The 65,000-nt window shown below is 42.2% G+C and overlaps 1 protein-coding gene across 2 annotated transcripts; it reads left to right on the top strand.

Moving 5' to 3' along the window:
• Positions 1–6,040: 6,040 nt before the first annotated feature.
• LOC120318772 (G-protein coupled receptor 20-like) lies at positions 6,041–39,298 on the top strand. Of its 2 annotated transcripts, XM_039366830.1 has the most exons (3): positions 6,041–6,253; positions 24,260–24,463; positions 37,918–39,298. In XM_039366830.1, the coding sequence occupies exons 2-3, from the start codon at positions 24,461–24,463 to the stop codon at positions 38,968–38,970; spliced, it is 1,056 nt and encodes a 351-aa protein (XP_039222764.1). In that variant the 5' UTR covers positions 6,041–6,253; positions 24,260–24,460; the 3' UTR covers positions 38,971–39,298. The 2 variants fall into 2 exon arrangements, with proteins under 2 accessions (XP_039222764.1, XP_039222765.1); XM_039366831.1 differs by lacking the exon at positions 24,260–24,463.
• Positions 39,299–65,000: the final 25,702 nt, after the last annotated feature.

The raw sequence follows: 65,000 nt of genomic DNA, 5'->3' as shown, positions 1-65,000 counted from the left end.
CCGTTGCCTTCTCCACATCCTTTTTTTCATGCGTACCCAAAAGGGAACAGACTGCTACCCTTCTCTGACAAATAATCAATTTAAAAATAGCAAATCTATCCACTATATATAGCCAAAGGCCAGAACAGTCTCAGGCGGATCTGCATTTTTTCTATCTTACCCAGCTAGAGAACTTAACCAAGGGAAAATTCACACCCAGAAGGCTGTGTCCACTGCGTGGCCGAGCAGAACCAACACCACACCACTCTCAAATCCTTGTGAGAAACACAACGTCCTGGAGGGCTGTCGTGTGAGTCCCACTCAGCACGTCATAAAAGATCTTTTTTTTTTTTACAAAGGGAAGGAAGGATTAGCCGTGACATCGGTCCATTTATTCCAGTAAGTCTTTTGCAAGAATCAAATTTTGTAGATCCTTAAGGTCACTTTCTTTCGACCGAGCGTGCAGAAGAGCCTAACATGTAATGAAGTTTTTTTTTAAAAAAAAAATTTCTCAGTCCTATATTTATGCCCCATTGTTTAAAAAAAAAAAAAAAAGTTGCTTACCATGTTTTTTAAAAAAAATATGAAACAGAATTTATCACTGCAGCAGAGACAAGCAGGCAAGGAAACAATTATCATATCAATAAATGCGAGCAGGCGTTCCTCAAATTACAATCACAGTTGAGATTAGCATTTCCGTCGCTAAGCAAGGCAGTTGACAAGAAAGTCACACCTGATTTTGGGACCTTGTTGTTAATTGAATCCCTGCAGTTGTGAAATGAATCAGGTACCTCCAACTTTCTTCGGTAAAGGTATAAATCAGCGGTTCTCAACCTGTGGGTCGGGACCCCATTTGGGGTCAAACGACCATTTCACTGGGGTCGCCAAACAACGCAGTCTGCCATTTTTTCCCCCTTTTCCTTAGCTGTGCTACTCCCTTTTATTCTGTTGGCTTTTGAAAGCCAATAGAATAGATTCTCTTGAATAGAGTCTAATTCTATTGGCTTTCAAAAGCCAATAGGAATTGTCCAGGCTGTCTCTGCCCTGCTGAGCCCGCCAAAAGTCCCACTCTGCAAACGGTGCTGCAAGTTGTCTGCAGCGAAGGCGAGCTGTCTGGAAGCTTCCACCCCTCCCTGCTGAGCAACTACTAAAAATGTAAGTAAACGAAGGCCAGGGGTGGGAGGTGGGAGGCCGGCGGGCGCAGGGAGGGTTGCTGGCGCGCGTGGGGCCCGGCGGGTGCCTTACCTCCCTTGGGCTGGGCCAGCTGGTGGTCCAGCCGGTGGTCGGCCTGCGCCGTCTCTGCCTCTTGCCAGCTACGCCTCGACCGGCACAGCGGGCGGCACCACGCATGCGTGGTGCTCCCAGGCAGGGAAAGTCCTCGACTTACAACCGGTTGGGTAGTCCTCGACTTACGACCGGTTGGGGGTCACGGCATTAAAAAGGTTGAGAACCACTGGTATAAATACATAATAATATAGCCTCCTCCTCTTAAGCTTAAATAAAAATTAAACCATGACGTAGAGAATATACATAACAAATATATTTCTTTGTTTCTTTATCATTTTTATAAAGTGACCCATCTCACAACATGTAACCCTGGGTGGCATAAACTAAAAATGAACAATATTAACAAAAAGCATTCCCACAATTAAAACTGTGGCCTTACCAAGGCATTATAAAGTGGTATTAACACTTCACGTGATCTTGATTCTATTAACAGAGGGATAGAATGAAGATTTCATGAAGTGTTAATACCACTTTACAATGCCTCGGTAAGGACACACTTGGAATACGGCATCCAGTTTTGGTCACCACGATGTAAAAAAGATGTTGAGACTCTAGAAAGAGTGCAGAGAAGAGCAACAAGGATGATCAGGGGACTGGAGGCTAAAACATATAAGGAACGGTTGCTGGAATTGGGTATGTCTAGTTTAACGAAGAGAAGGACGAGGGGGGACAGGATAGCAGTATTCCAATATCTCAGGGGCTGACCCAAAGAAGAGGGAGTCAAGCTATTTTGATCACCATATCACAAAAAAAAGATGTCGAGAGTTTGGAAAAAAATCAGAGAAGAGCAACTAAGATGATCCCAGGCCTGGAGGCCAAAACATACGAAGAACGGTTGCAGGATTTGGGTTTGGCTAGTCTAAGAAAATAAGAAATAGGGGTGACATGATAGCAGTGTTCCAGTATTTTTTAAAAAACTTTTTATTGAGTACAGCGTTCCAGTATTTGATGGGCTGCCACAAAAAAGAGGGGGTCAAATTATTCTCCAAAGCACCAGACGGAAGGACAAGAAACAATGGTTGGAAACTGGTCAAGGAGAGAAGCAACCTGGAATTAAGGAGAAACTTCCTAACAGTGAGGACAATTAACCAGTGGAACAGCTTGCCACCAGAAATCGTGGGCGCTCCATCACTGGAGATTTTTAAGAAGAGACTGGACAGTCACTTGTCTGAGATGGTGTAGGTTCTCCTGCTTGAGCAGGAGGCTGGACTAGAAGACCTCCAAGGTCCCTTCCAGTTCTATTCTATTCTATTCTATTCTATTCTATTCTATTCCTTATTCCGTTCCTTATTCTATTCTATTCTATTCTATTCTATTCTATTCTATTCTATTCTATTCTATTCTATTCTATTCTTATTCATATTCATATTCATATTCTATTCTATTCTATTCATATTCATATTCATATTCTATTCTATTCTATTCTAAAATCCAGCTAAAACCATTGAGCAGAAAAGAGTTAAACAGCCTTGGAAAGCCAACCTAGCCTGTAATATTTTTTTGGCAGAGTATTTTGTTTTAAGTTGGCAAAACACAAGTAGCTGTAATTGACCATGGAATGCTAAATCTGCCAAGGATGCAAGCAAGGCTTGTCTAAAACTCAAAACGGGGTTTTTGGCATGACCGCCAATTCATATTTCAGCAAGATGAAAGATGAACTTGAGTCGTTAATGCTGTGGCCTCAGGTCAATTCCATTTCTGAAAGAAAGGCAGAGAAACAGAGAAAAATTGTACAGATGGAAGGGACCTTGGAAGTCTTCTATCCAACCCCCTGCTTATGGTAGGAATAGACTAGACTAAACTAGACTAGACTAGACTGGACTGGACTGGACTGGAATGGAATGGAATGGAGCAACAACAATGATCAGGGGACTGGAGGCTAAAACATATGAGGAACGGCTGCTGGAATTGGGTATGTCTAGTTTAATGAAGAGAAGGACGAGGGGGGACATGATAGCTGTGTTCCAATATCTCAGGGGCTGCCACAAAAAAGAGGGAGTCAAGCTATTCTCCAAAGCACCTGAATGAAGGACAAGAAGCAACAGATGGAAACTAACCAAAGAGAGAAGCAACCTGGAACTAAGGAGAAACTTCCTGACAGTTAGAACAATTAACCAGTGGAACAACCTGCCTCCAGAAGCGGTGAATGCTCCAACACTGGAAGTTTTTAAGAAGAGACTGGACAGCCGTTTGTCTGAAATGGTGTAGGGTTTCCTGCCTGAGCAGGGGGTTGGACTAGATGACCTCCAAGGTCCCTTCCAACTTTATCATTATTATTATTATTATTATTATTATTATTATTATTATTATGGATCATCACACAGTCAGCCAGATGTTCAGACTGGATTTGGCATTTTGTCTACCTATCGAGTCCTTACCCAGGATCTGGGATAGGCAGATGTGGATGTTTGATGGTATTACAGGTATCGTCGCAGGATGGAAGCAGTTCCTAGTAAAGCTGCCTTTTGCAATTGACTAATAGCGAATTTGTCAATGCCAATGGTGTTCAAGTGGTGCTCCAGTTGTTTTGGGATTGCACCCAAGGAGCCTATGACTATTGGCACTACCCTTGCTTGCTTTTGCCACAGTCTTTCTATTTCTATTTGTAGGTCTTTGTATTTTGTGATCTTCTCCAGCTCTTTCTCGTCTATTCTGCTATCTCCAGGCACTGCCACGTGCACTATCCAGACTTTTTTGTCTTTCTTATCGACAATTGTTAAGTCTGGGGTGTTATGTTGTTGTTGTTGTTGTTATTGGACTGGACTGGACTGGACTGGACTTGAATGGAATGGAACAGGACAGGACAAACTAGAACAAATTAGAATAGAGCTGGAGGGGACCTTGGAGGTCTTCTAGTCCAGCCCCCTGCTCAAGAGAGGGGGAGGAGGAGAAGGAAAAGGAGGAGAGTAAAGGAGAAAGAGGATGGGAGGATGGGAGGAGGAGGAGGAGGAGGAGGAGGAATGGGAGGAAGGGAGGAGAAGGAGAAGGGGGAGGAGATCCCCAGAGGAAATTAAAAACTCAGAACTTCCTGCAATACTCTTAACCTTGGCAGATAAAAGAATGAGCAGACACATTCGCCCCACATCCTTATTGGGATTGGATTTAACCTGGCTTCATTCTTTATATGTTACATGAACCCAAACTATTGGTTAGATTATGTGCAAACAAACAAGGGGGGGCAGGGGGAGTAATTCAATGTAAGCCAAATAAATATGTTGTGTGAATGAAGTCCCTGGGAAATGGTTATTTTTGGCTCCTTTACAAAGTTAATTATCAAGACTGAGAAACTGTGGGGACTCTGGCAGCATATTAAATCCTTCCTTCCTTCCTTCCTTCCTTCCTCACTCCCTCCCTCCCCTTCCGCCTCTCTCTCTGTCCCTCCCATTCCTTTCTGTCATTTCTTCCTTCCCCCTCTCCCTTCTTTTTTTCCTCCCTCCCTCCTTCCCTCCCTGTCTCCATCCCCTTCTTTTTCTTCATCTCTCCCTCCTTCTCCCTTCCTTTCATTCCCTTTCCCTTCCTTCCTTCCTTCCTTCCTTCCTTCCTTTCTTCCTTTCTTCCTGCCTGCCTGCCTGCCTGCCTGCCTGCCTGGCTTCCTTCCTTCCTTCCTTCCTTCCTTCCTTCCTTCCTTCCTTCCTTCCTTCCTTCCTTCCTTCTGAGGGAAGTTAGCCCAGAGAAGGAAATATTAAAAGGGCAGAAAAATATATTTTTCCTCAAAAGGATTTTTTTAAAACCATACCTGGCCCCAAATCTATCTCTCTGCCCCAAGCAAGAGCTAGCCCATACAAGTGCAGATGTAAAACCATCAGAGAATTGAAGCCAGAGCAATCAAGAAGACAAAGAGAAAATCTGCATGCCCCACCCAAACTCTAGGAGTCATTAGCCCCATCACCTGGGAAGCAGGATATGATAATAGGATTAAAACCACAGATATCAAGGCCTAGAAAAACGCTCAGAAATAGCCTCAAGGTTCATGCCACAGGAACAGGAAACTATTCCAAACAAGGCTAGAGGGGGTATAAAAACCTACTGCCCATGTGCTCAACCCCTCTTTCCTCTCCTCTGCTCTTTCCTGCAAGGACTATCTTTCTGCTTCTTCAATAAACTGTAACCTTCTTCCCAAAACAGTCGCCATGTTGTTTATTTATTCCCGGCTTGGATGAACCAGGATGAAGACTTATTTCTGACCCTTCCTTCCTTCCTTCCTTCCTTCCTTCCTTCCTTCCTTCCTTCCTTCCTTCCTTCCTTCCTTCCTTCCTTCCTTCCTTTCTTCCTTCCTTTCTTTCTTTTCCTTCCTTTCTTTTCCTTCCTTCCTTCCTTCCTTCCTTCCTTCCTTCCTTCCTTCCTTCCTTCCTTCCTTTCTCCCTCCAGTCTAATTTTATAAGTTTTACTATGTTCCTTCTGAGAAATCCTTTTTTTTTTCCCCCTAAGCTAAAAAAAGACGCACTTGCTTTAACTTTTCTCCAAGAAACAAGGCATAAATCCTTCAGATGGAGCACGGCTGGGCTGTTGTGGCCTATGTCGTGGGCCAGATTGTTTTTCTGAAACAGTTTACAAAATGTTCCGAAAAGCTACACGATGATTTCCTTGTTAAATTCATCCTTGTAAAAGTCAGCCTAGCCCTAATAAACTCTTCGGCCTTAATTCCCCCACTGAAGAGCCAAAGAGGTGCAATCAATAAATCAGGGCAGATATAAATGGGCCATTACATCGGCTGTTTACTGGAGACACACTCTGACAGCCCTGATAATTTCCCAGTTGTAAGGCCGGTTCTAAGGCAGGGCAGGAGTCTACTTCCCTTCCTGCCTTTTGCCAAAACGTTTTTGGATGCTGGAAAAAGAACTCTGACGTCAATCTCAAAGTAAACCCCAAAGCTTCCCGGCTCAAAGATTGATTTAGCCCTCTGGAGTTACAAGAACTGCTGGTTGCATATCTCCAATCTGGAAGGAGAATCTGCCTGGAAGCTTCTTCAGCCCAGTGGAATAGACAGGTAAGGACTTTGAGGGTGAGGGGAAGTGGCATGGGCAGAAGGGGGACTGGACCCCAGTGTAAAAAAGAGAGGGAGGGAGGGAGGGAGAGAGAGAGAGAGAGAGAGAGAGAGAGAGAGAGAGAGAGAGAGAGAGAAGAAAAAGAAAGAGAGGGGGGAAGGAAGGAAGGAAGGAAGGAAGGAAGGAAGGAAGGAAGGAAGGAAGGAAGGAAGGAAGGAAGGAAGGAAGGAAGAAGAGAGAGAGAAAGGAAGGAAGGGAGAGAGAGAAAGGAAGGAAGGAGAAAGGGAAGGAAGGAAGGAAGGAAGGAAGGAAGGAAGAAGAGAGAGAGAAAGGAAGGAAGGAAGGAAGGAGAGAGAGAGAAAGGAAGGAAGGAAGGAAGGAAGGAGAAAGGGAAGGAAGGAAGGAAGGAAGGAAGGAGAAAGGAAAGGAAGGAAGGAAGGGGAAGGAAGGAGGGAAGGAAGGAAAGAAAGAAGAAAGAAAGAAAGAAAGAAAGAAAGAAAGAAAGAAAGAAAGAAAGAAAGAAAGAAAGACTCTCTCCAGCTTTTCATCATGTTGTACATGAGATCCAGCAAGTTGTAAGAAGGCATCTGAATTTGGGATGTAGTCAAGACTGCGGGGCACCTGTTGAATGTCTTTTTTAATGTGCAGTGGACTGAAAAGATTGAGGCAAAACCAGAAAGCCCGTGGAAATGTATCCATGGAGGGAAAGCTGAGAAAAAAATGCAAAGGGCACAAATTAGCATCCTCTGAGCCCTAATTCCTGAGGCTCTAGCTGCGCTGCCAGTAGCTTTCCTGTCAATCGCCTCTTTGCAAATCCAGAGAACAGCGTTGTCGCTTCAGTTTGCATTGCAAGAGGATGGCAAAGTTGCTCAGCCTTCGTGGGAAACACAAAAATTCAAAACTCAATTCAAAAATTCTGCAGGGTAAAACTGGAATCTAGGAGATGGTTGAAGGAGAGGAAAGAGGATATATTATAGGGTGAAAGGGGCTCCATTTCCGGAATGTGGTTAAAACTCAATGTCTTGAGTTGAAAACATGCCTGCGTGGATGTTGCCTGTGCTAAGTCTGCATCTCCTGGGTCTTAGGCTATCAAGATGGTTGAGTACTAAACCAAAGCCTAATTTATTCCTCCGGGATATTGAGGACCACAAATTGCAGACGTGAGCAAGAAACGGAGATGTAACATGCTTGTCTAGAAATTATGAGTTTAAAAAACATCCGGGACTTGGAAATATTGAATGGAGAAGGGGTCGATCAAGAGAGAAATTAAAGAATTACAGAATAAAAGAGAGGGAAGGGATGTTGGAGTTTTCTTAGTCCAACCCTCTGCTCAAGCAGGAGACCCGATACCATTTCAGATAAACTGTGGTCCAATCTCTTTTTTGAAAGTCTCAGGGGATGGAGCAGCCACAACGTCTGGAGGCAAGTCGTTCCACTGGTTATTTCTAAGTATTAGGAAGTTTCTCCATAATTTGTCGATGGGGATTCTTGGTCATCCAGGTCATGGTTGTCCCAAAGGTGCCTTTTTCAAGAGGCAACTGGACTTTCTTGTTTTTCTTTGAAGACCTTTCACTTCTCATCCAAGAAGTTTCTTCAGCTCTGACTGGATGGTAGGGAGTGGCATTCTAGAATTAAGGAAGTCTAGAATTCTCCTTAATTCCAGGTTGCTTCTCTTCTTGATTAGTTTCCCTCCGTTGCTTCTTGTCCAGCCTTTGGGTGCTTTGGAGAAGAGGTTGACCCCCTCTTCTTTGTCATCAAGGTCCCTTCCAACTCTATTATTCTCTTATTCTATTATTCTGGAGGGAAGTTCTTACTGTCAGGAAATTCCTCCTTAGTTCTAGGTTGCTTCTCTCCTTGATTAGTTTCCCTCTGTTGCTTCTTGTCCAGCCTTCGGGTGCTTTGGAGAAGAGGTTGAGCCCCTCTTCTTTGTCTTCAAGGTCCATTCCAACTCTATTGTTCTCTTATTCTATTATTCTGGAGGCACACTCTTACTGCCAGGAAGTTTCTCCTTAGTTCTAGGTTGCTTCTTTCCTTGATAAGCTTTCATCCGTTGCTTCTTGTCCAGCCTTTGGGTGCTTTGGAGAAGAGGTTGACCTCCTCTTCTTTGGGGCAGCCCCTCAAATATTGGCAAACTGTTATCATGTCACCCCTGGTCCTTCCCTTTAGTAAAGTAGACATACCTAGTCTATGATATAGATATGGGATATGGACATCGAGACATGGAGATATCTAAATCTCCATATCTCCTAGATGTGGAGGAGTTGTAGACATTCCGGTTGACAGGAGTGACTACTGAGGGGTTAGGGACAAAAAAGTCAAGGTGATTGCCTGATGTCCATTGCAGGAACAATGCACATAAAAGGGGAAGGCAGTTATGGCCCCCCATATAGACTTTTTTTTTTAATCTCTGCTGTCTGAGAGGTCAGGTGCCTTATCTCAGCTCCCCACCAGTTGGACCATCCATGGACCACCTCTGCAGATGAAAGAGAAACAGAGCTTCATTTCAAGGACCCGTTGCCAAATCAACGTCCGATCACATATTGTCTCCTCTGTACAAACTGGTAACATTAAAGATGTGATCCTGGAGCAGTTGGCCTTAATCCCTTCCCTTTCCACCCTCCCTTCATCACCCCCCCCCACACACACACACAGACACAGAGAGATTCTTCCAACTCCTGCAGAAGATTGTCTGCATTTTTTCATTTGTCCCAGTCTGTGTATTCATTCCAATTTTGAAGAATGCATGCAGGACCATGTTATCAGCTAAATATGTGTGGATGTCCCTTGAAACAGAATACAGAATATAGAACAGAATAATAGAATAGAATAGAAAATAGAATGGAATGGAATGGAATAGAATAGAATAGAATAGAATAGAATAGAATAGAATAGAATAGAATAGAATAGAATAGAATAGAATAGAATAGAATAGAATAGAATAGAATAGATGAAGTGGAGTGGAATGGAAGAATAGAATGGAATGGAATGGAATGGAATGGAATGGAATAGAATAGAATAGAATAGAATAGAATAGAATAGAATAGAATAGAATAGAATAGAATAGAATAGAATAGAATAGATGGAGTGGAGTGGAATGGAAGAATAGAATAGAATAGAATAGAATAGAATAGAATAGAATAGAATAGAATAGAATAGAATAGAATAGAAGGGAACTTGCAGGTCTTCTAGTTCAACCCCCTGCTCAAGCAGGAGACTTTGTACCATTTCAGACAGATGGTTGTCCAGTCTTTTCTTAAAAACCTCCAATAATGGACCACCACAACCTCTGAAGGCAAATTGTTCCACTGGTTAATTGTTCTGACTGTCAGGAAGTTTCTCCTTAGTTCTAGGTTGCTTCTCTCCTCAATTCGTTTCCATCCGTTGCTTCTTGTCTTCTTCAGATCTTCTCACCTCCAGCCCTCTAAACATTTTTCTTACTCTTCTCTGTACTCTTTCTAGAATCTCACCATCTTTTTTTTGTGTGTGTGTTTCACGGTGACCAGAACAGAATATCTATTTGCATGCATTTACCTAAAAGCCATCGGCCACTCTGGGTGAGGTGCTGCTGACGGGGGTGCCCCCCTGCCTTACAATCTGCAGGTTTCCTATCCAAAATGCATAAATTCAGCCTCCGGTTTCTAGCTGACCGTGAGTTAGCAAGATAAAGGTCTGGCAGGAGTCCCTCCCCACACAGATCAAGACATGCATGTTCCAGGGAAGAGGGCAGTTGTGCAATCAGAGCCCCAGTGTGGTCAGCCAGATGGACAAAGCCAAAGCTCCTGCTTTATCCAGGCATGAATGCCTTACCTGCCAAAAAGGATGAGCTGGGTTTTTATATAACTCCTGTTCTCATTGGCCTGCAGGATTGGGTGGTCACGCTCTGCGTAGAGAAAACAGAGAATGGGTAAAGAGAGCACAGGTAGCCCTCAACTTACGAGCACAACCTGAGCCCCAGATTTCTGTTGCTAAGGGAGACCTTTGTTCAAAGGAGTGTTGCCCCCATTTTACGACCTTTCCTGACACCGAGGTTAAGTGATTCACAGCAGCTGTTAAATGAGTCACACGCTTGTGAAGTGAGTCTGGTTTGCCCGTTGACTTTGCTTGTCCCCAAAAGGGGTCCTATGATCTCGGGATTCTGCAACTGTCATAAATAATAACAATAATAATAACAACAAGGACAAATACAAAGACCTACAAATAGAAATAGAAAGACTGTGGCAAAAGCAAGCAAGGGTAGTACCAATAGTCATAGGCGCCTTGGGTGCAATCCCAAAACAACTGGAGCACCACTTGAACACAAATTCGCAATTAGTCAATTGCAAAAGGCGACCTTACTAGGAACTGCTTCCATCCTGTGATGAGATCTGTAATACCATCAAACATCCACATCAATCTATCCCAGATCCTTGGTAAGGACTCGATAGGTAGACAAAATGCCAAATCCAGTCTGAACATCTGGCTGATTGTGCAATGATCTATAATAATAATAATAATAATAATAGTAATAATAGTAAAGTTGGAAGGGACCTTGGATGTCATCTAGTCCAACCCCCTGCTCAGGCAAGAAACCCTATACCATTTCAGACAAACGGCTGTCCAGTCTCTTCTTAAAAACTTCCAGTGTTGGAGCATTCACTGCTTCTGGTGGCAGGTTGTTCCGCTGGTTAATTGTTCTAACTGCCAGGAAGTTTCTCCTTAGTTCTAGGTTGCTTCTTTCCTTGATTAGTTTCCACCCGTTGCTTCTTGTCCTGCCTTCAGGCGCTTTGGAAAATAGCTTGACTTCCTCTTCTTTGTGGCAGCCCCTGAGATATTGGAACACTGCTATGCTGTCCCCCCTCGTCCTTCTCTTCGTTAAACTAGACCAGACATGTCAAACACAAGGCCTGGGGGTCGGATGCAGCTCGCAAAGTGGTTTCATGTGGCCCGTGAAGCCATCCTGGAAACAGTGAGGGAACGGCCCCTGGGCCAGCTGGGAGCCAATGTACAATTTTGTGGTGGCCATCTATGCTGAAACACCGTCCAGAAACAGCAAGGAACCAGCCCCTGCCGCGTCACCCCCGCCCCCTGGGTGCATGCTGGGGAGGGGTCACCCTTTGTGGGGAATGAAGAAATGCACCATCGCCTGGAAGTGGCCAGCAAATGGCCCTCGCCTACTTCACCTATCCGGCTTGATGGGCTCCGGGGGAGGGGTTTCAGCAGGCAGTGAGTCTCCTCCAGTGGACCATGCCTTGGCACTTGCCCCGGTCCCACCCCCTTCTGCCAGAGACCCTCAGATCTGTCCCACTCCTGCCCAGGCCCCCACAGGCACCCTTGACGCAAATGATGTAGAGCTGGCCATGCCCACCCAATAGGCCACACCCACTCTGTCCACACTCACCCAGTAGGCCACACCCAACCTGGCCACACACCCCGGCCCCCCGAGGGCAACCGCAATGCTGATGCGGCCCTCAATGAAATTGAGTTTGACACCCCTGGTCTAGTTTAACAAAGAGAGGGACGAGGGGCGACATGATAGCAGCCTTCCAATACTTGAGAGTCTGTCACAAAGAAGAGTTGTTGTTAGTTGCAAAGTCGTGTCTGACCCATCGCGACCCCATGGACAACGTTCCTCCAGGCCTTCCTATCCTCTACCATCTTCTGGAGTCCCTTGAAGCTCACGCCTACTGCTTCAGTGACTCCATCCAGCCACCTCATTCTCTGTTGTCCCCTTCTTCTCTTGCCCTCCATCTTTTCCAGCATTAGGCCCTTCTCCAGGGAGTCTTTCCTTCTCATTAGGTGACCAAAGTACTTGAGTTTCAACTTCAGGATCTGGCCTTCTCAAGAGCAGTCGGGGTTGATCTCCTCTAGGACTGACCGGTTTGAACGACTTGCAGTCCAGGGACTCGCAGGAGTCTTCTCCAGCACCATAGTTCAAAGGCCTCCATTCTTTGGCACTCAGCCTTTCTTATGGTCCAAAGAAGAGAGGGTCAACCTATTCTCCAAAGCACCTGAAGGCAAAACAAGAAAATTAACCAAGGAGAGAATCAACCTAGAACTAAGGAGAAATTTCCAGATAGTTAGAACAATTAATGACTTGCCTCCAAAAGATGTGAGTGCTCCAACACTGGAGGTTTTTAAGAAGAGATTGGACAGACCTTTGTCTGAAACGGTATAGGGTTTCCTGTCTGAGCAGGGGGTTGGACTAGATGACCTCCACGGTCCCTTCCAACTCTGTTATTCTATGCATCTATGCTAGCAAACTTATTCTGTATTCTGTTAATTCAATTCCCGGAATTTGAGGCCAAAAGAACTTCAAGTGACAAATCATTGGAAAGATTGCAATGAGTTTTAAGAGGAAGGCCAGTGTGGACAGCAACGGGGTAATGGACGGTAGTCGGGCCTGGGAGAAGAACCATAATGGTTTCTTGAGAAAGAATCATAGATTTGTGGTGGACGATTTAGATCCGCTTCCTGGAACCTCCACTTTTAAAGAGTCCTGTTGAGCTGACGGTAGAAATGATATTTTTCTTGAAATCTGGAGAGTCACATGTACATCAGTGTGTCCTGCTTTTCTTGGTTTCTATTTTTAGGAGTCCTTCTTATGGTTTTTTATTATTATATTGGGTTTCTCGTAAAGTTATGTTTATGTAGTAGAATGACTAACAAGTTCTTTAAATACACCAGGTAATCAATCGGAATAGAACTGGAAGGGGCCTTGGAGGTCTTCTAGTCTAACCCCCTGCTCAGGCAGGAGACCCTATACCAGTGGTTCTCAACCTTTTTAATGCCGCGACCCCCAACCGGTCATAAGTCTACTCAACTGGTCGTAAGTCGAGGACTACTCAACTGGTGCAGCACCGTTTGCAGAATGGGACTTTTGGCGGGCTCAGCAGGGCAGAGAAAGCCTGGACAATTCCTATTGGCTTTTGAAAGCCAATAGAATTAGACTCTATTCAAGAGAGTCTATTCTATTGGCTTTCAAAAGCCAAGAGAATAAAAGGGAGTAGCACAGCTAAGGAAAAGGGGGAAAAAATGGCGGACTGCGTTGTTTGGCGACCCCTGTGAAATGGTCGTTCGACCCCAAATGGGGTCCCGACCCACAGGTTGAGAACCACTGCCCTATACCATTTGAGACAAGGAGCTGTCCAATCTCGTCTTAAAAGCCTCTAGTGATGAAGCACCTATAACTTCTGGTGGCCAGCTGTTCCACTGGTGAATTGTCCTCACTGTCAGGAAGTTTCTCCTTAATGCCAGGTTGCTTCTCTCCTTGATGAGTTTCCATCCATTGTTTCTTATCTGGGCTTCTGGTGCTCTGGAAAATAAGTTGACCCCCCTTCTTCTTTGTGGCAGCCCCTCAAATACTGGAATACAGCTACATGTTCCCCCCTAGTCCTTCTTTTCTCATGGGAAGACTTTATATCTCCCCAATTTATTATACACACAAATAAGACTGGCATTTCACTACGGTATAATCCTTGTCTGTGACTGGATACCATCAGAGAAAGGCAATTAGTGAATTATTCTTCTCCAGAAACTGAGGATGAGCATCAGCAAGGTGGCATATTGTGCTAGCAAAAGTTGGAAGGTTTTTTGTTTTTTTTTTGAAAGTCGTGATATGCTATTGAAAGTCATGGTATGCTATTGAAATTTGATTTGCGGACAATTCCGTGTTTGCGAAAAGGATTTCCAGCTGTCTGCTACGAACCGCAGTTTACACGTAGTCCTCGACTTACATCCGTTTGTAGTTTCTTGTGACCATTTGAAGTTGCAACAGTACTGGAAAAAGTGACTTGTGACTGTTTTTCACACGGGGGGGGGGCAGGGGAGAGGACTTTGTGGTGCTTGATGTTGTCTAAGCTTGGTGGCTTTCTTGCAAATGATGTAGGACCCAACCAGGTAACTTCATCAGTGCTAGAAGGGAGGGGGGGTTGCAGGGAGGAGGAGGAGGAGGAGGAGGACTCCTTTGGTGACCTTGGTGCTCTCTGAGTTTGGTGGTTTTCTTGCAGACGTCTCATTACCAAATTAAGTAACATCATCAGTGCTAGAAGGGAGTGCTGTTTGCAAGAGGAGGAGGAGGAGGAGGAGGAGGAGGAGGAGGAGGAGGAGGAGGAGGAGGAGGAGGAGGAGGAGGAGGAGGAGGAGGACGACGACGACGACTGTGGTTCCTTGGTGCTCTCTGAGCTTGGTGGTTTTCTTGCAGACGTCTCATTACCAAACTAGGTAACATCATCAGTGCTAGAAGGGAGTGCTGTTTGCAAGAGAGGAGGAGGAGGAGGAGGAGGAGGAGGAGGAGGAGGAGGAGGAGGAGGAGGAGGAGGAGGAGGAGGAGGAGGAGGAGGAGGAGGAGGATTATTCCTCTGGTGTCCTTGGTGCTCTCTGAGCTTGGTGGTTTTCTTGCAGATGTCTCATTACCAAACTAGGTAACATCATCAGTGCTAGAAGGGAGTGCTGTTTGCAAGAAGAGGAGGAGGAGGAGGAGGAGGAGGAGGAGGAGGAGGAGGAGGAGGAGGAGGAGGAGGAGGAGGAGGAGGAGGAGGAGGAGGAGGATTATTCCTCTGGTGTCCTTGGTGCTCTCTGAGCTTGGTGGTTTTCTTGCAGACGTCTCATTACCAAACTAGGTAACATCATCAGTGCTAGAAGGGAGTGCTGTTTGCAAGAAGAGGAGGAGGAGGAGGAGGAGGAGGATTCCTCTGGTGTGCTTGGTGCTCTCTGAGCTTGGTGGTTTTCTTGCAGATGTTTCATTACCAAACTAGGTAACACCGTCAGTGCACAGTTGGAAAACTACTTCGACAGAGGAAAGGTAGACAGCCATTTGTTAGGTTGCACATTCAGTCAAAGTTCAGTCAAATTTATATTCTATTCCCCAGTGTGAATACCTAAATAAACAAATCACTCCAAGCTCCTTTGGCTGCTTCTCCGTGTCCTAAAGAATTTGGCGCTAAGCCTGCACTATTGTGGACACACACACACACAAATCTGAAACGGAGACAGAGAAGCTTAATTACTGACTCAGTAAAGACTCAGGGAAGTCTTTAAAGTGGATTTTTGCTGGAGACTGTGTAGAATAAATTCAATTTACAAAGCCTCCTGGCTCACATTTCTAGGATGGCAGAGTTGGCGTGGGCTGTAACTGATCTGTGAAAGAAGACAATCTCTTTTGTCGGCGAGTGCCGGGAAATGAAGTTGGAGAGGTGTCAGTGGCCATTGTGTTTGATTCTTGGTGAGTTCCTCGTGAACGTCAAATATTCCTGGAAAGATAGTCAAATAATTGGAAGGAAAGGAGAGAATGAACTCAACTGCATCTTTTAATCCAATGTTTTTCAGCCTTGGCAACTTTTAAGATGGATGGACTTCAACTTCCAGAATTCCCCAGCCAGCTTTGGGAATGGAAGTTCACCTATCGTAAAGCTGTTTAGGCTGAAATAAGTAACTGAGACGGAAGGGGCTTTAAGAGGTCTTCTAGTCCAACCCGCTGCTCTTACAGAAGGCTTATATTATTTCTGATAAATGGTTGTGCAGCCTCTTCTTAAAATCCTCCAGTAATGGGGCACTACCAACTTCCAAAGGCAATTCCTTTCACGGCTTAATCATTGAATCTCTTTGAACAGTTCATTGGTGAACTAATTTATTAATAAATCAATCTGTTGGTGGATTAGTGAACAGTGGTGAATTTAGTATGAGTGAATTAGTCAACTAATTTATTAATAAATTAACGGACTAAACATTTAATTAGAACCGTTGAATGCTATTCTAATCTCACGTCCACGCTCCATGCATTGACTCCAACACATGCAATCGTGGTGCATATGTGATTTGTTGCATTTTTATTAACCTATATCAGGGGTCTTCAAATTTGGCCCTTGTATGACTTGTGGATGTCAACTCCCAGAATTCTTCAGCCAGCATGCCTGGCTGAGGAATTCTGGGAGTTGACATCCACAAGTCATAAAAGGGCCAAGTTTGAAGACACCTACTTTGGACTTCAACTCCCAGAATTCCTCAGCCAGGCACGCTGGCTGAGGAATTCTGGGAGTTGAAGTCCACAAGGGCCAAGTTTGAAGACCCCTGACCTATATCAACCCTCACTCACTTTTCCCTATAAGCATGAGACCCTTACCTTGTAAAATGAAGATACTCAACACCTACTACATCTAGTATGACTGATGTTTCTATATTCCTCGCCTTTCCAAATCTGTGGTCCTCCAGACATTGGGATTTTTACCTCCCAGAGTTCCACCCCAAAGTGGAAATTACTGGGAGATTTGCCTCCTTAAATCCACCCTCCCCCATTTAATACCACTTTACAATGGCTACACTTAGAATCCTGCATCCAGTTTTGGTCGCCATGATGTAAAAAAGATGTTGAGACTCTAGAAAGAGTGCAGAGAAGAGCAACAAAGATGATTAGAGGACTGGAGGCTAAAACATATAAGGAACAGTTGCTGGAATTAATGAAGAGAAGGATGAAATGGTGTAGGGTTTCCTGCCCGAGCAGGGGGTTGGACTAGATGACCTCCAAGGTCCCTTCCAACTTTACTACTATTACTATTACTATTACTAATCTATCTATCTATCTATCTATCTATCTATCTATCTATCTATCTATCTATCTATCTATCTATCATCTAGGTCAGGGGTAGGCAACCTTGGCCCTTTTATGACTCATGGACTTTAACTCCCAGAATTCCTAAGCAGGCATGGCTCAACTTGGAAACCTCTCCCTTTCCCCTCAGCGTGCCTGGCTCAGGAATTCTGGGAGTTGAAGTCCACCAGTCATAAAAGAGCCAAGGTTGCCTACCTCTGGGCTAGGCCTAGGTCACTTTATGACTGGTGGACTTCAACTCCCAGAATTCCTGAGCCAGCATGGCTCAGCTTGGAAACCTCTCCCTTTCCCCTCAGCATGGCTGGCTCAGGAATTCTGGGAGTTGAAGTCCACGAGTCATAAAAAAAGCTGAGGCTGCCTACCCCTGATCTAGGTCGGTCTGTCTGTCTGTCTGTCTATCTGTCTGTCTGTCTGTCTGTCTGTCTATCTATCTATCTATCTATCTATCTATCTATCTATCTATCTATCTATCTATCTATCTATCCCAGGGGACTTCAACTCCCAGAATTCCTGAGCCAGCATGGCTCAGCTTGGAAACCTCTCCCTTTCCCCTCAGCATGGCTGGCTCAGGAATTCTGGGAGTTGAAGTCCACGAGTCATAAAAAAAGCTGAGGCTGCCTACCCCTGATCTAGGTCGGTCTGTCTGTCTGTCTGTCTTTCTGTCTGTCTGTCTGTCTGTCTATCTATCTATCTATCTATCTATCTATCTATCTATCTATCTATCTATCTATCTATCTATCCCAGGGGACTTCAACTCCCAGAATTCCTGAGCCAGCATGGCTCAGCTTGGAAACCTCCCCCTTCCCCTCAGCATGGCTGGCTCAGGAATTCTGGGAGTTGAAGTCCACACATCATGAAGGGGCCATAATTCCCCCATGCTGGCTCAGGAATTCTGGGAGTTGAAGTCCACGAGTCATAAAAAAGCCGAGGTGGCCTGCCCCTGCCCTATTCTATTCTATGAAAAAGATCACAAAAATGGGATTTCTCACAGATCTGGCACAGCCTTCCTTCCAATGGCGGTTTCTTTCTGACCCTCCTGTCCTCCTTGGCCGTTCTCTTCTCATTCTGGAAGCCTCCAAGAGATAGGGTTGTCTCTTCTTGGTCTGCTATCCATCACTCAGCCTTCATAATTGCCTGGGAAACCTGTCTCTCCTTGGCAGCGTCTCAACAGCCAGCTGGAAATGTTACAGCTGTTGACCAAGGATTGGCCGAGGACCTCTTGCAGAGCAGGAATGTCAGAGGTCAGCAGGATTGGAGGGTGTCCGAATGAATGCCGTGGTCTTCTCAACCCAGGGGTCCACACTACAGCAATTGAGGGAGGGGGTTTCACCCCTCTTTGTAGCGGGTTGCTTCTCTCTTTGATCAGTTTCCGTCTTTGATCAGTTTGCTTCTCGTCCCTCCCTCTGGTGCTTTGGTGGATAACGTGACCCCCCTCGTCTTTGTGGCAGTTTCTCAGATACTGGAACACTGTTATCATGTCTCCTCTATTCCTTCTTTTCTTTAGACTAGACAAACCCAAGTCCCACAGCTGTTCTTCATATGTTTCAGTCTCCGAGCCTTGGATCATCTTAGTTTCTCTTCTCTGATTTTTTTTTCCCAAACTCTCAGCATCTTTTTTGTGATATGGTGACCAAAATTGGCTGCAGTATTCCAGGTCTGGAAGACTCTATACCATTTCAGACAGGTGACTATTTAGTCTCTTCTTGAAAACCTCCACTGATGGAGCGCCCACAATTTCTGGTGGCAAGCAGTTCCACTGGTTGATTGTCCTCACTGTCAGGAAGTTTGTTCTTAATACCAGGTTGCTTCTCTCCTGGATCAGTTTAGAATAGAATAGATTAATGAATAGAATAGAATAGAATAGAATGGAATGGAATGGAATAGAATAGAATAGAATAGAATAGAATAGAATAGAATAGAATAGAATAGAGCTGGAAGGGACGTTGAAGGTCTTCTAGTCCAGCCCCCTGCTGAAGCAGGAGACTCCATACCATTTCAGATAGGTGACTGTCCAGTTTCTTCTTGAAAACCTCCAGTGATGGAGCGCCCACAATTTCTGGTGGCAAGCAGTTCCACTGGTTGATTGTCCTCACTGTCAGGAAGTTTGTTCTTAATTCCAGGTTACTTCTCTCCTTGATCAGTTTCTAGCCCTTCCTTCTGGTGCTTTGGTGAACATCCTGCACCCCTCCACCTTGTGGCAGCCCCTCAGATACTGAAACATTGCTGTCATGTCTCCCCTATTCCTTCTTTTCTTTAGACTAGCCAAACCCAAGTCCCACAGCCGTTCTTCGTACGTATGTTTTAGCCTCCGGGCCTTGGATCATCTTAGTTTCTCTTCTCTGATTTTTTTTTTCCAAACTCTCACCATCTTTTTTGTGATATGGTGACCAAAATTGGCTGCAGTATTCCAAGCGTGGCCTCACTAGGGTTTTATAAAGCGGTACTAATACTTCTTAAAATTTTGGCAAACAGTCAGACCGTTGTCTGGTGTCTGGAAGTAGCAATGCTTCAACAGGGAGTCTTGGGTCAAACTGCTCCTCAAAGCCCACAAGTTCTTCTTCCTCTTAATTGATGTCAACCTTTTGCAAGCAATCTCAAGTACTGAAGAGAAGAAGCTGTGTAGTGTACTGAACCAGGGCAGATGTATTTATCAAATGTCTCTGCGTCTGGAGCAACTCAATCTGCCCTTGTTTGGTCCCTGCTACTGGGGCCAGTTCATTTCTCCATGCATGGGAATTCTCTCGCTCGCTACTATCCACATCTGGAGGCTCAAGCCCCAGGTACATTCCTTAGCTACAATACAGAATCTCACGGCCTTCTTCTGCAATACCTTGTTCAACTTCCCAACCTGTTGTTCCTGGTGGTCTCCCAACCATGGAGTAACCAGGTTTGGCCTTCCTGAACACTTTTTGAGCTCAGCCAAGACCAAGGGTCTTCAAACGTGGCAACTTGAAAACATGTGGACTTCAACTCCCAGAGTTCCTCAGCCAGGCATGCTGGCCTGAGGAAATCTGGGCATTGAAGTCTACTATTAACGCTGCTCACCTTGGATGTTCTTGCTTTGACAACACATGGAGATGCAGCCTTTTTCTTTCTTATGCTTTACTCTTAGAATTAGATCAGCGGTTCTCAACCTATGGGTCGCGACCCCATTTGGGGTCGAACGACCATTTTACGGGGGTCGCCAAACAACTTGATCCACCATTTCCCCCCCTCAGGGGGCAGCGCTGCGCATGCGCACCGCGCATGGGGCGCCACCGCGCATGTGCACTGCATATGTGGGCGCCGCCGCGCATGTGCGCCGCCGCGCATGTGCGCCGCGCATGGGGTGCCATGCATGCGCGGCGCGTTTGTGTGGCGGGGGTCACCGTCACACAAATGTTGAGAAACGCTGAATTAGATGGTGCTGTGGGAGGTGGAGGAATGTGGTGGGAGTTAGTTAGACATAACAATATTGTACTCCTGTGTGAATTCAGAGCTTGAAATAAGAGATGATAAGAATTGGCGGGGTTAGAGATCAGGAGGGAAAGCCTGCAATTCAAACTAATTGGAGAATGTGATTTATGATTGCTAATTGAAGGAGGGAATTGTGCTTTGATATTAGGTGCTCAGGGGAGGGGAATTGAGATTTCGGCTTCCTACGTGTGGATGCCATGCAACTTGAATAAAGATTCTTTAAGGTAAACAATGCCTTGAAGTTCTTTGAAGAGTTTCATCTGCCATGCAACTTGAATAAAGATTCTTTAAGGTAAACAATGCCTCGAACTTCTTTGAAAAATTTCATCTGTCGGAACCATGACATCTACAAGTCTTAAAGTTGCCAGGTTTGGACACCCTTGTCCAAGATTGTCCTCTCCTGTGACTCATGAGACCAGATACTCATGCATCTGGCAATAAACACATCCTTAGCACAAAGTATATGGCTGCAACTCAGTATTTAAATGAATACAAGACCGAGGTTGCATCCTGTCAAGGTTTAATGATTTAAAAGCTAAATAGCTTGTGTAAAGATGTAAGGTAATGTGGATGATGCAGTATAGGAATGACTCAGCAGGTGTGTGTATCCCTTTAAGAGCCTGAGTATAAAAGGGAAGTTTTTTTGCTGGAGTCTTTCTCTCTCATGCGTTTGGCTGCTGTAACTGCTGTATATTAGAATTTGCTGTTTCACCACGTGTATGCATCTTATTTCTAGTGTATATTTGTAGGTGTAGTGTAATATAAACCACCATTTAATTACAAACCACTGTTTATGGTATTTACTCCTGGGTTACCTCAGTGCAATAAGACTGTGCGTGCTCTGACACATCCATGTATCACGTAAGTGTGGGTTAATCATGTTTTGTTGACTAGTTCCACGTAATGTTAAGTTATACACAATGGTTGTCAGGCCACAGTGATTGAGTGACAGTCTTTATAATAATAATAATAAAGTTGGAAGGGACCTTGGTGGTCATCTAGTCCAACCCTCTGCTCAGGCAAGAAACCCTATACCATTCTGGACAAATGGCTGTCCAGTCTCTTCTTAAAGACTTCCAGTGTTGGACCATTCACCATTTCTGGAGGCAGGTTGTTTCACTGGTTAATTGTTCTAACTGTCAGGAAGTTTCTCCTTAGTTCTAGGTTGCTTCCCTCCTTGATCAGTTTCCATCTGTTGCTTCTTGTCCTGCCTTCAGACACTTTGGAGAATAGCTTGACTGCCTCTTCTTTGTGGCAGCCCCTGAGATATTGGAACACTGCTATCATGTCCCCCCTCGTCCTTCTCTTCATTAAACTAGACATAATGCAATTCCTGCAACCGTTCCTTGTACGTTTTAGCCTCCAGTCCCCTGATCATCTTTGTTGCTCTTCTCTGCACTCCTTCTAGAGTCTCAACATCTTTTTTACATTGTGGTGACCAAAACTGGATGCAGGATTCTAAGTGTGGCCATGTTACTTTGATCCATGTTAATGAGAACGATCCAGCGATGGGAACCATCTCACATTCTCAAGAAGAGGACGCATTTTCTCAGTCTCTCCTTTCCCATCCTGATAACGGAGACTTTGACAAATGCGTGCACACAGACACATACGCAGTGGGTTCCTGCTGTTGCTGCCGAAGACTGCCGCAAAATCCTAAACACGGTTTCAAACAAAGGTTGGCTTTGTTTGATCAAGCTAGTCCCCTTGAATTTAGAACCAATTCCGATTGCTTTGTTGTTGTTGTTAATTGCGAAGTCGTGTCCGACCCATCGCGGCCCCATGGACAACGTTCCTCCAGGTCTTCCTGTCCTCTACCATCTTCTGGAGTCCATTTAAATTCACACCTACTGCTTCAGTGACTCCATCCAGCCATCTCATTCTCTGTCGTTCCCTTCTTCTATTGCCCTCAATCTTTCCCAGCATTAGGCTCTTCTCCAGTGAGTCCTTCCTTCTCATTAGGCGGCCAGAGTACTTGAGTTTCAACTTCAGGATCTGGCCTTCTAAAGAGCAGTCGGGGTTGATCTCTTCTAGGACTGACCGGTTTGAACGCCTTGCAGTCCAAGGGACTCACAGGAGTCTTCTCCAGCACCATAGTTCAAAGGCCTCAATTCTTTTGCACTCAGCCTTTCTTATGGTCCAACTTTCACAGCCATACATTGCAACTGGGAAAACCATGGCATGGACTATACGAACTTTTGTTGGCAGGGTGATGTCTCTGCTTTTTAGAACGCTGTCTAGATTTGCCATAGCTTTCCTCCCCAGGAACAAGCGTCTTTTAATTTCTTGGCTGCAGTCCCTATCTGAGGTGATCTCTGAGCCCAGAAAAATAAAATCTGTCACTACCTCCATTAGTCATTAAGCAGAAAGTTGCAGTGTCCAGAAGTTCCATCCAGAAGTTCTTGGTTTCCTTGTGGCATATTTAGCCATGGTTAGCCTAACCATGAGACACACACAAAAAAAAAACATGTGAAGACTCCAGAAAGTGTGCAGGGAAGAGCAGTAAAGATGATAAAGAGTCTGGAGGCTAAATCGTAGGATGATTGATCGATGGAGCTAACTATGTCTGGCTTGTCAAAGAGAAGGATTAGTGGATGTGGTATCTGTCTTCCAGGCCTTGAAGAGATGTCATAGAGGGTTGACTTATTCTATAGAATACCAGAGGGCAAGACAAGGAGTAATGGGTGGAGATCCAATGTAGCAGTAAGGAGAAATTTTCTGACAGTGAGAGCAATTACTCAATGGAATAGCTTGCCTTTTGGAGTTGGGCATGCTCCATCATGAGATTTTTTAGAAAAAAACTGGACAAATACTTGACTGGGATAGTGTAAGGCAGGGGTCTTCAAACTTGGCCCTTTTATGACTTGTGGACTTCAACTCCCAGAATTCCTCAGCCTGTTGAGACTCTAGAACAGTGTTTCTCAACCTTGACAATTTTAAGGCATGTGGACTTCAACTCCCAGAATTCCACAGCCAGCATTGCTGGCTGTGGAATTCTGGGAGTTGAAGTCCAAATGCCTTAAAATTGCCAAGGTTGAGAAACACCGCTCTAGAAAGAGTGCAGAGAAGAGCAACAAAGATGATTAGGAGACTGGAGGCTAAAACTTACAAGGAATGCTTGCTGGAATTGGGTATGTCTAGTTTAATGAAAAGAAAGACGGGCGGGCGACATGATAGCAGTATTCCAATATCTCAGGGGCTGCCACAAAGAAGAGGCAGTCAAGCTATTCTCTCTTTTTTTTATTATTAAAAAGTTTTTAATATAAAGCTATTCTCCAAAGCACCTGAAGGCAGGACAAGAAGCAACAGATGGAAACTAATCAAGGAGAGAAGCAACCTAGAACTAAGGAGAAACTTCCTGACCATGAGAACAATTAACCAGTGGAACAACCTGCCTCCAGAAATGGTGAATGGTCCAACACTGGAAGTCTTTAAGAAGAAACTGGACAGCCATTTGTTTGAAATGGCATAGGGATTCCTGCCTGAGCCGCGGGTTGGACTAGATGACCTCCAAGGTCCCTTCCAACTTTTTATTATTATTATTAATATTATTATTATAGAACAAGAGTCTAGAAAAGTCACAGAGCATTCTCCCAGCAGATCCATGAAGTCATTCTTCTCTTGGCATACAGGATGAATAGCTAGAAACTTGGGGTATTTTTCAGAGTTGGCTAGTCTTTTCGTGCATTTTGTCTTTTGCTTCTAAATTAAAGTTTATTTGCCCTTTTTCTTATCTTTCACCGAGTGAGGGTAGATCTGCTTAAAAGCAAAGGAGCACACATTTGCAGATAAAAACCCATCATTGCAAGCACATGGCCGGGCTTAAATATTCAGCAGCTTTTCTATCACTTCATAAATTTTCCAGCCGAATCAGGGCGCTCGGCCAAGGCTTTTTGCAGAGGCATTTGACAAAACTGAAGAAAGACGAGAAGTTGGAGTCTGATTTATTTTTGCATTATTTGGTTCCCAGCGACTGTGCCCTACCCAGCACCTAACTTTGCTCTCAGGGCTACACTTAAAGAGGAGAAAAGGAAACGGAACAGGTCTCTCCATTGCATGCCTGGCTGTCTGCTTTCGCTCCCGTTCGGAGAGCTGGGAATCCGATGTTTCAGATTTAAGGGTGCTTTATTCCTCCTTGATTTCAGCGTTTGTTCATTTCACGGTGCCTTGAATGGTAAGTAGACAGTCTTTTCTTCTGTTCAGTGTCTAGCTTCAAAAAGTAGGCAAGGGGAAAAGGGAAGGAAGGAAGGAAGGAAGGAAGGAAGGAAGGAAGGAAGGAAGGAAGGAAGGAAGGAAGGAAGGAAGGAAGGAAGGAAGGAAGGAAGGAAGGAAGGAAGGAAGGATGAAGGAAGGAAGGAAGGAGTGAAGAAGGAAGGGAGGGAGGGAGGAAAGGAAGCAAGGAAGGAAGGAGGGAGGGAAGAAGGGAGGGAGGAAGGAAAGGAAAGAAGGAAAGAGGGAGGGAGGGAGGGAGGAAAGGAAGGAAGGAAGGAAAGAGGGAGGGAGGGAGGGAGTGAAGAAGGAAGGAAGGAAGGAAGGAAGGAAGGAAGGAAAAGAAGGAAGGAAGGAAAGGAAGGAAGGAAAGGAAGGAAGGATGAAGGAAGGAAGGAAGGATGGAAGGAGTGAAGAAGGAAGGAAGGGTAGGAGGGAGGGAGGGAGGAAAGGAAGCAAGAAAGGAAGGAAGGAAGGATGAAAGGAAGGAAGGATGAAAGAAGGAAGGAAGGAAAGAGGGAGGGAGGAAGGGAGGAAGGAAGAAAAGAGGGAGAGAAGGAGGGAGGGAGAGAGTGAAGAAGGAAGGAAGGAAGGAAGGAAGGGAGGGAGGGAGGGAGGAAGGAAGGAAGGAAGGAAGGAAGCTAATTGGATCCACAACTGCTATAAAATGTTGCAGCCCAACCAACATGCTGAAATATATTGCCTTTTCCGTAAAGCCCTGAATGATGTCAAGGAGGTTCATTATATAGAAGATGGGGCAAAACTGGGACCCGAAGGACTTATTGGCATCTGCTCCGTCGGCTCCTGCATGTTTTTCCACCCTGGGGCCCTCCAGAGAGTTTGAGCCTGGGGCTCCCAGAAGCCTCAGCTGGCCTAGGTAGAAAAAGGCTGGACCGAACACCAGACAGAAATTAGGCCGCTTCCTCTGTGAATGTCACAAACTTGAGTTGCAAATCCCAGATGTGTTATTAAAAATAGTTTTATGGCTCTCCGCTTTAAAAAGAAATGTGAGTTTTGGTGAGTCAGGAGCAAATCTCCCATCTTGCTGACTCGGAGGGGGGGGCTAATCAAATTAATTTTCTTTCTTTTGGCCTTGATATTTGTTTGAGGGTGTGTGTGTGTGTGTGTGTGTGTGTGTGTGTGTGTGTGTGTGTGTGTGTGAAATTGTTTATCCTGTTGCCTGTTGGAGAAAGGTTTTGTTATCCCAACGTGGCACAGATTTAACATCATTTATACCCTACAGGCTTATTTTACCTACTGTATATTTACGTTCTTGAAAAGTTGTTGCTTGATGTTTCTCCAGAACTCCTTACTGGCGTTCTCCAGCGGGTTGTAACCCCAAATGGCTGAGGAGTAATGGCACGGACAGTAAACAGTCTGATTTATTTTGACTTGGCAAGGCTGTAGTCCTCATGAATCATGGAGATGGATTTTTAGAATAATGGGCCCAATATCTATTGAAGTTTAAAGTATTTATAATTATCATGGCTACCCTCCAGGTCTTAATAGAACTGGTTGATTTTATGCAATTTACCCGATTCAGACCCCTTTGATTTAATATGTTAATAATTTTAAATTCTGTTCCAAGGAAAGGACTGTTTAACAATCTTGTCTCCAATTATATTTTTTCCTAAAGTTTGCTGGGCATAAAAGATATGAGGATTCATACTTTGTTACTTTCCAGGTGCTTTGTATTAAAAATGCCCTCTGTTTCTGGCCCTCAGCAATACTGGGTAAGACTCAAAACATTTACGACATTCTACATTAAAAGTTATTATTCTACTTTTTCCCTGATAAAGGTGTGTAAAAGAGCAGGAACATGGAAAAAGCAGCTGGATGTTTGACTTCTTCTCTAGCAAAGTCAGCGTTTCATCTCGTGGGGGTGAATTTATCTGAAGATTTATCTGGAGCCTCCGAATGTGTGGAAATCTTTTTTTTTCCCCTGTAGCTTGACTTGAAAGGACAGTTGGTGTCATTAGTGGCTTTGAAAGTGTTGAAAGAAAAATCTTCACCAGGGTCTAGTCCAAGCCTGGAATAAATGACATGGAGACTGCTTTAGAAAGAAGGGTGCAGTTTGTTGAAGAGGAGCGCCAGACAGAAAGATGGCTCTGGAAGAAAAGAGTCAGAGCACATGTAGGGAGTGGGTTTTTATACCCTCTGGGGCTCTTGAGGTTGTTTCCTGTTCCTGTTTGAGGCTTTGTATTTCCTGTATCATGTACTTGGACCTTTTGGCATTGGTGGGTTAATCCTATTATGTCTCCTGTCTTTAGAATTTGGGTGGGGGTATGTAGATTTTAGGTGTCGTTGTCTTCCTAATTTCTTCAGTTTCTAGCTGGAAAGCTCCAATCTTTCTGAAAGGATTATTGAATTTGCATTTCTAAAAGCTGGCTTCTACCTAGGGCAGGGGTAGGCAACCCAAAACACTCAAAGAGCCACTTGGACCCGTTTCCCACCAAAAACAAAACACGGGGAGCCGCAAAACCCTTTTGATATCTAAAATGAAGATAACACTGCATATATCCTTTTTTACCTTTATTATAGGGGTGTGTGTGTATATATATATATATGTATACACACACACACACACACACATTAAAAATAAAAGTAAAAATATCATTCTTGGGAATATCCATACTATTAAAACAATGATCACCAAGAGAATGCTTTAAGAGAATAAAATTACATACACACACAGGTAAAAAAAGGATATATGCAGTGTTATTTTCATTTTAGATGTCAAAAGGGTCTCTCTCTCTGTGTCTCTCTCCCTCCCTCCCTCCCTCCCTCCCTCTCTATCTACCCTTGGTCTGCCACTCCTCTTCCCCCACTCTCTTTCTCTCTCTCTCTCTTTCCTCTCTCTCTCTCTCTCTCTCTCTCCCCCTCCCTCTCTCTCTCTCTTTCTCTCTCTCCCCCCCTGTCCTATCTGCTGCTCACCTGGCAAGCTTCAAGCTGTTGTCCCACAAGCTCACGGGTAAGCAACCTCGTTTCTTTTATGACTCATGGACTTCAACTCCCAGAATTCCTGAGTCAGCATAGCTGGGCTAGCTAGCTCTCTCCTGCCCTTCCTGCTTCCTGCAGAGACGCAGCAAAGGGAGGAGCTCCGCCCAGTAAGCTTTTCAGCTCCTCGGAGAACACTGTGAGTGCACTCTGTTTTACACATACACACACACACACAGAGAGAGAGAGAGAGAGAGAGAGAGAGAGAGAGAGAGAGAGAGAGAGATGCGAAGAGAGAGATGAGAGAGAGAGAGAGAGAAGCAGGGGAAGCGCAATTGCCTCTCTGTCTCTGTCTCTCTCTGCAACGGCAGAGGAGGCTGGGAGCCACAGGGGAAGGCTCAAAGAGCCGCATGCGGCTCCAGAGCCGCAGGTTGCTGACCTGTGACCTAGGGGCTGGGCTGATTTCTGGGGGCTGGTTTCTGTCTTTTTTTTTTTTTTAAGATCTTTTCCATTACTCCTTTGGGGAACTATATTCTGCCTCTTTAATATTCCCCAAAAGATTTCTTTCTCTGGATTCTTCCCACAAAAGGGTGCAATGAAAGCCAGTTTGGTGTCATGGTTAAGGCATCAAACTAGAAAGCAGGAGATTCAGACTGTCTATGGAGCTTCTCCGTCATCCAGGTCATGCTTCTCCCAAAGATGCTTTTTTCAAGAGGCAACTGGACTTTGTTTTTTTCTTGAAGACGTTTCGCTTCTCATCCAAGAAGCTCCTTCAGTTCTGACTGAAGGAGGGGGAGGATGGAACAGTTTATATTCTTTGCAGTCTTCTGGTTATTAGCACTCTTTCTGAGGACCATTGAGGCCACTTGGAGGTATATCTGTGCTCTCAGGGTCATCTGAATAGTGCAAATGGACGTGGAATCTTTCTGGAACTGCTGAAAGGACAATGTCATATTGGATGAGAAGTGAAACAGCTTCAAGGAAAAACAAAGGAAATCCAATTGCCTCTTGAAAAAGCACCTTTGGAACAGGAGACTGTGAGTTCTAGTCGCGCCCTAGGTATAAAAGCCAGCTGGGTGACTTTGGGCCAATCACGAGAAGACTGTGAGTTCTAGTTCTGCCTTAGGCATGAAAGCCGGCTGGGTGACTTTGGGCCAATCACGAGGAGACTGTGAGTTCTAGTTCCGCCTTAGGCATGAAAACTGGCTGGGTGACTTTGGGCCAATCACGAGGAGACTGTGAGTTCTAGTCCCGCCTTAGGCATGAAAACTGACTGGGTGACTTTGGGCCAATCACGAGGAGACTGTGAGTTCTAGTCCCGCCTTAGGCATGAAAGCCACTGGGTGATTTTGGGCCAATCACAAGGAGAGTCTGAGTTTTAATCCCGCCTTAGGCATGAAAGCCGGCTGGGTGGCTTTGGGCCAATCACAAGGAGAGTCTGAGTTTTAGTCCCGCCTTAGGCATGAAAACCGGCTGGGTGACTTTGGGCCAATCACACAAAGACTGTGAGTTCTAGTCCCGCCTTAGGCATGAAAGTCAGCTGGGCCAGTCATGAGTTCTAGTCCTGCCTTAGGTGTGTGTGGACTTTGTCTCAGCTCCAGGAAGGAGACAATGGCAAACTACTTGAAAAACCTTGCCAAGACAGCTGCAGGGACTTATTCAGAGCGTCTCCAAGAATTGCATGACTGAATGCAATTTTAAAAAGAGCAATATAATGGGAGAATGTCCTTCCTTAACTGAGCCTGAAGGGACAACCCAATATGCACAGACCTTGTCCTGTCCCACGCAGCAACTTGAGGACTTCCGGGTTCCCTTTACAAGTAACCCACAGTTTGTTTAGTGACCGTTCAAAGTTGCAACGGCACTGAAAAAAAGTGGCTTATGACCGTTTTTCACACTTAATGACTGTTGCAGCCTCCCCAGGGTCCCTTGGCAATTGACTCACACTTATGACAGCCACAGTGTCCCAGAGTCACGCAATCTCCTTTTATGACCTTCTGACAAGCAAGGTCAATGGGGAAAAGCCAATTTCATTTAACAACCTGTTCCTAAGTTAACAAATGCAGTGATTCACTTAACAACGGTGGCAGGAAAGGTCGTAAAATGGGGCAAAATTCGCCTTAACAACTGCCCCGCTTAGCAGCAAAAAATTTGGGGCTCGTACGTTGAGGACTGCACGTATTACCACTACTCCTCGTATGCATTTCAAAACATTTTTCAAGTTGTTTTTTTTCCTCTCCATTTGCGCATCTCTTTGCTTGCGGGACCGTAGCAAATTTTCTTTGCAAGAAATCCTTGATCATTTTGCTGCCTTTTTTCTTTTTTTTTTGCGCACCACTTCTAGCTCTCCAAAATCTTATTTTAATTTGCGCATCTGTGTTTGGGATCGTAAATCTTGCCTGGTGTCGTTTCGCCCTTATTAGGCACTTCAACATTTCATGTAACTATTACGGCTGTCCAGAGCTTAGCCTGACGAGAGGATGTTTACAATCCATGTGTCAACAAAGCGCCTTTCGACGGAATGCCTTTTATTTCCTGGAAGGTGTCAAGTGGCATTTTTGTGGCTTTTTTGTTTTTTTCTCCAGCTGGGATTCTGGATCTCCTTAAAGGCTGAGCCAAAAGCTGCTTTTACATGCTGTACGCCCAGTTTAATGTTGTTGCGCAGAACAGGAAGCGTGGAAAATGTTTTGTCGGAATTTAAAATACTGTATGCATTTGTCAGGAAGAAGGGGGGGGCTAGAGTTGGTGGCTTCTCCTATAATTGTAATATTTACAGTTGCTCTGGCTCCCTCTAGTGTCCAATTCAAATTCCCAACTTATCATATTTTCTGTCAAAAAGTCCAAACAGCAGGATTTTCCCATGGGAAGGATTCCCACCATCAGTTTGAAAATTTTATTGATTTATTTCAAATCTATCTGGATTTCTAATCTGTTTATAACTTTCCAAAATCATGAGAGAGAGAGAGAGAGAGAGAGAGAGAGAGAGAGAGAGAGAGAGAGAGAGAGAGATCAGTGTTTCTCAACCTTGACAATTTTAAGGCATGTGGACTTCAACTCCCAGAATTCCACAGCCAGCAATTCCACGTGCCTTAAAATTGTCAAGGTTGAGAAACACTGATATAGATAGATAGATAGATAGATAGATAGATAGATAGATAGATAGATAATAGGTAGGTAGATAGATAGATAGATAGATAGATAGATAGATAGATAGATAGATAGATAGATAGATAGATATAAATAGAGGATAGATAGATAGATAGATAGATAGATAGATAGATAGATAGATAGATAGATAGATAGATAGATAGATAGATAACAGATAGATAGATAGATAGATAGATATAAATAGATAGAGGATAGATAGATAGATAGATAGATAGATAGATAGATAGATAGATAGATAGATAGATAGATAGATAGATAGATAGATAGATATAAATATAGAGGATAGATAGATAGATAGATAGATAGATAGATAGATAGATAGATAGATAACAGATAGATGATAGATAGATAGATAGATAGACAGATAGACAGATAGATAGATAATAGACAGATAGATATAAATAGATGATAGATAGATAGATAGATAGATAGATAGATAGATAGATAGATAGATAGATAGATAGATAATAGATAGACAGATAGATAACATAGATGATAGATAGAGATAGAGATAGAGATAGATATGTCTCCACTGTGCATATAAGGCGTAGTGGCACAGACCCTTGCACTGAATATCAGGTGTCAGGACAGGCCAGCTTGGAAAGGTTTCTGCATTTATCACTGTTGGTATCACCTGGAAGTATATGATTGTTTTCATGGGAAATGTCATTCAATCCAACTATATTGGATTGCAGAGCTGTGGTGGCGCAATGGTCAGAATGCAGTATTGCAAGCTAACTCTGCCCACAGCCAGCAGTTCGATCCTGACCGGCTGAAGGTTGACTCAACCTTCCATCCTTCCGAGGTTGGTAAAATGAGGACCCAGATGGTTGGGGGCAACAGGCTGACTCTGTAAACCTGCTTAAAGAGAGTCGTAAAGCACCATGAAGCAGTATATAAGTCTATAGCTATTGCTGTCTTCCCAGCATGAAATATTTCACAAAGGGATGGCCTACCTATCCCAGCCTGGAATTGGAATGAGTTATGTAGGTTAGTCCTACTAACAAATGCAAAATTTCACCCCTGAATGTCTATCTGATCTCAGCAGCATCAGCAGTGGTCAGTGATTGATCATGTGGCCCTAAGATGTTCTCCTCACAAGCCCTCATAATACATCAGATGTTTCAATTGACCATCGATCTCCTGGTATGGCCAACCTAGAGAAAAGAAGGACTAGGAGTGACATCATAGCAGTATTCCAGCATTTGGGGGGCTGCCACAAAGAAGAGGGGGTCAACTTATTCTCCAAAGCATCTGAAGGCAAGACAAGAAACAATGGATGGAAACCAATCAAGCAGAGAACCAATTTAGAAATAAGGAGAAACTTCCTTACCATGAGGACAATTAACCAGTGGAACATCTTGCCTCCAGAAGTTATGGGTGCTCCATCACTAGAGGTTTTTAAGAAGAGACTGGACAGCCACTTGTCTGAAATGGTATAGGACAGGGGTTGGCAACCTTGGCTCTTTTATGACTCGTGGACATCAACTCCCAGAATTCCTGAGCCAGCCATGCTGAGGGGAAAGGGAGAGGTTTCCAAGCTGAGCCTTTCTGGCTCAGGAATTCTGGGAGTTGAAGTCCACGAGTCATAAAGTGGCCTAGGCCTAGGCCAGGGGTAGGCAACCTTGGCTCTTTTGTGACCCGTGGACTTCAACTCCCAGAATTCCTGAGCCAGCCATGCTGAGGGGAAAGGGAGAGGTTTCCAAGCTGAGCCATGCTGGCTCAGGAATTCTGGGAGTTGAAGTCCACGAATCATAAGAGAGCCAAGGTTGCCTACCCCTGGTATTGAATCTCCTGCTTGAGCAGGGGGCTGGACTAGAAGACCTCCAAGGTCCCTTACAGCTCTATTCTGATTGATTGATTGATTGATTGATTGAGGCCGGTTGGATGCCGAACTACAATGTAAAGATTTTATATAAATAAAAACTTCATTGAGAAGAAGCTGAGGGACCCATCAAAAAAATAGCTCAAGATTGGAAGATGCAGAGAGATCTGACTCAAAGACTCTAAGAGCCAGACGTGACTGAATAGTTAACATTATCATCACCATCATTATCATCATGCTGGACACATATCTTGAGTGCCTTCTGCCAAGAATTGAATTTTTTAATTTAAATCAGTTTTCATTATAAATACTGTGGAAGCTGTAAAGGATTTACAAGCACCTTACAAGACGACTTGAACCACCCAGCCGTCTGAGTCTCCCTAATAAAATGTATTTATAAGTTTTGTAGTGTGCACTCAGATAAATACTGGAGCCAAATTTACTTAAGTCACCTCAGAAGCTTTGCTTCAAAAAAGCTCTTCAGATTGTTATGTTGTGAGGGAAGGTAACGGCGTGGACAAAGCAGGGGAAATTACACATGCAAATCGCCTACGAAAGCTGAGGAGCACCACTTGACAACGTGAGAGCTTCAACCACTTGGTGATATAAGCCAGAAGCTGCCATAAATCAATCCAGGATCAACTTTCTTCCAAGAAATTTGGAGCAAAGCGCTAGGAATCTTGAGCAACTTAAACGAAGGTGATTTTTTTGTATCTCTCTTAATAGGACTTCTGTTTGTAGGGACGCTATGAGTCCAAGGCATAGAATGAAGATCACGCAAAATATTAGTACCGCTTTATAAAACGCTAGTGAGGCCACACCTGGAATACTGCAGCCAATTTTGATCACCATATCACAAAAAAAGATGTTGAGAGTTTGGAAAAAAATTCAGAGAAGAGCAACTAAGATGATCCAAGGCCTGGAGACTAAAACATACAAAGAACGGCTGCAGGACTTGGGTTTGGCTAGTCTAAGGAAAAGAAGAAATAGGGGAGACATGATAGAAGTCTTCCAGTATCTGAGGGGCTGCCACAAAGAAGAGGAGGGGGTCATATTATTCACCAATTACCAGAGAGAAGGATGAGAAACAATGGATCTCCATCACTGAGTCTTCTCAAGTCAATGCTAGACCTATTGTCTGGATTCAGTTCTGTCCAGATAGTCTTGGAGCCAGAAAGAACATCTCTTGGTTCTGGAGCCAAAAAATATAAAGAAAGGCTGCTGGAATTGGGCATGTCTAGTTTAATGAAAAGACGGGCTAGGGGCGACATGATAGCAGTGTTCCAGTATCTCAGGGATTGCCCCAAAGAAGAGGGAGTCAAGCTATTTTCCAAGGCCCCTGAAGGCAGGACAAGAAGTAATGGATGGAAACTAAGCAAGGAGAGAAGCAACCTAGAACTAAGGAGAAATTGACAGTAGAACAATTAATCGGTGGAACAACCTGCCTCCAGAAGTTGTGAATGCTCCAACACTGGAAGTTTTTAAGAAGAGACTGGACAGCCATTTGTCTGAAAGGGTATAAGGTTTCCTGCCTGAGCAGGGGGTTGGACTAGATGACCTCCAAGGTCCCTTCCAACTCTGTTATTCTATTCTATTCTATTCTGTTCTGTTCTGTTCTGTTCTGTTCCTTTCTGTTTTTCCTGATCAATTAAGCAGTGGGCAGAGATTGATCTCCAAGTTCTAGGATTGGTCTGCAGGAGATGACCCTGGAGGGACGGGTCAAATGCGTCACCAGTCATGAGTCCCTGTGTGCCCACAAGAGATCAAAGGCCAGACCACCTTGAATTCCTTCTGTTCTTAACTCACTCTAATTTCCCATGACCGTGAGTAGCTCAGATTCTTGTAGAGAACTTAAGCTTACAATAATTTTTTGTACGCTTTTGAACTTCCCGGATTTCTTCATTTCCTTGGTGGTCTTAATCACAACAAGCCCTTTCTGGGGTTGTTGTTTGATATACAGGTGGTCCTCATTTTAACAACCACAGCTCAGCCCACAATTTCCATGGTTAAGGGAGACTTTTGTTAAGTGAGGTTTTGCCTCGTTTTTGCGATCTTCCTTGCCTCGGTTGTTAAGTGAATCACTGCAATGGGTAAGTTAGTAACCCGGTCGTTAAGTGAATCCGGCTTCCCCTTGGATGTTTGCTTGTCAGAAGGTCGCCAAAGGGGATCACACGACCCCGGGGAACCCTGCAACCGTCATAAATATGAGTCAGTCGCCAAGCGTTGGAATTTTGATCACGTGACCACGGGGATGGCTGCAACGGTCATAAGTGTGAAAAACGGTCATAAGTTGCTTTTTTCAGTGCCTTTGTAACTTTCAACGGTCACTAAGTGAACTGTTGTAAGTGAAGGACTGCCTGTATTGTGCAGTATTGTATTGTTGGTTTGTTTTCATGAATGATTCACGTCGTTCAGTTGGACCTACCGTATATGCCGATGTACAAGGTGACCCGGCATATAAGACGACCCCCGTCTTTGTCGCCGAGCCACATTCCTAGAACGTCGTCTTATATGCCGGAAACTACCAGTATTTCCGGCATATAAGACGACTGGGCGTATAAGACGACCCCCGTCTTTGGCGCCGATTTTAGCGCTTGCGGAAGTCGCCTTATACGCCGGCATATACGGTAAGAAAAATATGTCCGAAATAAGCTTAGCTAATCCAGGAGAATAATCCTTGATTCTCCAAATCCAGAGTGGGATAAAACCGTTTGGGATCACTGATCAAGAGTGATGTAAAATCTTTTTTTGGGGGGGGGGTGTCCCCGGATGTCAGGTCTTGTTGTTGAGAATACAACTGAAGTGAAGAATAGGTTTCTAGAACCGTCGTATCTCTAAATATCTCCTCAGCAATATTCCCTTTCAATCTTGATGGCTGCCAGATCTTTCTGTTGCTCCTGGACACCGAAGATCACAGCTTCACGCGTTCCCCAAAAGCAAAATACCATATTTGGCCAATCTCTGCCCCAGCTGAGCAAAAACTTGCCAAGAAAATGTTTAACCCTTTGTGTATAAATAATGTGACAAATTACCCGGAGGAACATTTAAACACAGAGCTGTTGGAAAATTAAGGCAGGACTAGACCACGGGATTAGATCCAGCTATTAAGAGCAGGGCAGGACTAATAAATACCAGCGAGGTTTGATTTGTTTCGAGACACGAGAGATGTAGAAAGCCGAAACTGCCAGGCTAAATGTTTATTGGAATTATATTATTGAAAGTGAAAACTCTTCTCTAACGTCAACCTTTTGTTCTGATGATGTGTTTCTACAACTGCCTTTACCCTACATAGTAAATTCAATTCATCTAACCTTGGCTGGGGAGTTTTCCAGCTTTGGGTGTTGTGCAAATCCAGCTGTTTGTCAAATTTGTGTTGAAAGCTGTCCACGAGCCTAGGAAATGGATTAACGCATTAACCAGGTTAATGGATTAATGCATTAACCCGGTTAATCCCAAGGCACAAAAGCAGCCATTCTCACCCTTTTCCCGTTCAGTCTCCCGGGGTTTTCTCCTCCCCTGCTGCCAAATAATGGTTTAGCAAGGCTTTGGCAGCAGCTTGGAAAACTGTTTTTTTACTACAAGTTGGCTGCAGGGGAAAAAATGTCGCAAATCCATATTAGGCAATACGTTACACCCACCCAAGGTCAAAAAGTTCTCCTGTGATTTTCTTTTAAAAGGTTTTTTTTTTTTTTACTTTTTAACACCTTTCGTAAATCACTTGAGCCTTGTTTAAAAGAAGAGTTAAGATTAGTTGTTCTGCTATAAAATGCAGACAAGCGGAACTTTAAAATTTATTGGTTTGTTGATTAAGAAGATTTACAGGAAGTCCTCGAATTAAGAGCACAATTAAGCCCAAAATTTCTGTGGTTCAGCAAGACGGTTGTTGCGTGAATGTTGCCCCTGTCGAAAGAAAAATCTTCACCAGGGTCCAGTCCAAGCCGGGAATAAACAAAATGGAGACTGCTTTAGAAAGAAGGTTGCAGTTTATCGAAGAGCAGAGCCAGACAGAAACACGGCTCTAAGAAAAAACTGACCACATATAGTAGGGAGTGGTAGGTTTTTATACCTTCTTGGGCTTTTATTTGGAGTTGTTCCTGTGGCATGAATTTTGATCTGGGTCTGCTATTCTGGTATTCTGATGGTGGTGGGTTAATCCTATTATGTCCCAAAGGACATATCCTGCTTCCCTGGGGCTGTGGCTGATGACTGTTGGATTTTTTGGTATGAAGGATTGTTGATTCCAGGGATCCTTGTCTTTCTAATCCCAGCTTCCTGACTCCAATCTTTCTGACAGGATTATTACATCTGCATTTCTGCAGACCCGGTTTCTGTTTGGAGCAGAGAGACTTGGGGACGAGGTTGGTTTCTATCTTTAAGATCCTTTGGGGAAATATAATATTCTGCCTTTTTAATATTTTCCAAAATATTTCTTTCTCTGGATTCTTCCCACAACCCATTTTGCGACCTTTCCTGCCACCGTTGTTATGTGAATCACTGCAATTGTTACGTTAGGAACACTGTTGTTAAGTGAATCTGGTTTCCCCCGTTGACTTTACTGGTCAGGGGTCAACAAACGGTGATCAGATGACCCCGAGATGCTGCAACCGTCATAAATACAAGTCAGTTTCCAAGTGTCTGAATTTTGATCACGTGACCATGGGGATGCTGCAACAGTTGTAAAACCATTGAAAAACGGTCAAAAGTCACTTTTTCAGAGCCGTTGTAACTTCATTCTAAACAAACGGTTTACTTCAGTACAGGACTACCTATCCTGGAAGAACTGGGAACCTAGTTAAATGATGGCTTGCTACAAATCTGTTGTGCTATCTGTATTCCATGCTTTGGGTGTGCAAAGCAATAGGATCTTTCTCTCATCCGGGAGCAGTTGGGATATTTGCAAATAAGGGTAGAGACAGGAAGCTTTGGGTCCAAACTTCCTTCCTAAAAGTTATACTTGACCTCAAGATTACACTACTGAGCAGTCCCAAAGGTGTCTTTTGGGGAGGCAACTGGACATTCTTTTTTCTCTTTGAAGACATTTCACTTCTCATCCAAGAAGCTTCTTCAGCTCTGATTGGATAGTGAGGAATGGAAGGATTTATACTCCTTGCAGACAGCTGATCATTTGCCTTCTTTTAGAGAGTCCTTGAGGCCACTTGGAGGTTTACCTGTGTCCTCAGGGTCACCTGAGTGGTGCAAATGGGTGTGGAGCCCTCTTGGAATTGTTGAAAGGACTGTGTTGTAGACTGGAGATAGACCAGCTGCCTGCAAGGAGTATAAATCCTTCCATTTCCCCACAATCCAGTTAGAGCTGGAGAAGCTTCTTGGATGAGAAATGAAACGTCTTCAAAGAAAAACAAGGAAGTCCAGTTGTCTCGTGAAAAGTCATCTTTGGGACAACCATGATGTGGATGACCGAGAATCTCCACAGACTATTGAGCAGTATAAAAATCGACCGTGAACCTGCATCTTTGTTTGTTGTCTTGTAGGTACCATTAGCGGCGTTGACCATGGAGCCTTCCAACAACTCTACGGTGTCCTCCAACTACAGCAATATGTTTAACAAATTTGTCCACCTGGATGGAGAACTCTCGGACAGATTTCATACCTTGTGGATAGTCCTGGTGGTGATCAATACCATCATCTTCCTGATGGGCGTGGTGTTGAACTCTGTAGCTCTCTACGTCTTCTGCTTCCGCACGAAAACGAAAACCACCTCGGTCATCTACACCATCAATCTGATCATCACCGATCTGCTGGTGGGCTTCTCTTTACCTATCCGGATCATTGTGCACTACGTTGCCAAGGACTGCCACACCTGTGCGCTCGTCCACATTTTCACCTATTTTGTCAACATGTACTGTAGCATTCTCTTCCTCACGTGCATCTGCATTGACCGGTACCTGGCGATTGTCCAGGTGGAAGCTTCGCGCAGGTGGAGGAACCCCGACTACGCCAAAGGGATCTGTGCTTTCATCTGGACCTTCGCCACCGTGATCACCTTCTCCATCCTCACCCTGGCCGTGAAGTTCTCCTACTGCTGCATTGCGCAGATTTTGCCCTTGATGGTCTGCGAGTACTTCTTCCCTCTGATCATCCTCACTTTCTTCACCACCAGGATCATGTGCGCCCTTTCCAAGCCCACGCTCATGCACCAGAGCCGGGAGAGGCGGATGAGAGCCGTGCAGCTCCTCATCACGGTCCTGATCATCTTCATGATCTGCTTCACCCCCTTCCACGTGCGCCAGCTGGCCATTGCCATCAACCCAGCCATGTCCTACAACCTCAGCTTGGTGGTCTACCACGTGACCGTCACCTTAAGCAGCCTCAACAGTTGCATGGATCCCATCGTCTACTGCTTTGTCACCAACAACTTCCAGTCCACCATGAAGAACATCTTCCGGAAGACGGAACTTGAGCAAGCCAGCGGGGAGGTGATCAGCATCAACAAAGGGTCTGGCTCAAACGCAATTATGGCGTTTGCGAACTCGATAGGGAACCCCATGGGTTTGGCTTTGCCGAGCAACACCACAAACTCCTAGACTTTGAGAAGCCTACAAGGGTAGAGATGATGTGGACTCTTCCTTTTTGCTAAAAAAAAAAAAAAGATATTTTTTTTTCTCTCAACGTTGTAGCTGGGTTCCAGGATTTTTCAAGCTTTCCAGTGACACACTCGTTTTATTTATGGCAGCTGGCTTTGTCATCTGGGAAATTACTTGGATTGCGTTTGGCACTCCAAATTCCTAAGAATTTCCCCGATTCAGGAATTTACGGAGAAAGGGACATGCCCAGCACCGTGTTTTGCTAGCCTAGAAGCATAGAATAACAAAGTTGGAAGGGACCTTGGAGGTCATCTAGTCCAACCCCCTGCTCAAGCAGGAGACCCCCCATACCATTTCAGACACATGGCCGTCCAATCTCTTCTTGAAAGCCTCCAGGGGGTTTGTGTTTGTTTTGGATGGTTGGTGGTTTTTTTTGGGTGTTGGGTTTTGGGGGGGGTGTGGTGGTTTGTGGAACGTTTTTTTGTTGACTTTTTTTTTTTGTGTGAGTTAGGGTGAGTTATTTGAGCTGATCAGTTGATGTTGGTGTGGTGGTTTTGACAGTTCTGAGTTTGTGGGCAGTGGAGTTTAAGTAGAGGTGAGTTTAGTGGTGAGTCGTTTTTTTGTTTGTTGTGAGTGAGTGTTTTTTCTGTGGTAGGTGTTTAGTTGAGCTATCAGTGTTGTTTGTGTGTGGTGAGTGTGTTCGTTGTTGACTTGTTTTGTTGTTGTGTGGTGTAGTTTGATTGTAGTTGGATTTTTTGTTGGTTGAGTTCTTGTTGTGTTCAGTGGTTTTTGTGTGTTTCTGTGTTTTGATGGGGCGCCCACAACTTCTGAAGGCAAACCGTTCCATTAGTTGATTGTTCTCACCATTACGAAAATTCTCCTTGGTTCTAGGTTGCTTTTCTCCTTGGTTAATTTCCATCCATTCTTTCTCAACTTGCCTTTTGGTGCTTTGGAAAATAGTTTGACTCCCTCTTCTTTGGGGCAGCCCCTCAAATATTGGAACACGGCTGTCATGAAATCCTCTACACCTTGTTTTCACCAGACTAGACCTACCCAATTCTTGCAATTGTTCTTCGTATGTTTTAGCCTCCAGTCCCCTGATCATCTTTGTTGCTCTTCTCTGCACTCTTTCCAGAGTCTCAACGTCTTTTTTATATTGTGGTGACCAAAAGTGGATGCAGGATTCCAAATGTGGCCTTACTAAGGCTTTGTAAAGCAGGACTCATACTTCACGTGATCTTGACTCTATTTATGATGATCTGCAGGACTAAGACAAGGAGAAAATGGATTTTGTAGTACCCGCTCTTATACTTTGGACAAAAAGAGATATAACCAAGCCTTTTGAAATGAAAATAAATCAGGATCACCGTAACCCCAGCAAAGGCAGCTGGCCTTTTGAAAAGACTCACTGCCTCAGCAGACTGAATGCCAGAACCATGACAGTAATCAACAAAATATCTACAGTTGTGATACACTGTACTTTGCGCTGTGAGAGGAATTTATTTCTCAAGAATGTTTTTTGATTTCTGCAAAAAAAGCAACTCGAAGGGGGGGTGGCTGAGCGAAATTAAATGCTGCATGGAGTTGAAAGCAAGTCCCGGGGGGGGGGGGCATTTCAATGCTAAAAAAAAAATAAAAATCAGTGCCAATGAAGGAAGGGTGGTTTTTCAGTTAAATCTGTTCTTAACTTTCCTTCCACGGGCTTTAGCTGCAGCTCCCGTTCCGATTTTATTTAACGAGAGATAAGTTTTAACTTGGGCTATTCTTTCAAATCCGGGTGGAAGTTATTGTAAGAAGAATAATTTGGGGAGGGGGGGGTCCACGAGCCGGGATGGCGCAATAAAAAATGAAATCCAGACATATTGTTGAGAAAGGAGATCCATTTATTCCCAAGAACAAAGAGATTTGTTTTTTGGGGGGGTAGACTACAATAAAATGGGGTCCAGAGACTTGGTTTTATGGGGGGGGTCTGGTCCTTGGTATGGATTTATTTTGAGTGGATCTGGCCCTTTGCTTTATCCTGAGTGGGTTCCTGCCTCCCCCCTTGGAGCCAGCGAGATGCTAAAACGGGGAGAGGGAGATCAGAAGCCTAACATTATCTGCAAGCATCTTGCAAGGGAAAAAGACAAAATAAGGAATATACAAGAACATAAAGACACACACATAGACACACAAAGAGGGAGACCTTTCAGGCAAGAAGTGAGTAGAAAAAGGGCATCTGTGATCGTGTCACGAAACCCCTGGCCCTTGTCCAAAACGATGATTGTTCTTAAAGATGTTCACAGAAATAAAAGAGAAACGGGAAACAAGATCAATGTGAATTTATTTATTTATTTTTAATTTTTTATTAAGTACAAAGAAGAAAAAAGGATTGAAAACGTTGAACATGGTAAATCGTCTTTGACTGACATCTCAGTCCATATTGTACATTAATTACATATAATATACCTATACACAACTATATAGGTATAACTAACAGTTGTTAGTTTATTAAACCGTTGTTTTTATTTATCCCGGTGTTCGACTACTTCTCTCAACATGAATATACCTGGGATTCGCGTTTTTAGTATAATTAGAGACAATATACAACTATACATTTCTAGTCTCTATCTCAGTGTATCTCTTTACTGCGACCTCCGTTTTTTTTCTCTCCATCTATAAAATTTATTCCATATTCGATAAAATTCTGTTTCTTCCTGATTTTTTAATCTTTTAGTTATCCTGTCTAGTTCTGCGCAATACATAATTTTCTTTATTAGTGCTTCCCCACTCGGCACTTCCATTGCTTTCTACTTTTGAGCAAATAGTATCCTTGCTGCTGTGACCACATGGATAATTAAATATGTGTCCTCTTTATTTACATTTTTCTCTAGTATTCCTAATAGTAATGTCTCCGGTTTGTATTAAATGTTTTGCCTAGTCATTTCTATTGCCCAATCCCAGACCATACGCCAGTACACCTGTGCTTCTCTACATGTCCACCATACATGAAAAAAGGTGCCCTGTGTGTGTGTCTGTGTGTGTTTGTACGTATCTCTGTGTGTCAGAGTGTGTGTGTGTGTGTATCACAGAAAAACAACACAGGTAGTCCTCAACTGACGACGAAATGTCTGTCGCTAAGGGAGACAGTTGTTAAGGGACTTTTGCCTCCATTTTATGATTTTTCTTGCCACAGTTTTTAAGTGAACCACGGCAGTTGCTAAGCTAGTAATACAGTTGTTGTGTGAATCTGGCCTCCCCATGCTTGTCAGAAGGTCACAAAAGGGGATCACGTGATCCCGGGACGCTGCAACCGTCATAAACACGAATCACTTGCCCAGCGTGTGAATTTGGATCACGTGACCAGGAGGACGCTGCAACGGTTGTAAATGTCAAAAAAGGCCATCCATCACTTTTTCCAGCGCTGTTGTAACTTTGAACAGTCACTAAACAAACGGTTGTAAATCAGGGACTAACTGTATTGCACTCTTTTTAATTAGCAGGTCCATAAATTGCCATATAATAATAATAATAATAATAATAATAATAACAACAACAACAACAACAGTTGGAAGGGGCCTTGGAGGTCATCTAATCCAACCCCTTGCTCAGGCAGGAAACCCTATACCATTTCAGACAAATGGCTGTCCAGTCTCTTCTTAAAAACTTTCAGTGTTGGAGCATTCACAGCTTCTGGAGGCAGGTTGTTCCACTGGTTAATTGTTCTCACTGTCAGGAAGTTTCTCCTTAGTTCTAGTTTGCTTCTCTCCTTGATGAGTTTCCATTCGTTGCTTCTTGTCCTGCCTTCAGGCTCTTTGGAAAATAGCTTGACTCCCTCTTCTTTGGGGCAGCCCCTGAGATACTGGAACACTGCTATCCTGTCCCCCCTCGTCCTTCTCTTCATTAAACTAGACATCCCCAATTCCAGCAACCGTTCCTCATATGTTTTAGCCTCCAGTCCCCTAATCATCTTTGTTGCTCTTCTCTGCACTCTTTCCAGAGTCTCAACATCTTTTTTACATCGTGGTGACCAAAACTGGATGCAGTATTCCAAGTGTGACCTTACCAAGGCATTGTAAAGTGGTATTAATACTTCACGTGATCTTGATTCCATCCCTCTGTTAATGCAGCCCAGCACTGTGTTGGCTTTTTTGGCAGCTGCAGCACACGGCTGGATCCTATTTAAGTGATTGTCCATTAAGACTCTGAGATCCCTCTCACAGTTACTATTTCTTTTTTTTTTCTCTCCTTTTAGCTAAAAGCCCATAAGAGGATTCCAGTCTTTAATAAAAACGCTGGCCCTTTCTATGTGTTTGGCATGTGCAACACGTGTAAAAAAAAAAAAGGCAGGGCTTTGCAAAGTCTTGCCAGCCATTTTGACTTTTTTGACCCCGTCCCCCTTGGGCACCCTACAGATATGCACAGAGTAATTCTCTGTTCAGAACACAGTGCACATGGAACAGCAAGATTTTCAGCAATAAACAACCCGAGTTGTGATTTCAAAGTCTATAGTCCTTCCCAGCGCTTCATCTGCAGCATGAAACCACTTGACAAGCTAAACGTGGAATATATTATATCATGAAAATATGTTCTCATCAGGAGAAGATTTCCCAAGTCCTTCTCTTCTTCTCCCTCTAAGCAGAGCTGGGAACAGGACAGCATAAATAAGATTCTCCTCAGCTTAGAAAAGGACTGCTAAAATAAGATTTCATCCCCAGGGAGAAGAAGAAAAAAATAGGGCAAAATAAAAACAAAAAAAGACTTGATGGCAATTAATTCATAAGTGTGGACACCATGAGCAGAGAGGAAAACAAATATCCCTATTATTTAACGTTGTTGAAAAGAGAAGAAAAGTGATTAAGGGCTGACACATTCCTGCAACTTACAGGCTACTTGTTCCTGTTTGAAAGATGGCGGAATTGGAAGGTTCCAGAATCTGGAACAATGAAGGTCAACTTAAAGGTTGAGCTTCAGAACTATATACAGGTAACGTGTCATTGACTTCCTGTAGAAAGCATAGGTAGTCCTCGACTTACGAGCCTAGTGTTTTCGTCGCTAAACAAGACAATCGTTAAGTGAGTTTGGCCCCATTTTGCGACCTTACTTGCCACAGTTTTAAAGGAATCCCTGCAGTCGTTAAGTTAGTAGCATGGTTGTTTGGGGAATCTGCCTTCTCCGTTGACTTTGCGTGTCGCAAAAGATGATCACGTGATACCCCCCAGAACAGGGCAACCGTCATAAATAGAAACCAGTTGCCCAGCATCCGAATCTTGATCACGTGACCTTGGGGATGCTGTAATGTTCGTAAGTATGGCAAAATGTCATAATAATAATAATAATAATAATAATAATAATAATAATAATAGATCAGCAAGTTAAGATCACATGCAAGCAAGCTAGAACAGATAAAAGAAAAGAAGCTGAAGAACAAGAAGACCAAAGAATACCTAATCAAGAAATACCACTTAGAAACAAGGAAGATCAAGGAAGCACTGGAAATAATAAAGCAACAAATAACAGCTATAGCCAGGAAAATCAGGAGATATGAAGCTCGAATTGCAAACTATAGGCAGAACCTCCAATTTCAATCCAATCAGAAACGTTTCTACCAATCCCTCAATGGAGAAACTGCAAGGAATCAGTCAGTACCTGACAAGGAAGAAACAGTGCAATTCTGGAAGCAGATATGGATAACCCAAAGAAATACAACAAGGATGCAGCTTGGTTAAAAGAGGTGGATGCAAATAAAACAGAAGTTGAAATGAAAGAACTAGTAATAACAACAAAAATGGTAGAAAAAAGAGCAAAGAAAATCAAAAATTGGTCAGCACCAGGTGAAGATGAACTGCATGGGTTTTGTTGAAACATCTAACTGTTATACACCCACTCATTGCCAAGCAGTTCAACAATATACTACAAGGAGGAGAAATTGAAAAGTGGCTAACAACTGGGAAAACCTACCTAAAAATGAAAAATCCAGCAAAAGGGGCAACACCAGGTAACTACAGGCCAATTACCTGCTTACCAACAACATTCAAATTACTAACTGGTGTGGTAGCTGATGCAGTACAACAGCATCTAGTTGAAAACAATCTCTTTCCACCTGAGCAGAAAGGAAACCGCCCCAATAGCAGAGGAACAAAAGATCAACTCCTAATAGACAAAAAGATCTTGGAAAACTGCAAGAGAAGGAAAACCAACCTGAATGTAGCATGGATTGACTACAAAAAGGCATTTGACTCTCTGCCACATGATTGGATAATCAAGTGCCTAGAAATAACAGGAGTAAGTAGAAACATCAGAAAATTTGTGCAAGAAAATCGATGGCACCATGGAAGGACACAGTTGCAGATCAATGGTGAAAAGCGGGACCACGAGGTTAATATACAAGAGAGGAAATATTTTCAAGGAGATTCATTCATCACCATTACTATTTGTTATTGCACTGCCTCGCGTTCCTCTGTAACAATACTGAATTAACTCAGGCACATGGCTATCAAACATCAAAAACATCTACCAGACTATTCCACCTCCTTTATATGGGTGATCTGAAGCTGTATGGAAAAACATCATCTGAAATATAATCGCTGCTCAACAATGTCGGTATATACAGCCAAGATATTGTAATGGAGTTTGGCTTGGACAAATGTGCCACACTTACTATCAAACAAGGAAAAATAATGAAAACTGAAGGAATCAAGATGCCCCACGAAAATAACATTAAGAGTCTGGATGAGGAAGAGTACTACAAATACTTGGGTATCCTTCAAGCTGACAACATCAAGCACACTGACGTCAAGAAAAAGATTAGCGGTGAAAGAAGATCTTAAAGTCCAAACTCAATGGAGGAAATACCATAAAGGCAATCAACACCTGGGCAATCCAAGTCATTAGGTACACAGCTGGAATAGTGGACTGGACTCAAGCAGAACTAAAAGCAATGGATAGGCAGACCAGAACAATAATGACAATGAATCATGCCCTTCATCCACGCAGTGACATTGATAGACTTTATCTACCAAGGCAAATAGGTGGGCGTGGAATGCTACAAGTACATCAGAGGGTTGAAGAAGAAAAAATGGCTTTGGAAGAATATCTGAAGAACAATGATGAAGATGCACTGAAATTAGTATATCAGGAAGGCTTACTAACTACTGGAGAGACCAAACTGGCCTACAAGAAAGCCCAAATGAAGAACAGAATAGAGGCATGGGAAGACAAAGCACTACATGGCCAATACATGAAAAAAATAGCTGGGAAAGCAGATAATAATAAAACCTGGCAATGGCTAAGAGCAGGAAAATTGAAGAAAGAGACCGAGGGACTAATTCTGGCTGCACAAGACCAAGCCTTAAGGACAATGCATACAAAGTCAAAATTGAGAAGACAGCAACAGACAGTAAGTGCCGCTTATGCAAAGAAGCTGAAGAAACAGTGGACCACTTGGTAAGCTGTTGCAAGAGGATTGCACAAACTGATTACAAGCAGCGGCATGACAAAGTAGCAACAATAGTGCATTGGAAGATCTGCAAAAAATATCATTTGCCTGTAAGCAAAAACTGGTGGGATCATAAAATAGAGAAATTCATAGAAAATGATAAAATTAAACTGCTCTGGGACTTCAGAATTCAAACAGACAAGCACCTGCAACATAACACCCCAGACTTAACAATTTTAGATAAGAAAGACAAAAAAGTCTGGATAGTGGACGTGGCAGTGCCTGGAGACAGCAGAATAGAAGAGAAAGAACTGGAGAAGATAACAAAATACAAAGACCTACAAATAGAAATAGAAAGACTGTGGCAAAAGCAAGCAAGGGTAGTACCAATAGTAATAGGCTCCTTGGGCGCAATCCAAAAACAACTGGAGCACCACTTGAACACCATTGGCATTGACAAATTTGTTATTAGTCAATTGCAAAAGGCGGCCTTATTAGGAACTGCTTCCATCCTGCGACCATACCTGTAATACCATCAAACATCCACATCTGCCTATCCCAGGTCCTGGGTAAGGACTCGATAGGTAGACAAAATGCCAAATCCAGTCTGAAACTGAAACAATCTGGCTGACTGGCGATGATGATAATAATAATTAAATACAACCAGGCTGCAAGCTGGTTAAAAGAGGTGGATGCAAATAAAACAGAAGTTGAAATGAAAGAACTAGGAATAACAACAAAAATGTTAGAAAAAAGAGCAAAGAAAATCAAAAATTGGTCAGCACCAGGTGAAGATGAACTGCATGGGTTTTGGTTGAAACATCTAACTGTTATACACCCAATCATTGCCAAACAGTTCAACAATATACTACAAGGAGGAGAAATTGAAAAGTGGCTAACAACTGGGAAAACCTACCTAATAATGAAAAATCCAGCAAAAGGGGCAACACCAGGTAACTACAGGCCAATTACCTGCTTACCAACAACTTTCAAATTACTAAATGGTGTAGTAGCTGATGCAGTGCAACAGCATCTAGTTGAAAACAATCTCTTTCCACCTGAGCAGAAAGGAAACCGCCCCAACAGCAGAGGAACAAAAGATCAACTCCTAATAGACAAAATGATCTTGGAAAAACTGCAAGAGAAGGAAGACCAACCTGAATGTGGCATGGATTGACTACAAAAAGGCATTGACTCTCTTCGCCACAGATTGGCTAATCAAGTGCATAGAAATAAACGGATTAAGTAGAAACATCAGAAAATTTGTGCAAAAATCGATGGCACAAATGGAAGACCAGCTGCCAGATCAATCGGTGAGAGCTGGGAGAGGTTAATATCAAGAGAGGGAATATTTCAGGAGATTAATTATCCACCATTTACTATATGTATCGCACTGTTCCTCTAGTCAACAATACTGACGAATCAGGACATGGTTATCAAACATCAAAAACATCTGCTAGGACTCATCCCACCCTCCTTTACATGGATGATCTGAAGCTGTATGGAAAAAACATCACTGAAATAGAATCGCGCTCAACACGGTCAGTATATAAGCCAAAGACTTCTATGGAAGGGAGTTGGCCTTGGACACTGGCGCCACACTTAATATCAAACAAGGAAAAATAGTGAAAACTGAAGGAATCAAGATGCCCCACGAAAATAACATTAAGAGTCTGGATGAGGAAGATTACTACAAATACTTGGGGATCCTTCAAGCTGACAACATCAAGCACACTGAAGTCAAGAAAAAGATTAGAAGTGAATACATAAAGAGAGTGAAGAAGATCTTAAAGTCCAAACTCAATGGAGGAAATACCATAAAGGCAATCAACACCTGGGCAATCCCAGTTATTAGGTACACAGCTGGCATAGTGGACTGGACTCAAGCAGAAAATAAAAGCAACGGATAGCGACCAGAAAATAATGACAATGAATCACGCCCTTCACCACGCAGTGACATTGATAGACTGTATCTACAACGCAAATAGGTGGGCCGTGGAATTGCTAAAAGTACATAAGATGGTGAAGAAGAAAAAATGACTTTGGAAGAATATCTGAAGAACAATGATGAAGATGCACTGAAATTAGTATATCAGGAAGGCTTACTAACTACTGGAGAGACCAAACTGGCCTACACGAAAGACCAAATGAAGAACAGAATAGAGGCATGGGAAGACAAAGCACTACATGGCCAATACATGAAAAAAATAGCTGGGAAAGCAGATAATAATAAAACCTGGCAATGGCTAAGAGCAGGAAAATTGAAGACAGAGACCGAGGGACTAATTCTGGCTGCACAAGACCAAGCCTTAAGGACAAAGGCATACAAAGTCAAAATTGAGAAGACAGCAACAGACAGTAAGTGCCGCCTATGCAAAGAAGCTGAAGAAACAGTGGACCACTTGGTAAGCTGTTGCAAGAAGATTGCACAAACTGATTACAAGCAGCGGCATGACAAAGTAGCAACAATGGTCACTGGAAGATCTGCAAAAAATATCATTTGCCCGTAAGCAAAAACTGGTGGGATCATAAAATAGAGAAAGTCATAGAAAATGATAAAATTAAACCGCTCTGGGACTTCAGAATTCAAACAGACAAGCACCTGCAACATAACACCCCAGACTAAACAATTGTCGATAAGAAAGACAAAAAAGTCTGGATAGTGGATGTGGCAGTGCCTGGAGACAGCAGAATAGAAGAGAAAGAACTGGAGAAGATAACAAAATACAAAGACCTACAAATAGAAATAGAAAGACTATGGCAAAAGCAAGCAAGGGTAGTACCAATAGTCATAGGCTCCTTGGGTGCAATCCCAAAACAACTGGAGCACCACTTGAATACAATTGGCTTTGACAAATTCGCTATTAGTCAATTGCAAAAGGCGGCCTTATTAGGAACTGCTCCCATCCTGCGACAAATCTGTACTACCATCAAAAGTCTACATCTGCCATCCCAGCTCCGGGGTAAGGACTCGATAGGTAAGAACAAAATGCCAAATCAGTCCGGAAAATTGGTTGACTGTGCGATGATGATAATAATAATAAATACAACAAGGCTGCAGCTTGGTAAAAGAGGTGGAGGCAAATAAAACAGAAGTTGAATGATAAGAACTAGTAAGAAACAACAAAAATGGTAGAAAAAAGAGCAAGGAAAATCAAAAATTGGTCAGCACCAGGTGAAGATGAACTGCATGGGTTGTGGTTGAAACATCTAACTGTTATACACCCACTCATTGCCAAGCAGTTCAACAATATACTACAAGGTGGAGAAATTGAAAAGTGGCTAACAACTGGGAAAACCTACCTAATAATGAAAAATCCAGCAAAAGGGGCAACACAGGTAACTACAGGCCAATTACCTGCTTACCAACAACTTTCAAATTACTAACTGGTGTGGTAGCTGATGCAGTACAACAGATCTAGTTGAAAACAATCTCCTTCCACCTGAGCAGAAAGGAAACTGCCCCAATAGCAGAGGAACAAAAGATCAACTCCTAATAGACAAAATGATCTTGGAAAACTGCAAGAGAAGGAAGACCAACCTGAATGTGGCATGGATTGACTACAAAAAGGCATTTGACTCTCTGCCAAATGATTGGATAATAAAGTGCCTAGAAATAACAGGAGTCAGTAGAAACATCAGAAAATTTGTGCAAAGATCGATGGCACAATGGAAGAAACAGTTGCAGATCAATGGTGAGAGACTGGGAGAGGTTAATATCAAGAGAGGAATATTTCAAGGAGATTCATTGTCACCATTACTATTTGTTATTGCACTGTTTCCTCTGTCAACAATACTGAATAACTCAGGACATGGGTATTCAAACATCAAAAACAATCGCTAGACTATCCCACCTCCTTTACATGGATGATCTGAAGCTGTATGGAAAAACATCATCTGAAATAGAATCGCTGCTCAACACTGTCCGTATATATAGCAAGATATTGTAATGGAGTTTGGCTTGGACAAATGTGCCACACTTACTATCAAACAAGAAAAAATAGTGAAAACTGAAGGAATCAAGATGCCCCACGAAAATAACATTAAGAGTCTGGATGAGGAAGAGTACTACAAATACTTGGGTATCCTTCAAGCTGACAACATCAAGCACACTGAAGTCAAGAAAAAGATTAGAGGTGAATACATCAAGAGAGGGAAGAAGATCTTAAAATCCAAACTCAATGGAGGAAATACCATAAAGGCAATCAACAACTGGGCAATCCCAGTCATTAGGTACACAGCTGGAATAGTGGACTGGACTCAAGCAGAACTAAAAGCAATGGATAGGCAGACCAGAAAAATAATGACAATGAATCATGCCCTTCATCCACGCAGTGACATTGATAGACTTATCTACCAAGGCAAATAGGTGGGCGTGGAATGCTACAAGTACATCAGATGGTTGAAGAAGAAAAAATGGCTTTGGAAGAATATCTGAAGAACAATGATGAAGATGCACTGAAATTAGTATATCAGGAAGGCTTACTGACTACTGGAGAGACCAAACTGGCCTACAAGAAAGACCAAATGAAGAACAGAATAGAGGCATGGGAAGACAAAGCAATACATGGCCAATACATTAAAAAAAATAGCTGGGAAAAAGCGATACTAATAAAAACCGGCAAGGTCTCCTGCCAAAGTTTATTTTTTTGTTCCAAATGTTACCTATCTTAAAGAACGAACGTAATTTAGATGAATGGCAAAAAGGTATTAATAAATTTGTTTGGGCAGGGAAAAAACCAAGGGTGAAACTTAAAATAATGCCAGATTTTCGTGAGAGAGGTGGACTCAAGGTACCAAATATGAAATTGTATTATGATGCTGTAGTATTGACATTGATTAGCGACTGGGTGAATTTAACAAATACAGAAATACTTCATTTGGAAGGATGGGACCTACTTTTTGGATGGCATGCCTATTTAATATTTAATAAAAAAGTGGATTGGGTTTTTAAGTCTCATATTATAAGAAACTCTTTGCTAAGAGTGTGGAGAAAGTATTATAAAAGTGACTTCAAAATACCATTATGGGCTATACCTCGGCATTCCATAGAAGGTATAAGGAAAGGGGTAAATATGGACAAGGTCTCTTACGTACAGTTATTAAGATGGGATGGCCAAGACTGGCAGTTAAAATCTTTGGAAGAATTAACACATGAAAATTTAACTTATTCATGGTTCCAATATAGACAAATAGTGGATAGAGGGAAGATGGATTGTAAAACGGGCTGGCTTAGAGAAGATGAAATTTTTTTAAAACAAGTAAGAGATCAAAGGCCAACCCATATTAAGAGAGTTTATGGGGTTTTAGTGGAATTAGATTAAGAACCTGAACTAGTTAAAGATTGTATGATTAAATGGGCACAGAATATTGGTGAAACGATTTCAATGGATACTTGGGAACTTATTTGGATAAGAAATGTTAAACTCACACAAGCGCAAAATTTAAGAGAGAATTTTTATAAGATGTTTTATAGATGGCACCTTGACCCAAAGAAAATGTCCATTATGTACCCTAATCTACAGCCGAAATGCTGGAGATGTGGATATTTGGATGCTACTTATGACCATATTTGGTGGACGTGTAAGCATATAAAAGCTTTTTGGATTAAGATATGGTGGAATATTCAAAGAATTTTTAAAAGGAGGGTAAAATTTACTCCGCAATTATTTTTACTAGGTATTGTTATTGACTGTGATGCTAAGGAGGTGATATTGATGTTAAATTTGATTACAGCCGCTAGGTTGTTAATAGGACAATATTGGAAGAAGGAATCTTTGCCTACTTTACAAGAATGGTTTTATAAAGTTTCGTATTTGGCAGAAATGGCAAAGATTTCGGCTTTCCTAAAGGAGCAATCTCAAGAAAAATTTTTTGCGGTATGGGAAAAATGGATAAATTTTATACAACATAATTTGGATATGGAAAAATATTATTTAGCCTTTTTATAATTTGTAATGAGTGTTTTTTCTTTCTTTCTTTCTTCTTTTTCTTTTTTATATATATATATTTTTTACGTATTATTATTCATATATTTTTTTTTTTATATATATATGCTTTATTCTTCGTCTACTTTCTTCTTTCTTCTTTCTCTCTCTCTCTTCTTTTCTTATTTCTTTTTTTTCTTTTTTAGTATATATTATTTATTTTAAAGTTTATGTTATGTATATTATTATTATATATATTATTACTGTGATTTTTATTATTATTATTAATTATTTTATAAATTGCAAATGTTATTTTTAAAATATTTGTTAAATAATCCTATATTCAGTTCTGGGAAGTCGGGGGGGGGTGGGGTGGTTGGGGAGGGGGGGGTGGATTCTTATTTGTAAAACTTTTGAAAAATTTCAATTAAAAAAAAAAAAAAAAAAACCTGGCAATGGCTAAGAGCAGGAAAATTGAAGAAAGAGACCGAGGGATTAATTCTGGCTGCACAAGACCAAGCCTTAAGGACAAATGCATACAAAGTCAAAATTGAGAAGACAGCAACAGACAGTAAGTGACGCCTATGCAAAGAAGCTGAAGAAACAGTGGACCACTTGGTAAGCTGTTGCAAGAAGATTGCACAGACTGATTACAAGCAGCGGCATGACAAAGTAGCAACAATGGTGAATTGGAAGATCTGCAAAAAATATCATTTGCCTGTAAGCAAAAACTGGTGGGATCATAAAATAGAGAAAGTCATAGAAAATGATAAAATTAAACTGCTCTGGGACTTCAGAATTCAAACAGACAAGCACCTGCAACATAACACCCCAGACTTAACAATTGTCGATAAGAAAGACAAAAAAGTCTGGATAGTGGAAGTGGCAGTGCCTGGAGATAGCAGAATAGAAGAGAAAGAACTGGAGAAGATAACAAAATACAAAGACCTACAAATAGAAATAGAAAGACTGTGGCAAAAGTAAGCAAGGGTAGTACCAAGAGTCATAGGCTCCTTGGGTGCAATCCCAAAACAACTGGAGCACCACTTGAACACCATTGGCATTGACAAATTCGCTATTAGTCAATTGCAAAAGGCGGCCTTATTAGGAACTGCTTCCATCCTGCGACGATATCTGTAATACCATCAAACATCCACATCTGCCTATCCCAGGTCCTGGGTAAGGACTCGATAGGTAGACAAAATGCCAAATCCAGTATGAACATCTGGCTGACTGTGCGATGAATGATAATAATAATAATAATAATAATAATAATAATAATAATAATAATAATAATAATAATAAAAAAAAAACAGAAGTTGAAATGAAAGAACTAGTAATAACAACAAAAATGGTAGAAAAAAGAGCAAAGAAAATCAAAAATTGGTCAACACCAGGTGAAGATGAACTGCATGGGTTTTGGTTGAAACATCTAACTGTTATACACCCACTCATTGCCAAGCAGTTCAACTATATACTACAAGGAGGAGAAATTGAAAAGTGGCTAACAACTGGGAAAACCTACCTAATAATGAAAAATCCAGCAAAAGGGCAACACCAGGTAACTACAGGCCAATTACCTGCTTACCAACAACTTTCAAATTACTAACTGGTGTAGTAGCTGATGCAGTACAACAGCATCTAGTTGAAAACAATCTCTTTCCACCTGAGCAGAAAGGAAACCGCCCCAATAGCAGAGGAACAAAAGATCAACTCCTAATAGACAAAATGATCTTGGAAAACTGCAAGAGAAGGAAGACCAACCTGAATGTGGCATGGATTGACTACAAAAAGGCATTTGACTCTCTGCCACATGATTGGATAATAAAGTGACTAGAAATAACAGGAGTCAGTAGAAACATCAGAAAATTTGTGCAAAGATCGATGGCACAATGGAAGACACAGTTGCAGATCAATGGTGAGAGGCTGGGAGAGGTTAATATCAAGAGAGGAATATTTCAAGGAGATTAATTATCACCATTACTATTTGTTATTGCACTGTTTCCTCTGTCAACAATACTGAATAACTCAGGACATGGTTATCAAACATCAAAAACATATGCTAGACTATCCCACCTCCTTTACATGGATGATCTGAAGCTGTATGGAAAAACATCATCTGAAATAGAATCGCTGCTCAACACTGTCCGTATATATAGCCAAGATATTGTAATGGAGTTTGGCTTGGACAAATGTGCCACACTTACTATCAAACAAGGAAAAATAGTGAAAACTGAAGGAATCAAGATGCCCCACGAAACTAACATTAAGAGTCTGGATGAGGAAGAGTACTACAAATACTTGGGTATCCTTCAAGCTGACAACATCAAGCTCACTGAAGTCAAGAAAAAGATTAGAGGTGAATACATCAAGAGAGTGAAGAAGATCTTAAAATCCAAACTCAATGGAGGAAATACCATAAAGGAAATCAACACCTGGGCAATCCCAGTCATTAGGTACACAGCTGGAATAGTGGACTGGACTCAAGCAGAACTAAAAGCAATGGATAGGCATACCAGAAAAATAATGACAATGAATCATGCCCTTCATCCACGCAGTGACATTGATAGACTTTATCTACCAAGGCAAATAGGTGGGCGTGGAATGCTACAAGTACATCAGATGGTTGAAGAAGAAAAAATGCTTTGGAAGAATATCTGAAAAACAATGATGAAGATCACTGACATTAGTATATTCCGAAGGCTTACTAACTACTGGGAGACAAACTGCCTACAAATAAAGACCAAATGAAGAACAGAAGAAGGCATGGGAAGACAAAGCACTACATGGGCCAATACATGACAAAAATAGCTGGGAAAGCAGATAATAATAAACCTGGCTAATGGCTAAGAGCAGGAAAATTGAATAAAGGACCGAGGACTAATTCTGCTGCACAATGACCAATCCTTAAGGACAATGTATCAAGTCAAATTGAGAAGACAGCAACAGACAGTAGTGTCCGGCTATGCAAAGAACTGAAGAAAACAGTGGACCACTTGGTAAGCCTGTGTGCAAGGAAGATTGCACTAGACTGCATTACAGCAGCGTCATGACAAAGTAGCAACATGGTGCGTTGGAAGATCTGCAAAAATATCATTTGCCTGTAAGCAAAAACTGGTGGGATCATAAAATAGAGACAGTCATAGAAAATGATAAAATTAACCTGCTCTGGGACTTCAGAATTCAAACAGACAAGCACCTGCAACATAACACCCCAGACTTAACAATTGTCGATAAGAAAGACAAAAAAGTCTGGATAGTGGACATGGCAGTGCCTGGAGACAGCATAATAGACGAGAAAGAACTGGAGAAGATAACAAAATACAAAGACCTACAAATAGAAATAGAAAGACTGTGGCAAAAGGAAGCAAGGGTAGTACCAATAGTCATAGGCTCCTTGGGCGCAATCCCAAAACAACTGGAGCACCACTTGAACACCATTGGCATTGACAAATTTGCTACTAGTCAATTGCAAAAGGCGGCCTATGGATCTGCTGCTTCCATCCTGCAGACGATAAACCTATTAATACCATCAAACATCTACAAATCCCCCCTTGGCCCCCCCCTAATTTCCCCCAGGGTTTTTTTTTTCCTGGGTAAGGACTCCGATAGGTAGAACAAAATGCAATCCGTCTGAACATCTTGCTGACTGTGCGATGATTGTAATAATAATAATATATAGCCAGATCGATGGCACAATGGAAGATAAGTTGCCGATCAATGGTGAGAATACTGGGAGAGGTTAATATAAGAAGAGGAATTTCAAGGAGATTCATTATCACCATTATTATTTGTTATTGCACTGTTTCCTCTGTCAACAATACTGAATAACTCAGGAAATGGCTATCAAACATCAAAAACATCTGCCAGACTATCCCACCTCCTTTATATGGATGATCTGAAGCTGTATGGAAAAACATCATCTGAAATAGAATCGCTGCTCAACATTGTCCGTATATATAGCCAAGATATTGTAATGGAGTTTGGCTTGGACAAATGTGCCACACTTACTATCAAACAAGGAAAAATAATGAAAACTGAAGGAATCAAGATGCCCCACGAAAATAACATTAAGAGTCTGGATGAGGAAGAGTACTACAAATACTTGGGTATCCTTCAAGCTGACAACATCAAGCACACTGAAGTCAAGAAAAGATTAGAGGTGAATACATCAAGAGAGTGAAGAAGATCTTAAAGTCCAAACTCAATGGAGAAAATACCATAAAGGCAATCAACACCTGGGCAATCCCAGTCATTAGGTACACAGCTGGAATAGTGGACTGGACTCAAGCAGAACTAAAAGCAATGGATAGGAAGACCAGAAAAATAATGACAATAAATCATGCCCTTCATCCACGCAGTGACATTGATAGACTTTATCTACCAAGGCAAATAAGTGGGCGTGGAATGCTACAAATACATCAGATGGTTGAAGAAGAAAAAATGGCTTTGGAAGAATATCTGAAGAACAATGATGAAAATGCACTGAAATTAGTATATCAGGAAGGCTTACTGACTACTGGAGAGACCAAACTGGCCTACAAGAAAGACCAAATGAAGAACAGAATAGAGGCATGGGAAGACAAAGCACTACATGGCCAATACATTAAAAAAATAGCTGGGAAAGCAGATAATAATAAAACCTGGCAATGGCTAAGAGCAGGAAAATTGAAGAAAGAGACCGAGGGACTAATTCTGGCTGCACAAGACCAAGCCTTAAGGACAAATGCATACAAAGTCAAAATTGAGAAGACAGCAACAGACAGTAAGTGCCGCCTATGCAAAGAAGCTGAAGAAACAGTGGACCACTTGGTAAGCTGTTGCAAGAAGATTGCACAGACTGATTACAAGCAGCGGCATGACAAAGTAGCAACAATGGTGCATTGGAAGATCTGCAAAAAATATCATTTGCCTGTAAGCAAAAACTGGTGGGATCATAAAATAGAGAAAGTCATAGAAAATGATAAAATTAAACTGCTCTGGGACTTCAGAATTCAAACAGACAAGCACCTGCAACATAACACCCCAGACTTAACAATTGTCGATAAGAAAGACAAAAAAGTCTGGATAGTGGACGTGGCAGTGCCTGGAGACAGCAGAATAGACGAGAAAGAACTGGAGAAGATAACAAAATACAAAGACCTACAAATAGAAATAGAAAGACTGTGGCAAAAGCAAGCAAGGGTAGTACCAATAGTCATAGGCTCCTTGGGTGCAATCCCAAAACAACTGGAGCACCACTTGAACACCATTGGCATTGACAAATTTGCTATTAGTCAATTGCAAAAGGCGGCCTTATTAGGAACTGCTTCCATCCTGCGACGATACCTGTAATACCATCAAACATCCACATCTGCCTATCCCAGGTCCTGGGTAAGGACTCGATAGGTAGACAAAATGCCAAATCCAGTCTGAACATCTGGCTGACTGTGCGATAATCCATAATAATAACTGGCTGTGCGATGATCATAATAATAATAATAATAACAATAATAATAATAATAATAAAAAGTTGGAAGGGATCTTGGAGGTCTTCTAGTCCAACCCCCTGCTCAGGGAGGAAACCCTATACCAATTCAGAAAAATGGTTGTCCAGTCTCTTCTTTAAAAAAAATCCAATGTTGGAGCATTTACAACTGCTGGAGGCAGGTTGTTCCACAGATTAATTGTTCCAATTGTCAAGAAATTTCTCCTTAGTTCTAGGTTGCTTCTCTCCTTGATTAGTTTCCATCCATTGTTCTTGTCCTGCCTTCAGGTGCTTTGGAGAATAGCTTGACTCCCTCTTCTTTGTGGCAGCCCCTGAGATATTGGAACACTGCTATCATGTCCCCCCTCGTCCTTTTCTTCATTAAACTAGACATACCCAATTCCAGCAACCGTTCCTTATATGTTTTAGCCTCCAGTCCCCTAATCATCTTTGTTGCTCTTCTCTATACTCTATCTAGAGTGCTTATCTCTGTTTATTAACTGAGAAAGACAACATTGTCCAAAGACATTTCCATGGTACCTACCCAGCATGACTATACACCAAAGTGCACAGAACACTTTCCAGCTGACAGATTCAGCATCTTTACCTGCTGAGCCATTGAGCCCCTTTTAAACCATAGTAGAGATCTTTTTTCAGGCCAACATACATGCCTGGCTTCTGAATGATAGGCCCTGAGTCAACTCAAAAAATGTAGGCATGAGGACAAAAATGGAAATTAAAAATTGTTTATATAACTGCTTGCCAGGCAAGTCAACATAATATTTCTTCTGAATTGACCTCGATTTCTGGTAACTAAAAGGACACACTTGAGAAATTTTTCCCACTGCCTTCCTCTGAGGTGTCTTTTGCTTTTCCAGTCCTACATTTTTCTTATGATTACCCATACATCTATTAAACCCAACCCTGCTTAGTTTCCAAGCTGACATGGGTCAGGCAGGCGCTGCTGAGACTCTCACCATGCAGTTAATTATGTAGTTAACCTTCTTTTTCAATATTTACTACTTTTGTCTTTCTCTCCTATTAAAACAGTGTTTCTCAACCCTGACCATTTTAAGGCATGTGGACTTCAACTCCCAGAATTCCACAGCCAGCATTGCTGGCTGTGGAATTCTGGGAGTTGAAGTCCACATGCCTTAAAACGGTCAAGGTTGAGAAACACTGTATTAAAAATTGCAATTCATTGGCAACTTTTGGAAGTCCTGCAACATGATTTTTTTTAAAGGCCACTTTTTTTTATTTCTTAACTACAATAAATGCTTCTTTTCCTGGCTTAATTCTGCCTCTGGGACAAACACATTTCCAGTGCTCAATATTTACTAATGATGCTAATAAATTTAATCTTCCACCATTAATACCCAAGGATGCTGCCTACCAATGTGTTCGCATAATTTCTGCATTATTTCTCCAGCCCACACACCATTTTTTCTATACATATATATTCCTGCAGAAGAACAATTCTGTGCCAGTGGAAATGTTCTGAAGAGAATAGTGCAAAAGCTCTCCTTGCAACCTTAGGTTACCTTAAAGCAGAATTTCTCAGGATGAGCCTTTTACAGCTCTGAAACTGATGCAGAGAAGGTGAATGACCCGCAGGTGTCTTATTTCACATGAATACAAGGTCAATTCTAAAGCACTGTGTGCTGGGGAAAAGACTGACTTGAAATAAAGAAAGAAAGAAAAAAATAGCAACATTGAAATTAGCCTACCAATAGCACTGTAGCTTTGTAAGTTAAGCCATTGGATGCAAAGAGTGTATTAGGTTTAACACACACATTTCAGTAATAATAAAGGAGGGGAAAAACATGAAAAGAACATAGAACCCCATTTCAAAAGCACTGAATAGTTGCTCTGTACTGGAGAGTTACTCTATCCTTTAATTGTGACTCGTATATGAAAACAAAAAGGGGGGCACGCATAACAAAAGGTATGAAGAAATAAGGATCAGAAGGAAAATTATTCACTTATAGATTAGAATTCAAGTTCAAATTAGAATTCAAGTTCACACAAGCCATTTTATTTTGAAGGCTAGTTCACATACTATACTTGTGTGAGTCAGTCTTCGAAGCTGTCTTCTGCTACATGATACTTGGAATAAGAATCCATTTTTGATGGTGTTTGCCTTTTGATTTGGCTGGCTGGGAATTTTCTGTAGATTGATCCACACATCTGAGGAAACCTCAGATGTATATGGATAGGAAGGCAAACCTAGGATTAAAGGCATATTTTCCCAATTTTCACTTGCCTTATGCTTTCATATTGAATAGTGATGGTCCTTAAGGAACTGGTAAATAAATAGGTAGATATAGCATGGTCAAGAATATTGTTCCACCAAGGATGGAAGAGTCTATGAAGATTTCTCGTCACTTTAAAATTTGGAGTCCGTACAAGGATATTCCCTACTGATTGTACTAAATAGAAATGTGTGTGTTCATATTTCTTAAAAACCTTTCTATCAGTTCATGATTTATTATTATGGCTTTTACTGCTCAGAAAAAACATAAAAATGACTATGTCCCAAGAACATTTTGCTGGCTAATATTGAAGACAAAGAGAAATGTTTGTTTTGACTAAGCCAGCATGGCAGTCCTTAAGTTCTTAAAAGGTGGTATATGAAGGACATTATTTGATATTGCCACTAAAATAAAGATAATCTGCACATTAGTGGAACAGAATTTATAGTTGGAAGCTTTAAATTTTCTTTAGGTGAACAGCTATTTCTAAAGTATCCATTTGGTAATTGCATCAATAATTAGTTTGAGATGCAATTACTGTGAGAATTCTCCTTAATTTTTGGGAAGCCATCCCCCCACAATTTTGCACATAATATGAAATAAAATATTTTTAAAATGTGAACATTTTAGTGCCAGCCTTTAAAACCCACCCTAAATTATTTTAATCAATATACTTGTTTTAAGTAAAAGCCCATTTAATCTCTGACTTATACATTAACCTTCCATTAAATATTAGGGAAGAAGTTAAATGCACCTTAGTCAATAATGCTAATGTAGGTGCCACTGCACCACCTATAGAGAAATACGTATTCACATTATGTTAGAGTGGTTATCCTTAATGATTTACCATTATTTGTCAGGAAGGTAATAATAAATTTGAAATATTCTGGAAGAATATTCTGGAAGAAAATGAATTATAATGTTCAAATTGAACATTACTGTACTATAATAATTTTGAAATGAAGTCATCTACTTTTTCTAGTCAGTGTTTTTCAAGGCAATGATATTGAAGTGACAAAGATACTCTGGATTCTACTTTGACTTTACTCTGCAATTTTGCATCTTGGTTCGCAATAAATTAGTCTGCTAATTCAGCTACATCAAAGTAAAATCTCTGCATCTACCTGAAAGCAGGCAGTGGAATTACTGATCTGGCTAAATCCATTCAGTTTCAGTAGTTGAGTGGAGATATCCCCAAAGCACATTGTTAAATGAAATTGCAAGATTACTTTCTAGGTTGAACTTCAGACCAACTTACCTATGTAGAGTTTTGACCTATTGAATTGTCTAGACTATTTAGGAAACTTGAGAGGGGCAAAAAAGGAGGGGGAAGTCTAGTCTAATCTAGTCTAGACTAGACTAGACTAGACTAGACTAGATACATGCACACATACATGCATGCATACATACATACATACATACATACATACATACATACATAAACTTTACAGATAAATATATTTCACTTATATGGTAATTCATAAAACTTAGAAATTCTTAATTCTGGTTGAAGTGTAGTATGTTTTGCACAAATTAAGTTAATTTTAGAAGAGCAACAAAGGGGACTGGAGGCTAAAGCATATAAGGACCAGCTGCTGGAATTGGGTATGTCTAGTTTAATGAAGAGAAGGACGAGGGGGGACATGATAGCAGTGTACCAGTATCTCAGGGGCTACCACAAAGAAGAGAGTGTCAAGCTATTTTCAAAGGTGCCTGAAGGCAGGACAAGAAGCAATGGATGGAAACTAATCAAGGAGAGAAGCAACCTAGAACTAAGGAGAAACTTCCTGTCTCAGTGGAACAACCTGCCTCCAGAAGTAGTGAATGCTCCAACACTGGAAGTTTTTAAGAAGAGACTGGATGGCCATTTGTCTGAAATGGTATAGGGTTTTCTGCCTGAGCAAGGGGTTGGACCAGATGACCTTCCAACTTTACTATTATTATTATTATTATTACTATTGATCATCGCACAGTCAGCCACATGTTCAGACTGGATTTGGCATTTTGTCTATCTATCGAGTCCTTACCCAGGACCTGGGATAGGCAGATGTGGATGTTTGATGGTATTACAGATATTGTCGCAGGATGGAAGCAGTTCCTAGTAAGGCCGTCTTTTGCAATTGACTAATAGCGAATTTGTCAATGCCAATAGTGTTCAAGTGGTGCTCCAGTTGTTTTGGGATTGCACCCAAGGCGCCTATGACTATTGGTACTACCCTTGCTTGCTTTTGTATCGGCCATGTAGTGCTTTGTCTTCCCACGCCTCTATTCTGTTCTTCATTTGGTCTTTCTTGTAGGCCAGTTTGGTCTCTCCAGCAGTCAGTAAGCCTTCTGATATACTAATTTCAGTGCATCTTCATCATTGTTCTTCAGATATTCTTCCAAAGCCATTTTTTTCTTCTTCAACCATCTGATGTACTTGTAGCATTCCACGCCCACCTATTTGCCTTGGTAGATAAAGTCTGTCAATGTCACTGCGTGGATGAAGGGCATGATTCATTGTCATTATTTTTCTGGTCTTCCTATCCTTTTAGTTCTGCTTCAGTCCAGTCCACTATTCCAGCTGTGTACCTAATGACTGGAATTTCCCAGGTGTTGATTGCCTTTATGGTATTGCATCCATTGAGTTTGGACTTTAAGATCTTCTTCACTCTCTTGATGTATTCACCTCTAATCTTTTTCTTGACTTCTGTGTGCTTGATGTTGTCAGCTTGAAGGATACCCAAGTATTTGTAGTAATCTTCCTCATCCAGACATTATTACTATTATTGTTATTATTATGGATCATCGCACAGTCAGCCAGATGTTCAGACTGGATTTGGCATTTTGTCTACCTATCGAGTCCTTACCCAGGACCTGGGATAGGCAGATGTGGATGTTTGATGGTATTACAGATATCGTCGCGGATGGAAGCAGTTCCTAATAGCCGCCTTTTTGCAATTGACTAATAGCGAATTTGTCAATGCCATGGTGTTCAAGGGGTGCTCCACTTGTTTTGGGATTGCGCCCAAGGCGCCTATTACTATTGGTACTACCCTTGCTTGCCTTTGTCACAGTCTTTCTATTTCTATTTGTAGGTCTTTGTATTTTGTTATCTTCTCCAGTTCTTTCTCTTCTATTCTGCTATCTCCAGGCACTGCCACGTCCACTATCCAGACTTTTTTGCCTTTCTTATCGACAATTGTTAGGTCTGGGGTGTTATGTTGCAGGTGCTTGTCTGTTTGAATTCTGAAGTCCCAGAGCAGTTTAATTTTATCATTTTCTATGACTTTCTCTATTTTATGATCCCACCAGTTTTGCTTACAGGCAAATGATATTTTTTGCGATCTTCCAATGCACATTGCTGCTACTTTTGTCATGCGCTGCTTGTAATCAGTCTGTGCAATCTTCTTGCAAACAGCTTACCAAGTGGTCGTCACTGTTTCTTCAGCTTCTTGCATAGGCGGCACTTACTGTCTGTTGCTGTCTTCTCAATTTTGACTTTGTATGCATTTGTCCTTAAGGCTTGGTCTTGTGCAGCCAGAATTAGTCCCTCGGTCTCTTTCTTCAATTTTCTGCTCTTAGCCATTGCCAGGTTTTATTATTATCTGCTTTCCCAGCTATTTTTTTCATGTATTGGCCATGTAGTGCTTTGTCTTCCCACGCCTCTCTTCTGTTCTTCATTTGGTCTTTCTTGTAGGCCAGTTTGGTCTCTCCAGTAGTTAGTAAGCCTTCCTGATATCCTAATTTCAGTGCATCTTCATCATTGTTCTTCAGATATTCTTCCAAAGCCATTTTTTCTTCTTCAACCATCTGATGTACTTGTAGCATTCCACGCCCACCTATTTGCCTTGGTAGATAAAGTCTGTCAATGTCACTGCGTTGATGAAGGGCATGATTCATTGTCATTATTTTTCTGGTCTGCCTATCCATTGCTTTTAGTTCTACTTGAGTCCAGTCCACTATTCCAGCTGTGTACCTAATGACTGGGATTGCCCAGGTGTTGATTGCCTTTATGGTATTTCCTCCATTGAGTTTGGATTTTAAGATCTTCTTCACTCTCTTGATTATTCACCTCTAATCTTTTTCTTGACTTCAGTGTGCTTGATGTTGTCAGCTTGAAGGATACCCAAGTATTTGTAGTACTCTTCCTCATCCAGACTCTTAATGTTATTTTCGTGGGCATCTTGATTCCTTCAGTTTTCATTATTTTTCCTTGTTTGATAGTAAGTGTGGCACATTTGTCCAAGCCAAACTCCATTACAATATCTTGGCTATATATACGGACAGTGTTGAGCAGCGATTCTAATTCAGATGATGTTTTTCCATACAGCTTCAGATCATCCATATAAAGGAGGTGGGATAGTCTGGCAGATGTTTTTGATGTTTGATAGCCATGTCCTGAGTTATTCAGTATTGTTGACAGAGGAAACAGTGCAATAACAACTAGTAATGGTGATAATGAATCTCCTTGAAATATTCCTCTCTTGATATTAACCTCTCCCAGCCTCTCACCATTGATCTGCAACTGTGTCTTCCATTGTGCCATCGATCTTTGCACAAATTTTCTGATGTTTCTACTGACTCCTGTTATTTCTAAGCACTTTATTATCCAATCATGTGGCAGAGAGTCAAATGCCTTTTTGTAGTCAATCCATGCTACATTCAGGTTGGTCTTCCTTCTCTTGCAGTTTTCCAAGATCATTTTGTCTATTAGGAGTTGATCTTTTGTTCCTCTGCTGTTGGGGTGGTTTCCTTTCTGCTCAGGTGGAAAGAGATTGTTTTCAACTAGATGCTGTTGCACTGCATCAGCTACTACACCAGTTAGTAATTTGAAAGTTGTTGGTACGCAGGTAATTGGCCTGTAGTTACCTGGTGTTGCCCCTTTTGCTGGATTTTTCATTATTAGGTAGATTTTCCCAGTTGTTAGCCACTTTTCAATTTCTCCTCCTTGTAGTATATTGTTGAACTGTTTGGCAATGAGTGGG

The sequence above is a fragment of the Crotalus tigris genome, unplaced genomic scaffold, assembly GCF_016545835.1.
Source record: "Crotalus tigris isolate CLP2741 ecotype Arizona unplaced genomic scaffold, ASM1654583v1 scf7180000020425.245734, whole genome shotgun sequence".
In the NCBI taxonomy this organism is placed as follows: domain Eukaryota; kingdom Metazoa; phylum Chordata; class Lepidosauria; order Squamata; family Viperidae; genus Crotalus; species Crotalus tigris.
Note: the sequence above shows the minus strand (reverse complement) of the source record. Positions and strands in the feature narration are given on the sequence as shown.